The following is a 72,089-nucleotide window of genomic DNA, read 5'->3' as shown; positions in this document are numbered from 1 at the left end:
CTCCTAAACTGGCTCTCCTGTCCCTGCTTGAGCACCCACACCCAACACTTCAAGGTCAGTCTTAGCTGCAGGTCTGAGGTTCACCCCTGTGGATTCAGCTCCATGTGCCCAGTCCCCTGAGCTAGCTTCTACCGAAACAGGGGACCCAGGGGCGCCTCGTAGCTGACCACATCTAAGTCACACCGGCAGAGGCTTTCCATCACCACAGAGACTTCACTCCAGCCCCTATTTCCCATGACCTTGCTCCCCAAGTCTACTCTCATTACCCTCCGTTTCTCTAGTCTTGTCCTTGCAGTCTGGAGTATCTTCCATCTTAAAACCCTGAAATGTCACCAGAGAAGGTGTTGGACTCACAGAGACTAGGGTTTGAAGCTCATTTCTAAGGAGTAACTTCTGCAAAATCACTTAACCTCACTATTATCAGTTCTTCTGGGTATAAAAGGAAGCTGCTGATCCCCATCTCAGACCAGGGGGGCCAAAGTACCCAGTGACCAACAGAAACTACTCCACAAGTACCCATCTCTCTCTCTCTTTCTTTCTTTCTTTCTTTCTTTCTTTCTTTCTTTCTTTCTTTCTTTCTTTCTTTCTTTCTTTCTTTCTTTCCACTGCCATGTTATATTTTGTCCACCATAGATGGAATAGGGTTCTCATTGTCCCTACATTTTGTCATTTCTCTGCTTCACGACCCCCCATTTGTCATGTTCTTTTTTTGTCCCCATTAACTATATATATTGAACTAATCTACTCTGTAATGAAAATGGGAACAAATAGAATCCAGAACACATACTCATATATATGTGGATGCCAAGTAGCATAGCACCAAAATGTACAATGGGGCAACTGTAAAAATAATAAGGAGACATCACAAAACACACCCATAAAATAGAAAGACTTAATCTTGCTTTCCTTGGTCCAATATGCCTTAGTAGGAAGTATACACAGGCATAAAATAGGAAATAATAGTTTTATAAAATGTTCATATAACATCTACAAATATCATCCATATATTAGCTAACACAGAAAATCTCACTAAGTTCCTGGGGTGCCCGGGTGGCTCAGTCGGTTAGGCATCTGCCTTCGGCTCAGGTCATGATCCCAGGGTCCTGGGATGGAGTCTCGCATCAGGCTCCCTGCTCGGCGGGGAATCTGCCTGCTGCTCCCTCTGCTTATGTGCTCTCTCTCTCTCTCTCTCTCTAATACAAATAAATAAATAAAATCTTAAAAAAAAAGAAAATCTCACTAAGTTTCAAACCCAAAAATCAATTAAACAGCAAAAAATTGTTTGCACTATTCAGTCCAGTTCAGATTCTTCCACTTTCAGAGGCTCTTCTCTGAGAGTGCTATGCAATATGGACACGATTATGTCTCTGAAATCCAACTGGCTTTGTCTCTCATTTAGAGAGTTTCCATGATCCCTAAATGCACCCCTCCCTTCTACCCTATCCTAAAAAATCATAGAAAGCTTGTTTTATTCATTCATTAATCCATTTGTTCATTTGGCCATTCATTCATGCATCCACTTAAGGCATTCACCCATTTAAGGAAAAGAACCACCCTAAGGCATCCTTAATGTAAATGGTTACTCCAAGGAATTGTTCTGGACCCACCTCATGAATGATTTGATATTTGGCAACTCTGTGTAAACAACCTATATTGGACAGGGTGTTCTATAGGTTTTAGAGTATTAAGAAAAGCAAATTAGGATATGTGCTTCACGAAGGAGGTGAGAACAGGGTTAGCATCCTATCTCCAACCTGATTTGAAGAGCACCTTGACTCCTGGCCTCTTCTTTGGAGCTATAGGGACCCAGATCCCCCATGTTGCCTCTCACTGCTCACTGCATGAACATGAGCAGCCCAGTGGCCATGGGTTCTTGCCTGGTCTTCCCATCATCCCATCCCAAAATCTCCACTTCACCTGCCTGACTCCTCTCCTTTGGCTGCCTTTGCCACCCCAGCTTTGTCTGGAAGGGGCCCCACCCTCTGGGACTCTGAGAGGTCTCCCGGAGTCTCCTGTGTGTGGTCTCGCTAGTCCTTTCCAGGTATCATCTCTGACACTCAAATCCGCAAAACCAGCCTTGCCCCTCTGTGTCAGGCTCAGCCTCAGGGTGGGAGTGGACTCTCCAGTGAGTGTTGTACTTTTAGGCTTTCTGGTATGCCTTATCCATTTGGCAGATAATTAATTGGCCATCACCTACTAAGCTCCAGTTGGGATTAAGGAACTTGAGTTCAGAGATAAGTAAGACACAACATGTGACCTTTAAAGAATGTTTAGATTACTGGGGAAAACAAACTCCTTTGCAAATAATTATAATAAACACAATCCAACCGGAGGAAGTCTCAGTTGATGAGATATACAAGCTCTTAGACTTCTTCTGCCTGTGAGGAGCCATATCTGCTCCAAATTTTCACTCATTCTTTCACTCAACAAGTATTTACTGAGCACCTAATGTATTCTAGGCACTGGGGATGCAGGCAAAAGCAGACATAGTTTTATTTCTCACAGAATTTACAGGCTAGTCAGAGAGATGGATAAATAAGTACATAATTACAGATTGTGATAAATTAATTCATTAATTCAACTAATATTTACTGAGTGTCTACAGAGTCTCAGGCACTGTTCTAAACTCTGTGGACATAGTAACAAAACTACATACACTTCTTGACTTCCTGGACCTTCTAGAGAACAGTCAAGAAACAAGGTAAAGAGGTAACACACTGTAGGTTGGTGGTGAATGCTAAGGAGAAAAAATGTAACACAGAAAAAGGGGTTAATAAAATATCAGGTGAGGAAGAGGCTTTGAAATATTGAATGACAGGTCAGGGAAGGCCTCCCCTGAGGAAGTGACTGTTGTAAAAAGAACTTGAGGCAGAGGGAGGAAGGAGCAAGGCATGAGCAAATCTGAGAGGAGAGCATTCCAGGAGAGGGCATGGGAGGCGTGAAGACCTTGAAGTAGGAGTGTGTCTGAGTAAAGAAAAATACAGCACAGAGATGGAACAGAGGAGGGGAGTCTACCTGGAGTGTTCTGCAATGATCTCGATGAGGAGGCAATCTATGAGCTGAAGAAGGAGGTGGAGGCAGTGTTTCTACCTGGGTTATATGACTGTGTTCTAGTTAGGATTTTTGTTTCTCACTCTGACTGCTTCCTGTACCTAGAACTCATTCCTGAGAACCAGCCCACCACAATGGTGGCCAACCCCTCCATCTCCCTCCTCCCCAGAGCCTCCAGTAGAATTCTGCTTGACACCAGGAAGACACACCATATCGTTGTGGCCCACATAGAGATCTCTGATCCCTCTGCCCATGCCCGCACCTACAGACCCCACTGTGGAGATGAGACTAGCCTGGAACCTGTCAGAATTTCCCACAACCATCTGGACAACTGAGACCCCTCTCCTCACCAATGGCCGGCTTTGCAGCTGGATAAGTTCCCTCCAGTTGAGCCCCAGCAGCTCATCCTCTTCCAGACGCCTCTTGCTTCTGATGTCCCAGCATGCCTTGCAGCCGGTCCTGGCCAAGTTATGACACATTCACACTTCCCTGAAAAAGAAAAAGGCAGCCATATAGCTTCTGGAGACTTGATTATTTATGGGGCTTCAGTCTACTTGGAAAGCCTACAGAGAAAAATGACAAAGGAACATGAGTTATGACAAGTTATGGTCAGTTCTCTTTTGCCACTTACTAGCTGTATGTCTCTAGGAAAGTTGACTTCATTGAGCCTTGGTTTTCTCATTTGTAAACTGGGAATGCCTTTCCTACTTCACAGCTTTTGAAAGATTCAATAAAATAAAGTAATTGTGGTACCTGACACATAATGAGGGTTCCAAGGAATGTTTTTTGAATATGAAACTTCAGTCCCCTCTTTGGTTTATGCCAGGGGTCAGCAATTTACAGTCTGTGGGGCAAATCCAGGCCCACGGCTTGTTTTTATAAATAAAGCTTTATTGGAACATAGCCACACCATTAATTTATATATTGTCTATAAATCCTCTTGTGCCACAGAATCAGAGTGGTAGTTACTATGAAGACCACATGGTCCACAAATACTAAAATATTTACTATCTGGTCTTTGATACAATGACTGTGTAAGCCCCTGGTTTGTACTGTCATGGGACACTGGCTCTGGAGTCCAGCTGCCTGGGTTTAAACCCTGGTTTTATCACTTAACTAGCTTTGGAACTCTGAGCAAGTTCTCTCACTTACCTGTAACTTTGTTTCCATATCTGTAAAATGGGAATCCTAGTTTATCATATTGGGTTGATGAAAGGATTAAATGAGCCATCTGGTAAAGTATGCAGCACACTGCCAGCAAATGGTTAGTGTTGATTAACATAATGCTTATTGCTGTGAATGTCATATGATATTATTCCATATGCCGTTCACAAAGTTCCTCCATCAACTGGGGCTGGGGATAGTTTTCAGAATCAACCTGGAGCCCAAGGATCCTACCTAGAATGCTATTTGGTGTATAAACATTCCTCGAGGTGGCTTATGAATGGCCCAGGGTCCCAGGATCTGGCCCCATGCTATCTATATGTTCCCATGGCTGCTTTCTGCTCCTCCAGACAACCTGGTTGGCAATCTGACCTGAAGATTCAGTCCTCCAGATGAGGCTTTTCTTACCATGCCCTTGGCAGGTGTGGGCATGAGTCACCACTAAGCCTAGGGATTGTTGCTGGTGATGATGCGCCTTCCTTCAGTCTGGCTTGGTAAGAGCACCTGGGACAATCATTGGCATGCACTGCACACCCTCATTTGGCCTTGGAGTCGATCACACCGGGGCAGGAGGAGCAACCTCTAGTGGCCCCGGTGTGCATTTGAAGGTTTGTTGGGCAGAATTTACAGCTGAAGGCTGAGGGCTAAAGTGACAGCTCAGGTGGGGACCAGAACAGGTGCCTAATGACCTGGGTGAGACCACCTCCTGGAAACTGGAGATCCTGGTGTCAGGTATATAAGAGTTCCTATGAAACAAACAGGGCCAGGCAGATGACTATTGATAGCTCTAAAAGGATCAAGAGCCAGACGGCTGGTTATAGACCCGGAATTACTTTTCAAGAGAAAATAGAGGGCTGTCCAAAGAGACCAAGACAAAGAGGAAATGTGCGCATGCGAGTGTGTATGTATCTGTGTGTGTGAGTGCATGTGTGTGTTTGCACATTCATGCACGAACATCCATACTCTGTAGCCATTCAGGGATAAGATGGTGCAAGAGAGCACGGGGACATCTGATTCATCCACAGTGCCAGACTTCTTAATACTTCTAAAATGATTGGCTCCAATTATCCCCCTTATAAGATTAATGATACTATTCCAGAATCAACAGAATCTAACAAAATATTCTTTTTTCTATTTTGAAATAGCATCTGTATAACAAATCTTACTAAGTTATAAATTCAATCACACAGATTTACATACCAGTTTTATTGACAACCTCCTGTTCGAATTTGAGCCCCAGACTTTCTGAGACTCACGCTGCCCACAGCGACGAGACGTATACTTTTCAGCAGCTAGAAGGAATTCCTGAAGAAGACTTCCCATGTGAATCAAAAGGAGTTTGATTAAGAGCCAAGCCACCTGTGGGGAGTATAGCAGAAGCAGCCACCACCTCACCCTAAATGGATAAAGATATTCATGCTGCACACTGAGGGCCCCAGCACACACCCCAGGTGTGGCAATATTAGGAAGCAATAGTCTGTCAAGGAATGCAGGTGACTGTTGAGTTGGTTCATTTGAGCCAAGACATTGTCTTTTAGCAAATGAAGACACCTCCTTGAAAAATAAAGACCTCAGACATAAGTGCCAAGAAGTATCTTGCCCCGAAGTAAGATAACTTGCTATCTTAGATAGCCAGCCTGGTCCTGGAGAACTTTTCAAACAGGTAATGAAGACATCGCTAAGGGAAAAAAAAAAAAATCAATTTCTTCTTCTGATGCGTTCTTTTTCTGGATTTATTATTATTTATTTATTATCACTCCAGATACAGTATTAAGGGTTGGGACAACAGAGTTCCACTGAAAGACCTCCCAATTCCAGAATAGGACCTGGCATATTGCAGATTCTCAATAAATTTGTGTTGACTTTCTGATTCACCAGATTCCATTTTGAGCAAAGAAACCCAAGTCATTTATCATTACCTGATGCTCCTCCTACGGAGTGTTGTTTCAGACCTGTTCCTACAATATTCTCTTTGCTAACAGGACTTAAATACATACATATAATATTCTGGCAGATGTTTCTTTTGCTGTTATCCAAATTATCCATCCCAACTGAAAGATCAATGAGACCTATGCATTATTACAACCCATCTCTCTGATAGGCTGGGAGCATGTCTGCATCACACCGGCCAAACCCTTGGTGAACCTAGCCGTGCCCACAGGTAGGGTTCACTGTGCTCAGGAACATAAGCCAGGGGGCTCAGGGAAAGCATGAGGGAAGAGGAAAACAGTACGTCCAAATTTAGCAAATTTTCGAAAAAGACATTCGACTTCTCACCAGCATGGGATTGATTCATCAGTTAGAAATGGATTGTTCAGTGTCTCCTTGAACAGAAACACACATGCATCGTTCTTCCCCTGCTGGCTACAGGAGCAAGGGAAGGATGGGGAGAGTGTCCATTTGAGGACCACAGTTTAAGGCTGGTTCTTGACTCCTATCATCCCTTCAGGCTCCACAAACCCAGAGAAGAGAGGAGAGAACCTGTGGCCTGGAAGCCAGGTCTTTTCTCCCTGCCTTCTTGGGGTCATTTCAGAGATGCTCTTTGTCAAGCCTGAAGCTGAAGCTGAAGATAGGATTTTAGTCGCTGAGCAGAGGGATGGAAACGCTCCTCCCCAAGGCAGGAAGATGATCCAGAGTCTGCATCCAAGGTTCAAAAGTAAGTACTTTGGGGCACCTGGGTGGCTCAGTCAGTTAGGCATCTGCCTTCAGCTCAGGTCATGATCCCAGGGTCCTGGGATTGGGCCCCATGTTGGGTTCCCCACTCAGCAGGGAGTCTGCTTCTCCCTCTCCCTCTGCGCTTCCCCCTCCCCCAAGGTTGCTTGCTCTCTCTCTCTCTCTCTCTTTCTCTCTCTCAAATAAATAAATAAATAAATAAATAACAAGTAGGTTCTTTGGGGAGCTTCACATTCAAGTGTGCACAGTGAGTCTGGCCCAGGCATAAGTATTTCCCAAGTGCCTGTGGTGAGCTCAGAGCAGGGCGGGTGATTTCAGAGGAAGCCACCTGTTACTTCAAGTTCTTTATCTCATTTGAGCCTCTTGGCAACCTCTCACACAGGTGCTACACTGAAGTTTCTGGTTAGGGGCCGAGCCAGGTGCCGGGTACGTGGTGGTGAGCAAACACCGAAGCAGGTAGCTCAGAATCCAACACCGGAGTGGGCACTCGGCAGACAACCACATCGATACAAGTACTATTCTAAAACGACCTAAGTACTCAGAGGGAGAGGACCGGGTCCTGGTCAGGCTCCGGGAAGCACGGCATTGTGGTCAAGAGGGGTTGGAGCCAGTCGGCTCAGGGTCGAGTCCCAGCCCTGCCCGCTCCACTGTGTCCTTGTTCTTGGCCAAATCATCTGGTCTTTCTGGGCCTCATCTGTAAAGCACGGATACTAATACCACCTACATCATGTGAACATTATAGGATTAAGTGAGATCATATTTGCAAAATACCCGGAATGGCACAGGGTAAGTATGTCATTAAGGAACATTTGCTAAGGAGCCCCAGAGGGGCGGCCCCTTCTTCCCATCTAGCCAACGAGGAGAATGGAGCTCAGGGAGATGACCTGACTACCGCAAGGTCAGGCACTGTGTCGGTGGGGGGGGGGGGCAGCTACATCTGCCACCCCCATATCTGGCCATGCTGGCTTAGCAAAAGGGTGGGTCAGGGAGTCCCAGCCTCGGGCAGGGCTTGCTATCATTTCCACAGAAGCAGCCCTGCTATCGTAACACATCGCTGTTTAAGAAACACAAACCACCCTCTGGCAGCTTCTCAAGCAAATGTCAGAGCCAATAAAGAGCTCCTGCCCCTCACCGCACTTTGCAGCCTAGACTGCAGGGCCCAGTCTTATAGGGAAACACATGGGAGCTTACCCAACAGGTTTTCCCAACAGCCACGCCAGAGCGGGCAGGCCCCAAGGAGCCCAGGCCGGGAGGGCTCACTCTCCTGGCCGCCAGTGCCCCCTCTGACCCAGGTGCGGGCGGCCTCCCTCTCGGCCTGTCTGAACCCGCTCCCTGGGAGGGGCCGATGTCACTAATCCTGCCGTGTAGCTGCGGGCCACCTCGGGCTCCCAGCAGCAATGACCCACCCCTGCTCTGCCCGGGCCCTGCCTCCTCCCTGCTGGCATTTCTCCAGCCATGGCAGAGAGCCCAGCTTGGCGAAGGCATGGCCTGGCCCGGTGGCGAGTGTCCCAGCCGAGCAACCTGGCCCAAGCATGACAAGTGGCATCTGCACTTGTCTATCCTGGCGGTGAGAGCCGAGCCAAAGGGCCAAGTTCCAAAGTTGGGTCTTCAAAGGACAGAAGAGACTCTGGAAACGAGATGACAACATCAGAACAGGCCACAAATCTCTAAGGAATTATTCTAAGAAGAAATCACACCCAGTTCCCAAACTGTGAGTGTAAATGGCTACTTAGAAAACCATTACCCATGCCTGCCCTTCCATTTCTGATAAGCAGCCTCCTTGCACTCCTGGACTATATCGGGGACAGATCATGTTCATGTTCTCCTAAGATGGAAGTGAAGGCCATCCTGAGAATTGCCTGAGGGCTCCTGAGGACAGCAAAGGTGGTAAGAAAGCAGGTACTTGGCTCAGAATTGGCAAAATAAGCCAGGAACTCCAGAGGGTGATCAGATTTAGCACAAGAAAAAAAAATAAAATAAAATACAAGCAATCACAATTGCTGACTTTTATGAAGCTCCCCTTCTGTCTTAGGAAGTATGCTTAACATTTTATACACACATTTTATCCTCACAGCCCCTCAGAAACCCTGATAATTGATATTTTCTGCCCAACAGATAATGAAGCCTGAGTCTGAGAGAAAAGTGACTTGCCCAAGGCTATTCAGATGCAAAGTGGCAGACCTCATTCAAATCTGATAACTCCAAGGCAGACCCTCAGATGAATAGTGGGGGCCAGGGATCTCTCCCTGCTCCTTCTTTTGGGCTGTGGGTCACAGTTCTATAAACGAGAATTAGCCTCTTTGCTTCTGTTCATTGCACCTGGATATCTAAAGCTTTAGATCCAGTGCCGAACACATCACTTGGACGCATCTTCCTTGGGTGGAAGGAAGGAAATACTAGTCATCGGCAAGGTAATGGATCACATGGGAGTTCTAGAGTCAGACGTGGACATGTTTCCCAGCCGTGCAACAAATGGTCTGGGTGGCCTCGGACTCTTTCTAGACTTTCTCGAGCCAGAGGCTGCTATGATCTATAATCCAGGAGTAATCATGATTACATGAGTGGGCAGAGCAGGGAGAGGGGCAAGACAGAGTGTATATCCGAAACGCAGCGCTGAGCCCGATGGCAACCTCTATGAAGGCAGGCGGCAATTAGATCTTGTCCCTGCTGTATTCACAGCATCTAGTCCTCCACCTGACAGATACTTTGGTCAAGAAATTTCTGTCAAAGAATCTATTTTACAAAATTACTTGCAAGTGTACACAGATAGACACACAGAGGGTTACCTGTGCAAGCTTCGGGAAACACCGCCTATGCGCATGGGTGGAGTGTGGCTAACCCAGGGGAAGTTCTTGCATGGAACAGAATGCTAGGTAGTCACTAAAAAAACTGAGGCAGCTGTACGTGCCATCCTGTAACAGGTAACCAGCCTGTATAAATAGGGTGAGGGGATTGCAGAACAATTTACATTTATGGTAACATGATTAGAAAAAAACCAAAAAGGTCAAGAGATGAATCCATACTGGTCTACTGAGAATGGTTACTTCCACTTGACATTAGGACCTCAACAAGGAAGGGTGAGGGGAGAAAGGAGATGGGGTGGGCAGGGGCGGGGTTATTTTCGCTTTTTACCCCGAGCCCTTTGCCTTGCTTAATTTGTTTTGACAAAGAGTCTGAGATACCTTTGCTGAATAAAAATGCAATCAAAATTATTCTTACATCTTAAATAAGGGAAGAGAAGAATAAATGAACATCTCAAGTGCCGTGCGGAAACAAAGCCCCCTACATGTTCATCCCGCCCCCCTTGCCCCTGAAACATACCTAGCACATCTCTACCTCTCTTCACAGGAATGAGATGTGCAAAGATAGGCAAGGTAGTCTTATTCCCATCAGTTTGCCCCTCAGTGTGTGTGTGGCCCTGCAAAATCCGACAAAACCCAGCCTTTATGGGTTTGCTGGCTTTTCTCTGAAAAGGACACATGGGCAGAAAACATAGGCACTGGTTTGTCCCCAAGCAGAAACAGAAATTTGGGTGCTTTGGCCAAAGGTGAAGTAGAAGGTTTGGGTGGGCTCCTGGGCTCGTTTGCCTTAGAAGTAGCTCTCATCTGAGGTTTTGGTGTGGCCTCGATGAAAAGGAATAGTAACTATCTAAAAAAATCTTACCAAAAAGCTGCAACTCCAATTTGGGAAGTTTAAAGTCAAAGAGAGAAGTAAAGATGGGTAAAGTGGCCGCCCAGGGGGGAGTCGTGTTCAGGGTCACTGCCTAGAGGGATGAGTTCACAATCACTTGGAAGAGCTGGGTCTCCTTGTAACTCACACGTCCTTAGTTGACTGTGCTCGCATGTAATTGCATATAATTAACCCTGTAATTGTACAACTTCTGTAGTCTCCACTGTCTAGGCCCAGCCGTCTCCAGACAGACCCCGAACTTGGTAAAGGGGGACAGAAAGAACAGGAACGTAAGAAGCAAACATTTAGGAAGTACCTAATCTGTTTCTGAAACTACTTTAAGTATTTAATATAGAAGATCTCTTTTAAACTTCTAAACATCTCATGAGGTACTCCACCACCCGCATTGTACAGATGATTCAGAAAAGTGAAATGAAGCTCCCACAGGATTTAATGGCAAGACCAGGAGGGAAATTTCGATTTGTCTTTCTCCCAAAGCCCATCCTTAGCCAACACAACACACCCAATGTAAGTGGGGCTGCACACACACACACACACACACACACACATACATATCCCTCTTTTCCTCACTGAGACCACCTACCCAACCAGGCCAGGTTGTAATGGGCAATGTTTCACTCCCACTGTTTCATACTCTTGGAGAAGAATACAAAACACAATGGAAAGGAGAGGAATGCCACACTGCCCTACATCCCACAGCATATGATATTCTTAGAAAATAACTTTGATATTATATTTGGAGGCACTTAAATGTTGCTCTTCCTAGTTTCCTTACACCAATAGCCAGGCATCATCCAGCACTCCATGTAGGGCATGAGCCAGGTGTTGATAAGGAGCAAGCCTGTGCCCCATACTGTTGCCAGCCTGGTAGGCTTATCTGGCAAAATAACAGCCGTAACTATTCCTGCTTTTGTGTCTTCTTGGGTACCGTAGAGCCTAAAAGTTCCTAAGATGGCATTAGCCCAAACACCTCCAATGATAGATAAAGAAACTGCACACAGAAAAAAGCAAACCCTTTCTTAATATCGCACAACCAGTCAGTGGAAGTTCTGGAATAATGTCCTCCATGGCTTCCTGACTCCAGATAGTTAATGTCTTGACAAATAGGCAAGCCTATTGTATGTTTTTCAAAAATAGCTTTATAAAGATATAGTTTATATAACACTGAATTCACTTTTTTTAGGTACAGAGTACAATGATTTTTTTATAAATTTATAAAACTGTACAATTATTATTACCATCTAATTTTTGGAACATTTCCATCACCTCAAAACTGAAACCTCAAGCCCATTTGCAGTCAGTCCTCATTCCTACCCCAACCCCAGACAGCAACTAATCTACTTTCATCTATGGATTTGCCTTTTCTGGATGTTTCATGTACGTAGACCCATATGACATCTAATATGTGCTTTCACGTGACTGGTTTCTTTCCCTTTGCATGTTTTGAGGCTTAGCCACGTGGTCTCACACATTCCCTTTTATTGGCAAATAATGCCCCATTGTATGAATTACCACATTTTATTATCTATTCACCAGCTAATGGATATTTGAGTTGTTTTCACTTTTTTACCTATCGTATTTTTAACACACATCCCAACCCCAAGTGACTGGTGACAGCTGCCATGCATATTGAGGATTCCATGGCTACATCTAGACTTGGTGGAAAGAGTGCCCTGAACAATTAGTGATACCTGCCACTGGCAGGCCAGCAGAGAAGCATGGCGTAAAGGAATTGCACTCTTTCCAAAGAGGTGTGTTCTTGACCTGAACGGAATAGTCCCATTTCTCCCGAGAAAAGAGTCAAAGGAAGGCAAGACGTTGCAACTTGGAAGAACTGCTCCCATTTTAGCGTAGAACATCCCTTTTATGGTACAGTTTATCATTAAGCAATCAGTGGTTGGGCTTCTTTAGCATATTTTTCTGGAAAGGCAATGGAGCCACTGTCATGACTCCATCAGGCCAGCTCCTTCCCAGGGTCAGGATTGGCACTATTTATGTGGCCAAGGATTGGCAAACTCTGCCCCAGTTATGGCCCCAAGTGGCTGATGAGTTAGCATTCCTGGTGATCATATCAACAGCCAAGGTTTTTTCTTTTTTTTTTTTTTTTTAAGTAGAAGTAGGGAGGTTTGTTCTCCACTTTCCCCTTGGGAAGGGATGAGTAGACTGAACTGCTTCAAAACTCAGTGGGCTTGGTGGTGTCTTTGTGTTGTCAGCTCTGAGAAAACAGATGGCGGTCAGAACGAGCCTGATGGAAGAAGGAAATTGTGGTTTGAGTGGATATGTCCCAAGCAGAGAATCTGGTGTTACTTTAGGAGAACGCAAAGAAAACATTGTTGATGTCAGGGGGAAATGGGTAGAAAAAGCAAAGTATTATAGAAGGACAGAAGGCAGAAATTGATAAATGAAGAGTCAAGTAAACCATAAATGTTAAGCTTAACCCACAACCATTTTCTCTTGTTCCACACTGTTTATTAAAAAAAAAAAAATTGAATTAGTTCCAATAGTTAACAATCAGGAGACTTTCTATAAATTTGTGAGTTTCCTGTGAGTTTGGAAAAAAGAAAAAGGAAAAAAGTCTGGCCAACTTTTGCTATGGCGGAATACTGGAGCTCCCTGTGGGTGGGGCATGTGTGCACCAGTTTGCTAAAGTCCTCACCACATCCTACTGCTTATATTCAGCCATTTCACAGGTTTGTGTGACCCTCTGGGTTTGCAACACTTGAAGTGACTATGTCCCATCCCAGGTGTCCTGTTTGGGCTGCCATGTTATCTTTCAGAGAGTGGAGTGAAGCGCATAGAGGTTAAGTGACCTGCCCAAGACCACCATCAGTAAGGGTCAAAGCCATGTCTCATCTTAACATATCTACTGTTTTTTCCAGTTTATCATGCCTTGACAAGCAGAGAAAAGAACTGATTAAACAAAGCACAGAATGGAGCAAAAATGAAGGGAAAAGCTGAGGCAGAGAAAGAGCAGGGAGTTTTCAAAGAACAGTTTATTAGTTCATTGAAAATGAAGCTATAGTATGGTCTCTTCCAATGAGGGACCAAACACAAACTTGGTTGGGCATACATATTCGTTGCCCGTGTCTCTAGAAACAAATCCAGGCCTCCCAGACAGAAAACATTTTTTTTCTTGGTTCATAGAGTTCTGAAAACAAATTTGGGAGTTGGCTTAGGAGAAAAATAACTTGTTCAAATTAACAAACATTTCCCAAATATTTCTTTTCTCTAAGAAAATGGAATGGTAAGTCTTCTACTTACCATTCCTAAACCCCACTGAATTAGCGTGGGGGCCACGTGGCTCCAGAAATACAGCGTAGGCCAAAGTTACTTGCTGGTGGTAGAACCCATCTCTAAGTCAGTGTCTGGAACAGGCCCGGTGCTATCAGCTGTCAGAGTTTATTGGGATGGCATAAAATCCTGCTGCCCACTTCTTTGGCCCCTGCCAGAGAACCTGAGATCTCCCCTGAGGGTCACCACGTGTACAGAAGTGGAGGAGAACAGAGAAAACAAGCATTTCTTTTAGCAACTTCAAGATCTATTTCTGGGGTTGAACAGAAGCCATTAAAACATTCCCATGACTCTGTGCCAAGCCCCCAAATTACTAATGACAGACATGCTGGCTCAAAGGGAGTCATTGCTGGCAAATATCCCTTTGGTATCTTGTTAACAGTAATAACCCCGAGCCTTTCATTGAAAGATCTCAAAGCACAGTGCAAGACTTAATTGACTCCCCCCACAACTCTGTCCCCGAAAAAGGTAATTATCATTATATCCCTCAGACAGTTTACACAGGGGTTAAATGGGTGATGGGGGTTAAATGATTTATCCCTGTTTCATATTCTAAGTTGAAAGGAAAAGTCTAAATAATGGCATAACTTGGGGTGACCTCAGCTATACGACTTGCTGGAACCGGCGGAGTCATCAGAGCAGAGGGAACAAGGGCCTGGTGAGGCTGACGTGATTAGAAATGCCTCTGCCCAGTGGCCATGGGACCAGCACCATGTACAAAGGTGCTGACCTGAACTTCGCTTCGCCTAAGAACATTATCCATGACCTCCAGTCCAGGTTAGAGGAAGAAGAGAATCAGACCCAGAGTCCTGGAAGTGTGAGACTCTCAATATTGTGCATGTAAAGTCCGAAGTGAGACTTTGGACTTGCAGAAATTTTGCAGAAAAATAAGGATCTATTTCATTGGCAGAGCGGTATGGCAAGAAGTGACCTGGTTCTCGAAGAGGTGAGGGGTTCATCCCAGAGGAGAACTTGAATGCCAGACATAACATCTAGGGCACTCACCCAGCTCTAGAACCTAAGGCACTGTGAAGTTGAGCACCACTGATCTCGTAAACCTCTTCTTCCTCCTGTAAATCTCCATCTCAATACATGGGACTTCTACTCACTTACTCACATGCCATCACCAAGCTCACGGCCGGGTTATCTTCTCTACCACCTTTTGTATCTGATCCCCTAGGGCTGATGACACAGCATATCTTCCAAACCAGTCTTCTCATCACCATTCCCACCTCCTTTGACTCATTTGAGATGCCATCATATCTCCTCTCGATGATTTTTAACAGCCTCTTAACCATTCCTGTTGCTTTTAGACTTTCCCCGACCCAAACGATTCTCCAGCATACTGCTCACAGGATACTCCTGAAATGAAGATATAATCACGGCACTCATAAACTCCCCCGATTCAACCCTTCAACATCCCTTCCACAGGGCGGAGTGCAAAGTAAAACCACCACCCTAGAATTCCATATCCCAATAAGACTATATCTCAAAAATAAAGATGAAATAAGGTTTCAGATGAGTAAATGTTAACATGATTTAACACCAGCAGATCTGCAGTACCAGAAATATTAAAGGAACTTCTTTCAATAGAAGGAAAATGGTACCCAGCAAGTCATATAGCTGGATCTACACAGTGGGAATGAAAAGCATCAGAAACGATGCAAGCGGCAAGAACGGAGAACCACCTGGGATGGTTCAGTGCGAGCGTGCATGCAGATTTAGTCTTTATTTTCTGTATGTTTGAAATCTTTATTATGTAGGCAGTAATCAATAAAGAGAAGAAGAGGGGGGAAGAAGGAAAGGAACAGGGACAAATGGAAATAAAAGAGGACGAGGAGGAAGAAGAGAATGAAAAAGAAGGAGGAAGAAGGGAGGGAGGAACGAAACTCCCAAATCTTAGTGACAGACAAAACTTTCAAAATTCCATTGGATCTCTGTTGAAAACTTGGCAGCCTATTTCTGATTCAGCTAAAGATAATAAATGCATGAGAATGGCTCAAAAAGGAAAAAAATTAAATTCAAATAAAAAGGTGAATCCTGTCCCTACTAATGTCAAAACATACGATAAAGCTACAGTAATTCAACTGTGGGACGAAAATAAGAGTATGAGCGGTGCCTGGGCGGCTCAGTCAGTGAAGCGTCTGCCTTCGGCTCAGGTCGTGATCGCAGGGTCCTGGGATCGAGCCCCGCATCGGGCTCCCTGCTCCGCAGAGAGCCTGCTTCTCCCTCTCCCTCTGTTGCTCCCCCTGCTTGTGCTCTCTCTCGCTGTCAAATAAATAAATAAAATCTTTAAAAAAAATAAGAATATGAAATAATTTAAAGCATGGGGTAGAATTATTAAATGAATATGCATGGGTGATTGTTTAAACATTTGGGAGTTATGCTGGGACAAACCTCTCCTCCCCCCTCCCCGACCATCTCATATAATTGACCTCATTCAATTTATACTGATTAAAAGTTCAAACAGTAACGATGACATATTAAAAGAATTGGCCAAAAAATAATTGTGATGTTTCTTCTCAAGGTGGAGGTATTCTAATCGTAAAAGCAGAGAATCCATAAGGAAAATATTTTGAGAGGTTTTCAATTTTTTTGTTGTATTCTTTTTTTACATATTTAAATGTTCTAGAGCTAGCATGGATTATTTTCCTTCTTTTAATTGGATTGTCAATTATTAAATTGGGACCTATCCATTGTAAGAAGGATAAACAAAATATCCTTATAGTAGATGTTGCCATGGTAGTATGGGTTTTGGTGACATGGCATTATTGTAGCTGGAGACACCATATTTTTCACCATTGTAGCTAAGACTTTCAGGGAGGAAGGTTGCTGCTGATCTAATTACTGACACCTGCAATGGCTTCTGGGTAAGTCGGGAGGTTATCCAAAGGCCTTGCTGATCTTTGGCTGCACAGGCTCCCATGTCTGGGGGTTGACTGGCTTCTCTGTGCTGGTCTCCGCTGCTGCAAACGGAGCGTTTTTTTCCTCTTCTCCATGCACCTCTTACCCGCCAGCACCCGGCCCAGCTATGTTCTTATGATTACAAAGAGCCCCAAGAGAGCACCTGAAAACAATGCCTGCCAGGCCTGAACTCAGAACTAGCACACCTTCATTCCCCCGCATTCTGTGAGTCAAAGTAAATGTCCTGGCAAAACACAGAGTCAGAGTTGGATGGGTGGGCGCTCCAAAATGATAAGCCAAAGGGTGTACATACAGGTAGAGTTGAAGAATTGGGGCCAGCACTACAATCTACCACGCTCCAATGAGCATGTGGTGTGCCAGAATAGTTTTGGTTTTGGAAAATACAGTGATTCACACTTGATGATCCCAGCGAGAGGTCACTGTAGATGTAAACGCAGATAATTCTGCGAGGAGCTAAAATAGAGGGAAGAAGGTGTGAGTAGAGAGCTGAGCTGGCTGTGATCCTTTCTAATGATGAAGTATGTGGTTGGAGGTATGAGGTTGAGATTGGAGGTTGGAGACTTGGAGGGCAGAGGTCGGAGGTTGAAAGGTAGAGATTGGAGGGTAGAGGTTGGATGGTGGAGGTTGTAGGTTGGAGATTAGAGGTTGGAGGGTAGAGGTTGGAGGTTGGTTGGTGGATGGTGGAGGTTAGAGGTACAAGAATGCTTCCTGGAGGAGACAGCCTTTGACTTGGATACTGAAAAGGAAGATGGGCTTTGCAGTGAGAATTTGTCACAGGTGGGGATAGGAAAGGATATTTTTGGCCTAGGCTAGGTTGGGAGGTCAAGAACATGATCAGGTGGGTTGGGCCTGGAGATTATGGAACTCATGAGTGAAAGCTAAGACAGGAGAGGTGCTTTCAGGGTAGGTCTTAGGGGATTTGGCTGGGATGTGGATGCTGGATATTAATCTGCAGGGGACTGGAGCCCACTGGTGATTTTGAGCAGGAAGATGCTGCTGTTGGCAGGGAGGGGCAGGCGGAGGAGAACAGACCAGGGAAGCGGGAGGCAAGTCGGGCAGCGGTTAAGGCAACAGCAAAGGCCAGAACTCGGCATTTTTACCAGGCTCAAGGGATGTGAGCACAGCGTCAGAGAGCTTGTGGTGTGTCTGGTCTGTCTGACACCCACGGAGCATGGCCAGAAAGGACGGAAATCCTAAGAAAGTGTCTTCACCCCAGTTACATTTTCAGATCTGTGGTAAATGTGATTTTTTTTTTAAAGATTTGATTTATTTTTTTGAGAGAGAGCATGAGCTGGGGGAGAGGCAGAGGGAGAGAGAGAAGCAGGCTCCCCGCTGAGGAGGGAGCCCGATGTGGGACTCGATCCAAGGACCCTGGGATCATGACCTGAGCCAAAGGCAGACGCTTCACCACCTGAGCCACCCAGGCGTCCTGTGATAAGTGTGATTAAAACATTTTAAGAACAGTTTTCTTGTAACTTTTTCATTTCCCCTGTCCGTTTCTCCACCCCATGTCAGAGCCCAGAGGAACCTAAGAAACATTTGTAGGGGAGGTTGGGGAATGGGGCCCGGAAGCCTCACTGGAAAGACGCAGGGGCACCTGGGAAAGCCCGGAAGTGTGTTCAATCCCTTGACTGTGCTGGAAAACGAAGGTCTGAGAATGAAACCCACAGAATCCACAGAGCTGGGGGTCACTTCAAGGGCGCCTGTTTCTTGAGAGGTTTCCCTGTGCCCCTTTCCACTCTCTGCATTCTTGCCTGGACCCCTCGATGGTGGCATAGGTCACAGGTGAAGGGATGGATATCGTCATTTTGATCTTTGAAGAAAAAAAAAAGCTCTAAAACTAGCTTGCTGACGAGTTCATGCACACGAGGACTTTGAACAGTATGCACAGAGAAAACACTCCCTATCTGTTAGCTATTATTATTTTTATTTAGATTTAAATGGAAATACCATCTTCCAGCTCTAAAGGTGTCTGTCCAGCTTCCCCAACCCTCCAGCCAAGACAGCCCTAGATTTGCCCTGAGAAGGCAGAGAAGCCTAGAGTTACCCTGGCTGACTTAAACTCGGGATCCCTTGCACCCAGAGTCTGGGTCTGTCTGTCATGCTGTGTTGCCTGGGTGAGTGGGCTTTGACTCAGGCCTGCTCTGTGCTCAGGCCCCTTATTTAGCAGTGACGCCCTGTCCTGACCTCCAGACCACTTGGCTTGGGCCCTGACACCTGTTTGGCCTGAACAGCCTCTCCCCACACATTGATGCCATTCCCCAAACTGGGCAGCCTGCCCAGAGGCTGACCTAGCTTGACTGCCACTCCTAGGAGACTCCCCTGTCCTCCTCGGCCCCCAGATCCGACCTCTTTAGACATTCTTTCCGGACTGGCTCAGGCACGGTCACCATGCCTGTCTCTCTCGTTACCCTACACGAGCGCTGTCCCTTCCTGGCTGCGCCCTTTCCCACCAGACCTGAGCTTCTGACCTCCCAGCCTGACCCCGTTCAAGGCATGATGCTATGGAATCTCAAAATTCCAAACTCCCTGCTTTAGAGATGGGGACCTGTGTTCTGGGAGGGGACGTCCATTCCCCCACGTCACACCCTGAGTGTGTGACAGATGCGGGATCAAATCCTAGCCCCTGAGAAACATTTGTCTTGGAATATTGTTACGAGTCCAAAGAACCAAGGCTTGTGTTTCCTTGGCTTGTCCTCGTGCGACCTATAAGAGAACCTCTTTCCGAGACTATACTTAGCAGCAGGTAATTCCTTCTCACAAAAGTAGTCAAGGTCCTCAGATTGAATGCCCTGGCATTCAGGACTTGTCAGAGTATCGTGGTCTGCCAGTAGCCTGAGGTGGCTGAAACGGGGAAAGAGAACAATCACTGGAATCCTTGAAGCAGAAAGAAACATCAGACGCTTCCCTTGGATTTCTGTGAGCTGGCGAAAGCAGGTATAGGACCAAGGCATCCCTGTAATTGTTTCAATTCTCCGCATCGTGTTGGCTCTGTGACAGAGCCTTGTAACTGACACACTGAGGTATTTGACACATCCATAGGCATCCTCGCGGTCGCTTCCAGAGCAGGGTGGGGATTCGCCGGGCAAACATACAGAAAGCCCCTGGATTTAGCAGGTCTGTGGCCCGCTGGGGCTTGGGGGTCCTTCTGCATTCCAGTGTGTGCTGTTAGACTATGCTCTCAATCCTTGGCATTTCTATCCTTGGCTGGTTCTGCATTAGGACAAAATAAAGCACCAGAGGAATGAGTTCTTCACCTGAAATAATTTTGAGTCCCACCCCTTCCATTGGTTGGTGTGTGGTTTCCAAAGCACATAACCCCATGAACTGCAGTGTCCTGCTCGTAAAATTTTAAAAAATAGTAGAAAATAAACTTGACACATAGAATTCAACCATCTAGCTAGACCCGTTATGCGAAGATGCTTTGCACATTGCAAACATGTAACAAAAATGTTGAACTTCCTTTCCTAATATACAGGCCAGGTCCTCTGGGGACAACAGAGAACGGAAGATGTCAGATGAGGATGGGGAGTCGGAAGACACAGGCTCAAACTTCCGATTCCTTCATCGGTAAAATGGAAGCAAGAGGAATGTCACTTGATAAGGATGTTTTAAGATTCCAAAGATAATGGTGGGTATATTAGGACTATTTTAAAGTACAAGTCAGGTTTAATAACAGGAACCCTAGAACATTCCTGGCTGCCCCAGCTGCGCTTGCGAGGCATCTTTGCTGCCACCCCCGGCAATGAGAAGGTGGGCTCATTCCTGGATTCAGTGGTGCTTTTGAGACAATTTTCTAAAGTTCCAACAAGGTTTTCTTAAGGTCTGAAGGAAAGACCTCAACCGAAGTGAATAAACAGGTAAAAAAATAAGCAGAAATGCCCACTTACAAGATGAGGGGACTTCTCTCCTTCAACTTATAGTACAGAGCAAATGAGCCTCTTCCCAGGCCCCCCCACACCCCCCCATGAAAGAGGCTGTCTGAACCCCTGAAACGCTAAGACATCACTTGTCCTCAAAGGTTGAAACCAAAGTGGAAAGACTGAGCGTTCCCTCGCCACGCTTCCTGAGATGGAATTTTCTAGCGAAGCACAGCCTGGTCCCCAGATGATTGACACTGGGTGCGCCTCCTTCCTTTGGGGGACACGAGGCCCACCCACAGGGACAAAGGTTTACCAAATAGACCTGAAGGGGTGACAATCAACTCTCTGAGGTACAGAATATAGACACACAGTGGCGGAGAGAAAGGCAGGTTCTCCAGATACAGAGGGCCAGGATCACTGTTGGGTGTTTGTTATTTCCTCTGCAAGAAATAAAAGTGGCAGAAAATAACTCTATAGAGAGAAGTCCTATGTCCCAACGCCCCCCCCCAAAAAAATACAAATGGGGAGGAACAATAATAGAATCAAAAGGCTGGAGGAAAAGGAGATCAGCCCTTCTACTTAGGTTAAGCTATGCCCCTGAGGCAGGACAGCCCATCAGTGAGGAGGAGGAGACTTTGAGAAGACAAGCTCTGTGGAAGGATTTTTCCAGAATGAGCTGGAAATCCTTGACGTAAGTTCACTTACCCACCCTCCCTAGCCAGGCCGGTCCCCATCTATGCGTGTGTGTATACATGTGTATGTAGGTCTGTCTTTTCTGCTAACACAAGATAAAGGGAGAAAAGCATTCCTGCCCCAGAGCTTCACCTGCATAACATTCATAATAAAGACCCTGTCACTCATCAAAGAGGGCCTCCCTAGGCTCTCTGATCCAGCAGCGAGCTCAGGCTATAATTGCAAACACCCTGCCCGTGGGACGTGTCAGGTGATGTGAAGACACTCGGGTCTGCTGGTGTCTGTAAATGCAAGTTCAAGGGGACTTTTTAACATCAGAAGCAAAAATATGAGAGTCAAGAGACAGGTCCCCTGTGCCCTGTAGAGGATCACAGTCGAGATAAGAAGTAGGAGGCAATTGCTCTGAAGGTGGGGAAAATAATTTGAAGACAGCAGAACAGACACGAGGTAATTACCACTCAAACACAGCGCAGGCAAGAGGCCCTTGGTTTTAGGAAAACAGGAAGGGAATCGAGCGAGGTGGGAGGAAAGGCCTGACTCTCTGGCGGAGGGTGTCTTCCTGATAGGAAGACAGGGAACAGTGAACAATGACCCCCAGATGCCCTGTCATATTTAATGATTGTGTGAGCCAAGTTGGAGAAGACTTTTTCCCATTGTTCTCAACTTCTCTATTCTGTTTCAGAGGGATGGCACGTGTGTTTTGAGATGAGGGAGGGGACATGAAGATTTGGGGGAAAGGGAACAAGAAAAAGACATCTAACGGGCTACATTTGGTCTGAACCCAACTACAGGAGATTCTAGAAAAGGCAAAGCTATGGAAATAGGGAAAAGATGAGCGGTCGCGGGGGCTTTGGGAGAGGGAGGGGAGGATGAACAGGTGGAGCCCCAGGGATCTTAGGGCAGTGGACCTCTCCGTATGAGACTGTAATGATGAACGCTCACCACCATACGATCATCAAATCCATGTAGATACAACACCAAGAGTGAACCCTCATGCAAACCATGAGCTGTAGTTATTGTAGTGATATATGAATAGAGGTTCATCAGCCGTAACAGGCGTGCCACACCAGTGCAAGGTGTTTGTGAGAGGGGGAAACCCTGCATGGCAGGGGAGAGGGAGGGTTTGAGAACTCTCAGCTTTCTGCTCCATTTTTCTGTCAACCTAAAACTACCCTAAAAAACAAAGTTTATAAATTTAAAAAAAGAGAGAGAGAAGGCTATGTAGGTAAGAATGTGGGCTGAAACATTTAAACAGTCCCTTCCCATTCCCACAAAAACTTGGTGGTTTTCTAACCAGAGGAAAATCAGATATTAGGGTCCAGGAAACGCCCTTGAAGTGAAAAACTGAGAGTATCCGAAACTCAGCTTCATTGTAATCTGATTTCATGAAACTCCAGAAGAGAGTTAAAATCGTCTTACCCAGCAGAGAAAAAGAGGGGAACTTCACAGAGTATATTCCTGAAATCTCTTGGGTGAAGGGCTGGTTTCATGTGGTTGTTTTTTTTTTTTTTATACCAATCCATTACTATCCAATATTTTAGTAAAATAAAAAAAATTAGTTACTAGAGGAGATGGAGAATACACTTGGATATCAAATTCTTACTAAGGTTTATGAATACTTAGTCTCTGTACTTGCCTCACAAAGGGCTGGTAATGAAAGTCTATGCACAAGCCTCCATCACAAATAAGTTACACATTAAAATGCACTGTATCAGAGGAGAATAAATATACCCAGGGCCCAGGCACCCCACAAACCCAAGCCATTGGCAAACAGAAAGAAACCCAGCCAGGAAACATGGTTAGTATTTATCAGCAAGTTCTCTTGAAAGCCGAGGGCACCATCTCTTGTCTGGACCATCATGTCATCCTCTAGCCATGTTCTCTTCCAATTCCATCTCTCACTGCCATAAAATAAATCATTCCAAAATGCAAACGTGATGTGGACTTTCTTACCTGACATCAGGTTAGTGTTTCTGATTTCCCAGGATGCCCTGGGCACTCATTAGCACCTCATTCATAGCAAACTGGCTCCTACTTGCCTCAGTACTGCATGCCCCAATGAAGGGCCCAACTGAGCTGCTCATAGTGAGCAGAAGACCTGACTCTGACTCAAGGAGTCACACCCAAAAGTCAGCTCCCCAGTCCACTACTATATATGACCAGATGTGTGTAGGTAAGTCTGATTTAAAAGCATAGAGTCACGGACAGTTTCTTAAGGGGGTGGGAGGAGGGCAGTAGGGGTAGTAAGAAGAATCGGGGATTGTTCACCAAAGGAATTTCCTTTGAGATAAATGAAGGCATTCCAGGTAGAGGGACCAACAAAGGCGGAGAGCCTTTGGGATATTCAGGAAATCTCAAGAAACTCTATATATTTCACATCAGGGAAGAGCCCCAAATCTTCTTTCAGGAAAGGGAATGGCAATAATTACTGTAGAAAGCCTCAATGTTTACTTTCTCTAAGCATCTGGAATGAAGATAAGCTCTTTGGCCTCAGATTGGAACAGTCAGAAGATATTGAATTCTAAGAACTTGCCAGAGACTAGGGGAAATCAACCAAGAAAAGAGAAGCCAAATATTGTGAGCTCCCTGGGCAAGGAAATTTAATCTTCACATCGATCCAGTGCTGTGGGCTTTCTCCTCCCTTTACAGATGAGCAGACTGAGGCTCAGAAAGGACAAGTCATCTCAGCCAGTCACATACCATACAAATGGTATGCAACATCACTGAGCTTCCAACCAAGGTCTACCTGCCACTAGATACTCTGCACTTTGCACAAGGTCAGCCTTGTTTATGCTCCTGAGTGTGTGGAGCAGGTGGTTATGAAGAGGAAAGCAAAAGGGAGAAGGCAAAGAAGCGGAACATTTTAATCCAACATTTGCAAATATATATTAAAATGGAGCTACTTCATAAGAATTGGCTTCACCAAGTGTTTGGCATATCAGACACTGTCAGGTGATTTGGATGTATCATATGCTTAATTCCTACAATAATTCTGCCAGGTGGCTGTGGCAGATTGCACTCGTTCTCAACTATACACTCTCCCACTGTCATGTAACTCATGGTGCTTCTTTGTAGACAGAATATACTTTCCTGTCCCAATAAGAAGGTGGTCCACATGACTTGCTTGGGTCAATGAGAACAGGTCTCCAGTTTAGTAAGTCTATGAAGCTCTAAGAGACTTGCAGATTTCTGCCTTCTCTCTTGCTTCTGTCCCAAGAACAGCTGCTATGCTCACAGCCTGTGTCCTGGGATCATGGAGCAGAACCATAGCAGTCTACCTACAGTGGAGGGGCAAATAAAAGTTTGTGGTAAGTCAGTGAGATCTTGGAGATGTTTGTTACTGCATCCCAGCTGACTGATACAGTGGTGTTTTACAAATGAGGAACTGAAGCTGGGAGACACATCTCTCCCCAGCTCATACAACTCCTAATGGTGAGTCTTAGATTTAGACCCATTTCTATTGGATTTAAAAGTCTGTTCCCCCTTGCAAAGCTCAAAGAGTTTAATATAGCTCATATGGGGCTACCACCCATACAGGAACAGAGCACAGTCTCTAGAGTCCCGATTCTTTCCATGGTTCCCATGGTTTCCCAATCCTTCAAAGCCCTGCCAGGGGGTCTACACTCTTGGTGAAGTTCATCTGGGCTTCTACCAGATCAGTGTCCCTTCCCTCTTCTCACCTCCTTAGTGCTTATATTTCGTGGCCTTCATTTCCAAGCCTGATAACTAATGCCTGTGTTTAGAAAACAGACCCAAACCAATGTGGTATTATATACAAGAGAACCACCCAATAAACGAACAATGAATTGAGCAGGAGAGAAATGAGTCTTTGAACTTAGGAACAGATTTCAGCTTGCAACATCGACTTTGTTACTTTCCTACTCTATTGAGTGTGAACACACTCTCTGAGCCTACCACCTCTTCTAAGCCACCATTATCTCTTCCCTAGCATTCTAGAACAACTTAATGGATGGTCTACCTGCTCCTGCTGTTCCCCCACAGACCCTTCCTTCTCCACCCTGCACTTAAGGAGGGCTTCTAAAAATGATCATCACATTCCCTGGTGGAAAACCTTCTGGCAGCTGCTCACAGCTCTCAGAATCAAATCCTAAATGACCTGTCGTAATTCATCTCATGGAGCTCTCCTCCTTGCTTGTTAGGTGCCAGACATAATGGCATCCTTTTCGTCAACAAATAGGCCAAACAGCTTTCCCCAGCTTACAGCCTTTCCATGTGGGTTTCTTTCTATCTTGAAAGTTCTTCCATTTCATATTTATCTTCTCAGTTCAAATGTCAAAAGTGATGCTATGAATTACGTTTACAAAATCCTTTCTCCTAGGCCTCTTCTGGATCATCCAGAGAATGGCTTTCCAGGCTGTTTGTCATTATGTGTCCTTACATGTCATTACGTGGCCATGTGACTAGCACTGGGCCAATGAAATGGAAAATGGAAGTGTTGTGTATTAAGCAATCTGGGCTGTACCACCTCTAGCCTTCTGCAGATCCTGACCACACCATCTATTTACATCTCTACCATGGAACTGTCTCTGCATCATTTGTAACATTTGTACCATCTGAAATTATCTTCAAAATTTATGGTTACCAGCTCATTTCCTATCTTCCATGCAAGACTTCAAGATCTAAGAGGGCAGGACCCTTGTGCATTTTGTCCATAGTTGTACCCAGGACTCAGTGTAGTGTCAACCTATAAGAGATGCTCAATTAGTATTTCTGAAACATATACACATACGAGCAAATAAATGGACAGAGCTCTTATATAAATAAAATGAGCTAATTGATGAAGGCAGTTAGCACAGTGCTTGATAGAGTATAAGCACTCAACAAATATACCTAATTAGAGCATAAAAATTTGAGTCCAAGGGCCTTTTGTTTTGTTTTGTTTTGTTTTGTTTTTACTGTGGAGACGAAAGGAATAGAGAGGAGGTTAGGGTTTGAGACCAATGGTCCATAAAAGGCAGTCTCAGCCTTGAACATCAAAATCCCCCAGGCAGGCAGAATAGAAATTTGGAGAGCAGTCACAGGGGAGAGGTGGCCTGAGGGGGAGAATGGGCTCCACTCCACGAGTCCAAACTTTTCTTCCTAATAACAGCATGACCCTAGAATTGTTAGTAAGATCTGATGTGCCTGGGCCAGGACATTGCCCACCCACCTGCATTAGCACCACAAAGCCCTTCGAAGGAAGTACACCATACATCCCGAATGCCCTTCTTGGGCTTAGAATCTGTGCCAGATTTTGGCTGGGTCCTGCAATTAAGAAATAAATAAATCACCATCCTTGCTTTCAAGGATCCAGAGGGAGAGACAGACATGCATTCAAATAATTTAAAATAAAATATAATCAGTAGAATGAGAGAAGCATGGACAAGAGGAGGCTGGTGTAGAGAACACAAAAGGAGCACTTGCATCTAAGCACTCATGAAGGCTGAGGAGACAACCTCTCCACTGGACCTAAAAAATGTCCAAGGTTCCCAGGAAGACATAGTCAGAAGGGCATTCTAGTCAGAGGGAACAGCATATGCAAGGCATGAAATCAAGAAAAGCCTTCAATGATCTTGGGAAGAGCAAGAAGCCCTGGTGACTGAGGTATAAGGTGAGTACATCTTGTATGTATTAGAATGTCTTGCCTTTTGCATTTAAATGACATGTGGGAAAGAGACACAATAAAAAAAAATTGTAGACACAGAAAAAAATTAATCTGCTGGAAAAAAAAGACTTACTAATTGTTTTTGGACAATTTGTTTTGTTTGTTCAAGCTGAAAATAGAGCTAATTTCTGAACTCCCATCTTCTTCTGGGTTCTTTTTAAAATGTATTGCTCAAGCAATGTAATGCCAGCAAAACAGAAAACTCAAAATTAGAAAAGAATGGCCCAGAATACCACTTCCCTAATAACCACGTGTTCATACTCCCATGTTCCTTCAAAGCTTTCCTTTGACTGGCCCATCCCCCTCTCAGGGGACAGAACAAATGGAAACAGGATCGGACTGCATTCTAGTCATGGCAGATCACCCCAGCGCCCCCTGAAGGAGATGCATGGAATTCCTATCCCTGGAGACCTTAGACCAGAGATTGATTATATATAAGCCTGCCTGAAAGAGGGCTGGCCATTGTCCACTCTTCAAGACATAGATTTCCAGAATACGGAGAGTCAGTGTAAGTCTCTAATTCATAGATTTTCAGATCTTGGATCCCCCAAGACATATGATGCTCCCAGTCCATTGCAGTTGGGAGCAGGGGTCCCTTGAGGGTCTTCAGGAATCCAGGAGTCAACTGAAATTGTACACCAAAATTTTTGTAAGTACATAGGTGCATTTTCCAGGCAGAAGATACCCTGCTTCTCGGAGAGTTGGTGTGTGATTTAAGTCTGACTTTTTGCGTGGTTGGTTTTTGTTTATTCCCCACACCACAGTGGATCAACACATTTCTAACTTACTGTTCTGGGATCTGAATAAAGTTGGCTCCTGGTTCTTGGCACAGGATTGAGCTCTTTTCTACACAGTCCTTCAGAAAATCCAGGTGTCTCCACCTCCAAAACACACCTCAAACTTGACATGTGTCTCCATCCCCATCACCTAACTCTGGCCAGGCCACCATCACTGTCTCCCACCAGAACAAAGGTGACAGACATTAAGCAGGTTTCTTTGGCTGCCACCTAATTTCCATAAAGTCTCTCTCGAGTGCCTTTTTTTTTTAAGAATAAAATTACCATACTGAAAATTCTCCAATGGTTTCTTATTGCCTTCAGTATAATCCAAGTTCCTCAGCATGGCTCATAAAAAGCCCTACATGAACCATCCCCTTTCCACTTCTACAACCCCATACGATACCACCTTCCCCCTCTCTCACTAGGACCTAACTGAGAAAAATTAAATTCTGATCCTGAACTTACCCAACTATTTCTCACTTCAGGGCCCACACCCACGTTGTTCGATTTTCTGGAATGCTCTTTTCCTCTCTTCACATGGTTAGCTCCTTGCCATCACACAGGCAGGCCTCAGCTTAAAAATATCTCCTCAGCTAGATCTTTACTGACCATCCTTTCTTGGTGGATTACTATCTTCATCACATTAATTTTTCTATTATCAAATTTTATTCAATTGTCGTTAATAGTTACTTTTATTTTATTAAATTTTTTTATGTTATGTTTATCACCATACATGACATCATTAGTTTTTGATGTAGTGTTCCACGATTCATTGTTTGCGTATAACACCCAGTGCTCCATTCAATATGTGTCCTCTTTAATACCTATCACCAAGCTAACCCATCCCTCCACCCCCCTCCCCTCTAGAACCTTCAGTTTGTTTCTCAGAGTCCATCGTCTCTCATGGTTCATCTCCCCCCCGACTCCCCCTCCCTTAGTAGTTATTTTTAATTTAAATTTTTTTCTTGTTTTTTTTTTTTTTTTTTTTGTCTGCTTTCCCAACTAGACTCTAAGCTTCATGGGGGCACAGGCATTGACTTTCTTCTTCACAGACACATGCCCGGTCCCTGACACATATCCCCCAAATGGTAGGACTAAATGGTTGAATGGATAGAGCACTAGATGAATGAATGAATGAATGAATGAATGAATGAATGATTGCCTTCTAAGCATCTTCATGCTCCATCCTTATGCGTCAACTAGTCAACGCCTTAGTACACTATGTCCTCAGCTATGCAGGGATGGCCACGGCAGCCTCTAGGGATGTGAGGCAGTGCTCACAGAGCCAAGGAGGAGTGCTGAGAACAGTTAGAGGCTATCCATTAGAGGTTGTGCCTACAGTCCCAACCACCTGATCCTCAGGAGCTTGCTGTGCCTGGGTTTAATTCAAAGTACCTTCTATAGCTCAGGGGACTCAGGGAAGGGGGGCTGAAGCAGGAAGGAGAGCTTACAGACTGAGTGTAGCACACTAAAGTTTGAGAAGGGAAATTCGGAAGGTCTTCAGGGGACTTTCTTTGATAAGCCCCAGAGTAGTTTTAGAAGAGCAAGGAGGAGGAGTAAGGTGGGGTGGGCGTGGTGATGATCTGATACTCACCTAGGGCTCACCTCAAATGGCACAGGAATGAGTGGGTCACATTTTCCTTTTCTTCTCCCCAGCCTGACAAGCCCACAGGCCTCACAGTGGGACCCATGAGGCTCTCCCTCCCCCTCCTTTCTCCTTACTTCCTCCCTTCCCATTCCCATCAGTGTCAGCCTCAAATTTCCAACTCTGTCTGCCTCGCCCCTACGTTGTGAAAACTGAAAGGCATGTTTGTCTGAGGTCCTGGGCTCCCTTAGCCGCAACTTGACCCATGCTCCCATCTTTAGTTCTCCCTCAAGGTGGGAAGTTTCTGTACTCCAGACTCTGACACTTGGAGTCAAACCATCTTCATCCTGTGACCCAAAACCTAGTCAGTTCTGAGCAGTTCTGAAGGGAGGAATTGGGAGTCCTGTTCTTATTAATTTTTATAACTTTACACTTAGGGAGACAGTATAGCTCAGTGCTTAAAACCATGGGCTCTTGACCCATGGGTTATGCTCTTAACTCAAACCCCAGCAACTCCCCTGAAGTGCAACTTCAACCAAAGTGTCTTCTCTCCAAACCCCAGTCTCCTATCTATAAAGTGGGTATGAAGAGTCTCTTTCTCCTTGGGTTGCTATAAGGATTAAGTGTGGTGATGCCATTTGTGCTCCACCCAGCCCCTTGGAGCTTTCAAGAGCTCAAGTGGATTTCTAGCTCCCACAACCTGCATCTACACACCTGAGGGTCAGGTTGCTTGTTTTTAAAATTTGGCCAAAACAGCAGAAAGTTTCAGTGTGTGTGTGTGTGTGTGCGCGCGCGCACATACAGGCACACAGAAGCCTGGAAATGCTACGGAATTGCACCTCCAGGAGCAGGCTTCAGCCAGCGACCTTGGCACCCGGTGTGTAAATACCCCAGCTCCTTGACTCCTCAGGGGGGATGATTGTGGAGAACGTGTTCCCAGAGCATCGCCGTGGGAGGAAACTCCAGCCACCCACTCCGACAGCTGACACCATCCCATACTTATTGTTGCCTTGTTTTCATACATCATTCCCCCATCTCCTTGTCTGTGTTCAACTTCCCAAATAACCTCCCTGTACTGAAATCTTGGTCTTGGGGCCTGCTTCTGGGAGAACCCATGCCGAGACCAAATTCTCAGCACAGGGCCAGGCTCTTGGTAAACCTTCAGTATTAAATGGCTCAGTCATTCTTGCTACAGAACTTTCACCTCCCCTCAGTGGGAGAGACCTCACTCCATGCCACCCAAACACCCACCAAGGGGCCATGCCGCTCATCAGAGTGAATAATCAGCCAGGGCCTGCCAGCACATCACTCCTGTCTGCATGGATCACTGGCCAGGCTACCTCCTCATGCTGTGAGCTCAGCGCCTGCTCAGGGAGACCACCAAGGTGCTCCTCCCTGGCGCAACACTCCGGCCTCCAGGGAAGCTGACTGCAGGCCTGTGAATAAACCTGTCTCTTCAGGTGAGGCAAGAAGCTTCCCTGCCCCACCCTGGCTGGCCAGAACAGGTCTGGCCAGGTGCCGCTCCTTTGGTCCAGAAGCCAATGAAAGGCAATGCCAGGGCACTTTGTCCACCACTTGTATTAAGAGCCTCAGCTGGGCACAAACGACTCCTGTGAATGTGTCTGTACATCTCTCTTTGCCTCTTGTCCATTTTGTATCCTCAGAAGTCACTCCCTATAACCCTGTTGCCCATAAAGAGAATTGTAGGAGGGATCACCACCAAAGACCCTGTAATTTCGCAGACAGGTTGCAAACTCTGCTAACTCTGAGCCCAGCCCAGCCATCCTGGATGCACACTCTTTATTCCTCTGACAAGCCCTAAGGCTGGTTCTGGGCTGAGAACAAGCATACAGAGGCTCTGCAGAAACCCATAGGTTCTTGGCAAACTCCAGCCTCAGGTCTTATGTACTCTCCCAGTGATCGCGAGACAGCCACAAACCCTTTGGGCCGACTGGCTGGTTCCCGGCCACCATGAGTACTTTCAACTCTAAGGGCAAGGACTTTTCCATAGATTCATGCAAAGTTTAGGTCAAGAGAAACTTCAGTTCATCTATGGTCTGCAGGCGTCTCAGCTTTCATCTGAATGTGAAAACATTCCCGACGGCACATGCTCCCCCTTCCCAGCCTGACTCCAGATTCTTCCCAGGCTTTTCATCCATCCTGGAGAATGCTTCTTGTCCATTTTTCTGCCTGCCCTCCAAACTGATAACATGAATTAAACTGGATCATAGCTTATTTGCATAAATGTAGCATCTAGTGCATGTCTAGCAATGCTTGAAGCGTCATAGGGTCACTAAGAGAGAAGCCTCTGCAGTCAGATTACCTGGCTTCAAATACCTGTGCTACTTCTTCTTCACTCTGAAATCCTGGCCAGGTTAGTGAACCTCTCTGATGAAGTTTTTGAAACATGGTGCCCAGTTCTATAACCCTTCTCCCCGCTGAGAGTTGGAGACTTTGTCTCCTTCCCTCAAATCTGGGTGGACTTAAAAGTCATACCATCTCCGCCTGCTTCTCTAGGGACACTCACTCGTGGTGTCCTGGGCTGCCAGGTACAAAGGCTGACTATCCTGAGATCACCATGTGGAGTGACCATGGTAGATACTCTCATCTACACTTGCAGCTGAGTCCCGTCTCTGGCTCACCCAGCCCAAGCAGCAGGCATGGGAGTGAAGGAGACATCCTAGAAGTGGGTCCTCCACTCCACTGTTCCAAACCCCAGCTATTCAGGTTACCCCAGCCCCCACACCCCCCACCCCATGAAACCCCAGCCCAAGCCCCAGACATCAGAGAACAAGGGAAAACTGCCTTGCCGGGCCCTTTTCAAATTCCTGATCCACAACATCTGTGAGCTTCCTAAAATGGATGTTGTGTTACGCTGTTAAGTTGTGTGATAGTTTGCTGTGTAGCAACAGCGAATCAGAGCATTCCCTAAACCTCACTTTCCGCATCTGTAAAATGGTGCCATGAATCGTGGCTACCTTGTCGAGTTTAATGAGAAGTGAATGGTTGCCACAACCTGGCACCTTGTGAATGCTCAAACACTGTGATGATGATGATGGTGGTCATTGTCACCTACACTGCTCCCCTTAATTGAAGCACATATCGGTTACATATGAAGATCCCCCAATTATTTTTTGTACAAACTGTCTCTTCTAACTAGAGGAATGCAAGAGATTCATAGAAAAGATGAGCCCAACTTTCAGCTAAAAATAATTTGCAAGGTTGCGGAATGTTATTCGTCCCTTCCAAGGTGCTAATACGGATTTGGTAAACGTATCTGTGGTGTGGAGGGGGCGGTTAGTATCTGTGTGAATCTGGGACTTCACATTTGTTCCACATTCTCCTCAGGCAGAAGCTTACAACCTGGTGGGCACAGAGCTAAACAGAGGCAGAGAGGTCGTAAGGACTGACGCACGCGCACGCACAAGAGCTGCGGGCAGTGGGTGAATGCCCAAAGCGGTAACTGACACCCATTAGTGGACTTCGGGTTCCCTTCCAAGCCTAAAAGCTTCTATTTTCTTGCGCACAGATCAATACGGCTGGTAGGGAAGTGTCTGTCTGCAGCATCAGAACAGTGAGACCCTCACAGGTCAGGGGGCCTCAGCCCCTCCTGGGGTCCCCGGGGCCCGGGCCTGCTTGAGCCGGTGTCTGAGACGCGGGCCAGACCCCACTTGAGCATCCAGCCGTCAGCGCACAAAATCAGATCTGATCGAGCCCGCGGAAGATAAATGAGCTGGAGTCCCCCAGCCCCAGATTTGGTCATCTCTTTATGAGCTCTGAAGGGCCTATTAGCAGCTCTGATGAGTTCTGGGGGAGATGAAGTGGGCCTCGAACAACGTTAGCTGGCAGAATCAAATCACTCCCGATGCCCCTAGGGAGAAGGACCAGCTGCCTTGCAGACACCGCGGCCTCCCATCTTGAGCGCCCAGAAGGTTTATATGAACACTCAGTGGGGAAAAAAAAAAATGGTAAGCACTTTTTTTTTCCCCAACAGAATCGCCTAAGAATTTGCTCGTATATATAATAGCTTCTCCTCGGGCAATTTGATGTCCCTGCTTAGACAGGTGTGCTCGCATTTCCCCCTCTTGGACTCCCTTGCTTGGGAGGGGCTGTCCCCATCCTGAGCGGACAGCGGACGCCAGTCCCCTGGGCACCCCGTCTGAGCCCTTGTCCCACCTCAGTCGGCCTTCTGGGTGCCAACGCCTGCAGGTGTGGGGGCCCAGGACAGTTCTTCGTGCTGGACACCACGGGCCATCAACCCTCTCTGGCCTCAGTTAACTCCCCTGTGAAACAGGATAGGCCATGCCACCCCAATGTGGCTGTCATGAGGATGAAAGTGGATCACATGTGTACAGGCTGAGGAGACGCTCAGGGGAGGAGCCTCCCTGTCCTCTGCTCTCATCCAGCCTGCAGGCTGCACCTGAGAAAGGGGCTTCTGGAGGAGGCATCCGCCACCTCGAGGGTTCCGCAGCTAATCAAAGAGATGAAGAAGTGGTTCCACCTAGATCCCTGTGGGGAGAAGGAAACACCTCCCTGAAAAAAAGAAAACTGCAGGTGGATTAATACCTACTTTGCTGCTACTCCACATCTGCGGCGGGTCACGTGACAGAAACCAAGGAAGACGGACTTACCAGCTGTGGGACCATGGCCTGGTCACTCCCCCTCTCTGATCCTCAGTGTCTATCTCTGTTGTAATTAATAGTAATATCCGTGTTGAAAGGCTGTTGTGCAGAAAGTCTGTAACATACCTGATGGGTAGCTGGCACCTAGTGCGTGTTCCATCAATGTCAGTCACTTTCTCCCTTCTTCCCCTACTTCTGTCCGTGCAGTGCGGAAATGTTTGCCACCTGCCTTGCTCCGTGCTCTTGCTTCTCACTGTGTGTCTGTCCCTTTGAAACTTGTTTGATTTTTCACCCATTCTGGGGCCACCCTGAATCTGGCAGCAGCCTTCTTGCTCAGTAATCCCACCAGTCCCCCATTATTCAGACACACATCTGTCACGTCTGATGTTGTGCTTGTGTGTCAGTCTGTCCCCTACTCGACTATGAGCTCCTTGAGGTCAGAAGCTCTTACTGATTAAATAACGATATATTGAGAGGTCCTAAATGTTTGCCTTTAAAATCGAGAGACAGCTATGTACCAAGCAGCATGGCAAGGAATGGAGAGAGCAAAGGATGAGACAGACAGGGGACCTGGACTCTTAGGGCGTAAATTCAACGCAGGGAGGGAAACAGAAACCAAAACAAAATACAAAATAAACAGTAAGATAATGAATATCTGTAATATGTCCTTCCAAGGATGGAAACCAAAAGATTGAGGCAAAAGAAACTGAAAGTAGATGTATCGGGTGGGAAAAACTCTCAAAAGAGGCTCCATTCAATAAGGATGGCATCTGAAGTGCTCCATTCAATAAGGATGGCATCTGAAGTGCTCCATTCAATAAGGATGGCATCTGAAGTGCTCTCATATGACCTTAAATAATGAAGAACCGTCTCTGTCAAATGGCAGGAGAAGAGAATTTCTTCATGCAGGGGCAATGGGATACGCAAAGATCCTGAGGCAGGAAAAAGCTTGGTGGTTCTTGGAATAAAGGGAAGTTATTGTACTGGAATGGAATGAATGGTAGGGAGAGCCATGTCTGGGAAACACAATGAAGGAGGCAGGAAACGGGTCACAAGGGCTCGGTAGGATAAAGTAAGGTATTTTGATTCGAGGTCAGCAAACTGTGGCCCATGTGCCAAGACTGGCCTGCTATCTGTTTTTATAAATAAAGTTTTATTAGTACATACATAACATACATTAGAATACATGTATTGTCTATGGCTGCTTCAAGCTACAACATCAGAGTTGAGCAGCTGGGACAGACCCCTCATAGCCCACAAAGCAGAAAATATACACTGTCTGGCCCTTTATAGAGAAAGCTGGAAGGCCCCTAGTTTGGATTATACAAAAAGATGCCAGTTTGAGGGGTTTTTAACTGAGGGGGGATGTGGTCTGATCAGACGCTCAGAAGAGTGCCTCATGCAGACTAGATTCTCAAATGTGCTTGTTGAATGAATGAGTGGATACTTAGATAAATAATGTTTCATTATCCACAACCATATAGTATTATCCCCTCTGCTAGCACAAATAATCGGGGGTTTACGGGACTGAGCAGGAGCCCCCCATCCATCTGGGCAGACTACGTTTTTCACGGTGCTAACAGCTGACGGATACTTAGAAAATTGAATGTTTTATGCAGCTTCAGATTGAAAATAGCAGTGTGGTTTTCACCACAGGGAACCCTCTTAATGTAAATCCAACCCAATTACACACACGCAGGCAGGCGCCGGAATTTGCAGCAAGACTGAGTTTTGCCCAGCAGCAAATGAGGCAGAGCTCGGGAGAGGGAAGGAAAGCCTGATGGGGAGGGCGCACCTCCACCCTGGGGGCCGCTGTGTGTGACTCATGTGTGGGGGTGCCTGGTGGCTTGCAGAGCCCAAAAGGAAAAGAATAAAGTGGCTTATGCAAATGCGCAGCAGACTGCACTCTACAATTGCAAAATCGTGAATAGGGGAAATTGCTCGAAAACCATAGCTAACTTCTGGCTCCTGAAGGCCATTCCTCTGGCCAGTTACAGATGACCAAAGCCTTGGAGGAAGTTAGAGACTGGGACTTTTTTTCCCCTCAATCATTGGCAACAAGCTTTGTGAGGTTCATGCAAGATCAGACATGTAGAGTGCCGGGTGTTCTCATGCCGAGGTAGACTGCACACAGGGATTGGGCACATTAGACATCTGTGCTGTGGCTGGGGTCCTTAGAAAGGTAGTGCCTCTCCAAGCACTGGAGGGCCCGCCACTCAACATCCCCTCCTGAAATAGAGACATGGGACCCTTGCTTCTATCTGCTAAGTATGTAGGGGGTCCCCTTGTGTTTTTAGGAGGTAGTATTCGTTTGTTAAGTCTGCCATAACAAATCGCCATAAACTAGATGGCTTAAAACAGTAGAAGTTCATTTTCTCCCAATTCTGGAAATGAAGTCTAACATCACAGTGTAGGCAGGGCCATGATTTTTGTCAAGACTCTAAGGGAGGATTGTCCTTATCTCTTCCCAGCTTCTGGTGGTGGCTGGCTTGATAGTCCTTGGCTTATAGCTGCATCCAATCTCTGTTTCCTTTGTTAGCTGGCACTCTCATGTGGGTCTCTGTGCCTCTTTGTTCAAGGGTACCAGTGATTGGATCAGGATCCACCCTAATCCAATAGGATCCCCAAATGAACTTGATTATATCTGCAAAGACCCTATTTCCTAATAAAGTCATGTTCACAGGTGCCAGTGACTAGGACTTGGACGTATCTTTTGGGGAGACACAATTCTACCCATAATAGATCTGTAAATTGAGATCCTATGGAAAGACCCTATGGTAGGAGTAACCCATGGCATGGGTTAGGAATTATCCCCACTGACTAGAGACAACACTGGGGAAGGAAGTCATGTTCCCACTTCTGTGAAGGCTCTGGGTGTGGGTCATCTCACGTGGGCACTCATAATAAAGACCAGAGCATAGAAGACTGGAACTCCAACCCAACATATGTGCTAGGCACCCAAATCCTCCTTTTCTCAGAGGCTTCTCTTTTTCTCAGCCCTTTCTCTCAAGAGCATCTCCCAAACAGACACCTCACTCTCTACCTCTTGCCAACTCTGGATCTCTGGCATTCAGACTCTGCCCTCTACTCTCCTGTCCTCCCCACCCTCTCCGCCTCTTACCCCCATCAAGGGTCAATTCTCTTCTTTTCCTTCTGTGGTCTTTGGTGGCCCATGGAAAAGCCAGATGATGCTCCAAACATGAGCCCAAACTGGTTTGCCTTCATCAAAAGTTAAGAAGGCCTCCAGCATTTTCTTAAGTCAGAGCAATAAAAATAGCCATAAACTCGGACTGATCCATCTTCCTGGAGTGAAGACCTTTTTTTTCCATCTTAGGGAAGGCATCTTTCTACCCAAGACATGTATGATCAACAATTTCTGAGGCAGCAAAGGAAAACAGACTGAGAATCACAGCAGTGAAGGTTGGAGGTTCCTTGCCCCTGTAAACCTTTGGCAAACAGTGTTCTAGGCACCTAACCTCAGAAATGTTACATAGGCAGGTAACTCCCTGAAAGGCCTGTAACCTAATTTTAAATGGAAACGTCCACTCAACGCTAAGGGATTGGAAAAAGAAAAAGCCGTCTGCATCAGCATGTCTCAGTCTGTAATGTGCATACAGATCACCTGGGGATCTTGTTAAAATGCAGATTCTGATTTAGTAGGTCTGGGCTGGGGCCCGAGAGTCTGAGTTCCTAACAAGATCCTGGATGAATATGAAATCGCTTCCTGACCACACCTTAGTGTTAAGGATCTATATAAGCCCCTGGGAAAGGGATGATCCTTTTTATAATTGCTCACCCTAAAGCATGCGTGTTCAAGTCAGGAGGAGTCCAATTGTCATGCTGATCCCCCTTAGTCAGTGCAGGAAATTATCCAAGAAAATGAAAATGCTCTCCCCAGCCCCCACGGCATTCTCTAAAACTACCTTCATCTTAAATATCAGGGAGGGTTGTTTGTCAATATGTTTATGTTCTCCTAAACCGGCAGCTATGCCAACCAAGTTTCTGCCACGATATCTATATATCTATCTATAGGTATCTTTATAAAATCCTGCCATTCTAGGAGAAATAAAGATTTTGTAATTGCACACTGAACCTGATTTTGGCAGGAAGTAGAAGAAAGTTTTCATATTGAGGTTTGTGGACATGCGTTTGCATTTATCCCTCACTAAAACCAGCCAGGAAAGGTGAAGAAACAGAGGCCCAGGGAAGCTAAATCCAAAATTGGCTCTAAATGCCAAAAATTATTTCACTGGAATGTGTTGGCCCTCACAGTCTCTGAGGATTGGTTCCTTGTTGGTTTCCCCTCACTGATGCTCAGGCCTGGTTTCTCCCTGTGTGGACCCAATGTAGAGTCAGACAGAACCAAGTTCGCCTCTCTGCTCTCCAAACCTCAGCTTGCTCACGTTAAAAAATGGGGATATCTGATTAACATAACAATAAAAAATTTTTTAAAAAATGGGGATATCTGGGGGCACCTGAGTGGCTCAGTCAGTTAAGCATCAAATTCTTGATTTCAGCTCAGGTCATGATCTCAGGGTCGTGAGACCAAGCCCCAAGTCAGGCCCCACACTCAGCTTGGAGTCTGCTTGGGATTCTTTCTCTCCCTCTTCCTCTGCCCCTCCCCCGGCTGGCGAGCACACCTGCTCTCTTTCTCTCTCTCTAAAATAAAAATCAACCAATCAATCAATCAACTGCCCTGCATGAACCCCGAACAGAGAGATGTTGAATGCCTATTCTCCTCCGCCCCCCCCCCCCCGCCACCATGGAGGCAGAAGGAAGAGAAGGGCAGGAGCTCACATCACTGTTCCTGGGGTCCCAGAAATCCACTGCGCAGTCATTTCCTGCATGTGCTAACTTCCTCTCCACAGTGCCCAGTTACAAGGCTCCTCGCCCATGACAACAGAACCCGGAGTGGCCAGGGCTGAAGCAAATCATGACTAACTTCTGAATAAACCATGAGGATGCCAGGATGAGGAGCTCCACCCCCATCCCATAATTCCCTGACCTTTCCCGAGTGGGGGTGGAGGGCAAACCACCCTGTGTGTAGGGTAACTGAACGTGCCTATCCCTTCTAAATTTGCACATGCTTTGTTTTACTGGTGAAGACCTCAGCTCTGCAGCCTGGCGGGGAATCCAGGCTCTAACTGTGCAGGTGCATGACTTGGGGCAAAGTAATCAGCTTTTCTCTGTTCCATTTTCTCTTCTGTAAACTTCATAAAGTTGTAGTAAAGGGCACATGAATTAACCCACGTACTGCACTTACTTAAATCCTGGCTCAGGTGAGCGCTCAGTAGTAACAACAACTGATCTCATTTTTGCTCCATTATTATCATTGGCAGCCCTCCATGCTGATATAGTCAGCAATCTTTCCCTGTAACTCCTGTCTTTTTCACAGTTTGGGTTTAGAAAAGCAAACTCTTCTTGAAACTATCATTTTCTTTTTCCCTTCTTTCCTCCAATAAATGCAGTCAGGGCCCAGAGTTTTCTTTTTTTCTTTCTTTTTTTATGTATTTTATATTTGTTTTAATTTAGCAGAAGACAAATACTATTTTCCCAGCTTTATTGAGACACAATTGACATATATTATCATGTAATTTAAGATATGAGACAATGATTTTGTATAGATATAGACAGACATAGACATAGATCTCCAGAGTTTTCAAATGGAACGGCCACTGGAAATAAATTCCTCTGAGTTCTGGAATAGGTTAATCTTGAACAAAATAACAAGCAAATCTGGGGTGCCTGGGTGGCTCAGTCGTTAAGCATCTGCCTTCGGCTGGGGTCATGATCCCAGGGTCCTGGCATCGAGCCCCACATCGGGCTCCCTGCTCCACGGGAAGCCTGCTTCTCCCTCTCCCACTCCCCCTACTTGTGTTCCCTCTCTCGCTGTGTCTCTCTCTCTGTCAAATAAATAAATAAAATCTAAAAAAAACCCAAACAAGCAAATCTGATCTTAAATGCTAAATCTTATAGGAAGGTGATATGTTCCAGAAACACGGTGTTGAGAAAGATTCTGGGGTTTTACTTGAGATGAATGGCAAAAAAAAAAAAGACAAAGAATTCCAAAATTGGAATCACTCAACGGCGGAATCCCATATGGCTACAGAAATGGGAAATTAGCAACAGAGCAAACGTGCTACTCATTTTGCTTTCCATGTGTTGCAGAAGACAGAGAACCAGACTTGGAGTCAAAATTATTGATTCAAATCCTGACTTTGTCCCTTCACAGATGGCGTGGCTTTGGACAACTTAGCTGACATTCCAGGGTTCGAATCTTAATTTTTATAAACAGGGGCTTCTCTGAATGTTCTATGATGATAATGCACATTATTTTGTTTTAGACACAGAATGACAGTGGTATCAAGTCTCTCCCTCTCCCCCTTCCCCTCCCTCCCCCCTTCTTTCTTTTTCTCTTTGTACTTTAACACTGACTAGTTCTCCCCATCCTTTCCCCACTGACCCATCTCCACACAATTTCCACTTGAGCAGGAATATTTCAGCCTTTCCCCCAGATCACGTGTTGACCAGCAGTTCTAAACCTACAAGATGGGGGGATCTTACCCCATTGCCGATAGCATGCCCTCAGCAGCCTTGCACCAAATGAGTAGTGCTGGTAAAGCTTAACCCCTCAATGTCCCTGCTAGTTGTTCTGAAAACAGACAAGCCATTCAATCATTGATTGATTAAGCCCCTACATGCCAGCCCTGCTTTGGTCATTGGGGATACAGAAATGAAAGAGATCATCTTGTGATAGACATGCCAAGTGACTAAATTATCTTAGGGGCTGAAGGCAGGATTCCTAGAGGAGGTCACTGCTGAACCAGATCTTAAATTTATTTTAGCAGAGCAGGGAGAGTACATCAAAGGTGTGAGGACTCCCAAGCAAAAAAGGATCGACTCGCCGGAAGTAGGTGCATTCCCCTTGGAGCGTCTTCTCCTCACTCCCAAGACCATCCTGCCCCCACCCCCACCCCATTTCCTGGAATTCCCTCTATGCCTCCATCCAGGCTCATACCTCTGGTCCCTGGTCACCTCTGCCAGCATGAGTTACTACACCTGTGTTCCAGGCTCTCTGGCCTAACTGCCAAAAGGGTGACCAAAGGGAACACCCACATCAAAATCTCCTCAAGAGCTTATGAAAAGTGCAGTGTCTGGGACTCCAGCCATGACTGACTGAATCAGAGGAGCAGGAAGGAGACCTGAATGACAGACAGAAGTCTGCATTTTCACAAGATCTCCCAATGACTCCACCACACATCCAAGATTAGGAACCACAGACTCCATCCTTGCTAAGGTGACACTAGTCTGTAACAGCTTATCTCTCCAAAAAGAATCTATTGAAGCACCTTCTATAAGCCAGGCCTTCCGTGGGGAGCATCCACTTACACCATCTCTTTAAAAGTGATCGTGCCATTAATTTGTGCCCTACTTTGAGCCAGGTTCAAACATCATTCGCATTTAATTTTCTCAACAACTTCCTTGACAACGGCATGGAATAAGAGTGAACTCTCTTAAGTCATCTCTTCCTCCTGGGAAGTTTGAAGCTGGAAAGCAACATGAATACTTCTGTGTCCCAGAGACTGACCATGTGAATCCACCCAGTCCGGGCAAAGAGCAGAGAAGAAGGGAAGGCACAGCGATGTGGGTTGGGCAGGCACAAAAGGACTCAGACATTGTCCCCTACATGTTCTTTTCAGCCTGTGCTCCTGCATCTTGGACAAATGAAATAGATAATGGCAGGGAATATTCTTGGGAACCATCTGTCCATGCATGTAGCGTGTGGAGTATCTGGTATAGGGTTCTTAGGAAAAGAGACTTGGATTTAAAAACAGGCTCTGTCACTGCCTGTGAGACCATGAGTGAGTCTGGTAAGATCTGTACGACATTGGATTTAATTTACCCCAAAGGGTTGGAGGAGGATTCAAGTTAATAATATTTGCAATGTATCCAGTGCACTCCAGGGTTTCAACACACGCCATCACGAGGATGATGGTGGGCCTCATGGCCCCTCACGCTAACATTCCCATCTGGCTACATTTCTGCCTGTGCTCAGAGAATCGCCACACTGAGACACCATTTGCCCATTTGCAGATCCCAGTGGTCTGCTTTCTCTTCTCGTTGTTTTCCCCGGAAGCTCAGACTTGCTGGGCAGGAAGGTGAACGGCCAGACAAGAGGCCCTCATTGCTTGGGGATCAGCATTAACTGAGAGAAATCCCAGAGGAGTACCGGCATGGCATTCAGTGGACCTCAAGAGCTGGAGACAGAATGAGGTATGATAGGAACCAGCTCTCACTACCTGGTTCCCTTCAGCCTGGCTTTATAGAAATTGCAGTGCTGAGCCTCACAGGTGTTGACAAAGAGTGCTGGTTACGAGTGCATGGGTTGGGGAGGGTTTCAGCTGCTTCCAAGGGGCATGGCCAGCCTGATGAGATGGAAGTAGAGCTGAGAGACATGCTAGGAAGGCAGAAAGAGCTCCTGTCATTTGCCAGGAAAGCACACCGCTCCACCCCCGAGCCTCCAGTGTACACATGCACCACTGTAGGTTATGAGGGTGGCTCTTCTCCACGATGGCAGGGACCCTGTCCACCTGGTTTACCATTCTAACCAGCTCAAAGAATGGTGAATGAATCCAAAGAACCAGAGGGATGCTCAGCCCTCATTTCCAAAAGATCCTCCCAGTTCTGAAATTTCCTTGTTGAAAGGAAGAGAAGAATGCTGATGCCTCTGAGTGCCAAGCACTCCACTGGGAGATTTCCATACATTCCCTCACTTAATCTCCTCCTAACAGCATTCCTAGGTGTACATCCCCACATTCATTGCACTCAGAGGAGGCTCACCTGCTGGTACTTTCCCCACCCACCACCTCAAGGCATTGGAGACCCCTATGAACAGGTCACCAGTCAGGGGGATTCATTTGCCCTTCTCATCTATTTATGCCCTAGAGAGAGCTCAAAGGATCTTTTTTTGTCTTTGTCTTATTGGACCATTTTCACCTAGTTAAACCCTAGATCAGTTCTATCCAACAGACATACAATGCCAGGAAGATAGGCTAGTTTAAAATTTTAGGGGCTCCGTTTAAAAAGACATCAAACAGCAAACAGGTAAAGTCCATTTTAATAATAGATTTTATTTAATATAACGTAGCCAAAGTATTATCAGCTCAACATGTAACCAATACGGGACATTATTAACATTACTTATTTTGTACTAAGTTTTTGAAATTCAGTGTGTAACTTTATATTCGTAGCACATCTCCAGTGGAATGAGCCACTTTCAAGTGCTCAGAAAGCCCATGTGCTTCATGGCTGCTGTGTGGAACAGAGAATTTGGAAGTAGGTTAGACAGAGGATCGGTCAGCGTTTAGGATCAAATGGAGAACAGCGAGGAGTCCGCAGCACTGTTGCTGGGAGTTCTGGTCTCAGGGAAGCTGCTACTGGTGGTCCTGGGCAAAGCCTGGTAGGTGTTGCAGGACGACCCATTTCCCCACTGGAGTTTCTAAATCAGCCCAAGAGGTCTGTAATCCCAGCTGAGCTCCCTCCCTGGAGGGCAGCGTTTGTCCCTGTGGGCCTTTCCTTCTTCCCATCTGGGAAGCCAGAGCCCCCTCTGCACCCCGCCCCCCAATACACACACAGTGAATCCAGCTGTATGGGCAGTCAAATGGCCGAGACCAGCAGGAGGGCTGTGAACTGGGCCCAAGCTAGCAAGGCAAGAATCCCTTCCTCCCCCGACTCCCCCCCCCCCCCCCCCCCCCCCCCAGCGCACGCTGTCACTGCCGGAGCTTCCTGGCAGTGTTCAGCCCCGCCCTCCACACTGGAAGCTTTTGCTCACTCCTATCTCAGGCCTGGCTGGGCCTCTTTCTTGACCCTCCATAGCTACAGATGGGAAGATGCCAGGCTAACCCAGCCTGGCCAAGGAGCCTGGAAGCAGCCTGTCCCTTTGTTGGAGAGAGGAAGCACTTCAGGCTCATTTGCTGAGCTGCCATCCACGTTCCTCCAGGCACCTGGCAGCTAAAAGATTAATAACAGCAACTGGATAATGTTTCCTGAGCACTTACTATAGTCTGACTCCGGAGCAAAGTCTGTGACATGAATTACCCCACTTTAATCCATTCCCTCCGTGGCAGCCTGAAGCTTTCTGAAACACAAAACTGATCATACAGCCCCTTAGCTGAAAGCACGTCAGTGAATTCCCAGTGTGCTTAGGATAAGGACCCAAACCCTTATCCCGGCCTGCACTCCTGCCCAGCCCACTCTCCTCTCCTCCCTGCACTCCACGGACCACCCTTGCGGCTGCCAGGGGCCTTGGCAGGGCTGGGGGTGGGGTTGTGCTCACTCGGAGCCCACAGCAGAAGTTTGTGGGCTGTTTCGCATATTGACTGGCTGTCCCCACCTCCTTGCTTGTCACCCAGGGTGGAAAACACGAAGCGACCAATTATTATTCACTGTGACTTCACACACGGAACACCAGCACAGACACACGCCCAAACACTCAGCTTTTAAGCATCTTCAACGTGGCTCATCCTGTAACTCGCCAGAAATTCCCAGTGGGTTCTCCCAATTAGTATAGATCCCCTCTACAGGCATCACCGCCTTGCTGGCTCACAGAAGCGCCCCACCCCCCCCCAATGAAAGGGATGCTTGCTGCCAGGGCCCCAGAGGCAACTTGCTCTTCACCTCCTCTCACCTGTGTGGAAAATGCTTTCACCTTCCCCTCCACCAGACCCACAAGGCAGCCACGCCAATCCACAGTCTGTTATTATGCCCACTTCACAGATAAGGAACCCAAAGTTCAGAGAAGTAAAGCAACCCACTCATAGGGTCAAGAAGCAAGGGAACCTGCACTTTGAACGTGTGTCTGCCTTGCAAGGTAAGGCGGGTTGTGCTTTGAAGGGTCTGGCTGGAGACGCTGTGCTGGGGGAGTAAGCCTGCTCGCCAGAGCCCTACCTACCCGAGAGCTTCAGGGGCTGCGCTGTGCACTTGAGGGGTTGCCTCCCAGCCCTTGTTAAGTAAGAGAGAGCAGCCTCAACCCTTTCTCCTGGCAACTCTGTGTTGCCCCGTACGGTTCTCAACTCCTTCTTCTGTGCCCCAAGTTTTGAGCATAAGGTCCTTGCTTTCTCACCAAAGATCTCCCAGGTGACCCTGGGGTTCTGAGTGATGCACTGAAAAGACCCATTTCCAGGGTCAGTCCCTCAGAGGCCCCCACAAAGCCCACAACCACCAGGTGCTATCCACTCCATCTTCAAGGTGTTTCCAGTTCAGTTAGGCTCTGCCCAAGACCTTGCCTGGTGCCGTATCCAGTCTGTGGGGTCTTTGAGCTGGGCTAGGGTCCCAGCCCTCCCTGGCCTCCCGGTCTCCAGCCTGGCCCCAGCCAGGCCAGCCAGGCCCCCTCTGTGCAGAGCTGGGACCGTGTGCACAGTCTAAGGCCCAGCTGATGCACAAGGTGGAAGATGCGGCCCCACGAGCTAGACTCCCTGGGTCTGGATGATTTGGGTCTCTCCTCCACGACTTACTCATTGAGCAAATTACTTTCTGGGACTCAGTTTCTTTGTCTATTAATTGAGAATAACTCTCTCTATTTTTTTCTAATTAGAGCAGTTATGGGAATTAAATGGGTTAATAAGTCCTTAGAATAATGTCAGGTACTTAGTATGTGCTATTTTTTTTTCTCCCCTCCTAAAGCCTCCAGGCTGCTGCTACAGTCCCATCATGCAGAAATTGCTCCTGATGATTGCTCTTCACGCCCCCCCCTTCCAACATTCCTCTCCGCTCCAGCTCGTGTCTCACCATTGAAACCCCCGGAACGGAATCTCTCTGCCCAGCACCTGGTGATTCCTAACAGAGTTGTGATCACCTATCTGGGGTTCTTATTCCGGGGCTCCCCCAACTTGCTGTTTCTCAGATGACCCCCTCAAGAGCTCTCATGCTAGCATACCCCACGCCCAGGATCCTGAGACCCCAGACCCTGCTCCTGCACCTGAGGGGAAGGAACCGCCTGAGCCCAAGCCCTGCATTCACTCTCATTCACCTGTAGCTCTGTTCTCCAGGGCTGCCTCTGACCACCTGCATGATGTCATCCAGGAGGTGGCAGAAAAGGTAGATTCCTGAGCCCCACCCCAGGGTGCTACATTTTTAACAAACTCACCAAGCAATCTGCAAGCCCATGGAGCCTGAGACCCCTAACCCACCGTTAGCCGCTGTCATGGGATGCCATCCAATGCACGTGGCGGCTGTGTCCAACCTTGTTCCCCACCCTCATCTGCCCCACATACCCACAAAATACCACTTGACCCCTCTGCCCAGGAACCTGTTCCTCTGTCTTCTGGGGAATGCCTGTCCTTCGTCCCAGGCACAGCTCTCTTACCACCCCCTCGAGGACGATTCTCTGGCTCCACAAAGCCAAGCCCGTGCCTTCCTCTGTATACTTCACAGTTTGCCTATCATTGCATGATGTGCCCACATTCCTCACTGGGCCTGGACATCTGGAGCCACCCAGGCGGGGTCCCCTTCAGATCAGACAGGAGCGTAGGAAGATGTCAAGACAGTGACCTGAACAGAGGTGGCCTTTTCTGAGCAGCCATTATGCATATTTGCATCTTCTGATGGCTTCGATCCTTCCTTCTAAAGCTGAGGTGGGCGCTGTCCCTCAGAGTTTGCAGACGAGGACACTGGAGCTTGCAAAAGCAGAATGCAGAGCCTGCACTGCTGCTTAGTGGCCGAAGGACCTGCAGGGACAGTGAGAACGTCACTCGGAGCTGGTGTCATAAAACGGCTGACATAAAATCGGCCAAAGACCTTGAGTCTTCTGCTGTGCATATTCAGTGCCCGAGGACCCACCTTTGCCTGCAGCACATCCGTGGCTCTGCACCAGCCCTTAACCCAGGGTGACCCTGGTTGAACCCCAGTGTCATCATCACAAGTGTGGGACCCGCCCACCACTCAGAGTGAGAGGCTGACTTCATACTCCTATAGAAATGCAGTGAGAAATGACCCTCGCAGCCGGCATCCGTCAGAAACCTGGGTGACTTCCCTCTATCTTACAGGGACAGAGGGCTTGGCCAGAGAGGTGGAGGGCAGAGATGGAGGAGGAATTGACTTGATGTCAGGTTTCCATGGCAGCACTGCTAATCTCATTGACGATGTACCCTTTGGACGTACGGCTTTCCAAAAATTAGAAATATCCTCTTTTTCCAAAAGGCTGTTGGAGAGGAGATAATTACCCCAATACAATCTGTGCTTATTCTCATAGTTGTTTTTTGTTTTGTTTTTTTTTTTTTTAAACACGACGACATTTCCTACATGTGTTCAGTGAAGCTGAAAATGCTATTTTGATAATGGGCCCACAGAACGTTTAACAGGCCTGGATGACAATGTGAGACTTTCTTAAGGAAAGAGAAGGCAATGAAAAGCTATTATAAGGGTCATTAATGGGAGCTGGGAGGTCTGCCGGAGACATCACTGCAATTCTCGGTTTTGCTGCTCTCTTAATAAGGCTTTTTGGAGATCAGATCTGAAGTGTGATCTATACAAAATCCGGAACCACTGGCCCTGTCCTTGCTCAGCCTGACCCTCCCCATTACCAGGATTGAACTTCCCTCCCTCACAACCCCTCCCCAACCACCATTTAATGGAAACTGATGGAGTAGCTATTCTGGGCCCATTTACCTATCATGCGTTAAGTTAAAAATTATCTTTGTCCCTGCACTTCACAGCCTTGAGGAAGGCAGACAAGAAAGGAGAACAGTGTGATGGGTTCTAGGATGGGGCAGCACAGCACTCTGTGGGAGTAGAGAGTGGGAAGCAACTCCTGGTTCCTGGTCTCAAAAGATGAGTAAGACTTACCCAGTGTGAGAAACTGAGCCTTCTTGTCTGGCTTTAGTCCTGATCCAACCTTGAACCTGAGGCTGGAAATATGGGAGACATTCTGATTGGCCACATGGTCCCATGTCTGTCCTTGGAAATGACAAGGAAGTCAACCCCTGGGAAGCTCATTGACTGAGTATTGGGGAAGAGTGGTTCCCCAAAGAATGTTGTAGTCCTATTAGCAGAAGCAGGGGGAATGGATGCCGGACGGGCTGAAGGAACAGCCGTCCACCTAGCAGGTAGCCACTTCTTAGCCCCAACAGAAGTCACACCATCTTCCATGTTCAGTGGATATAGGAACCCACACCTCCAGGAACTTGCCCCCAGAGGGAGTTACTATCAGGCAAGCCAGCCTCAATAAAGCTCAGTCCTGAGCCAGAAGTCCTGATTCCCCCTGGGATCAAGGAGATCTTGCATCTGTGAGATTCATGGGCTTGGTTGTTCTTCCAGAGGGAAAAGAGGTGAAATTTACTTTGCCATTCTTTCTGATTCCCTACAGTAATTAAACAGAGTTTGAGTTTCTCAAGAAACTTTCCAGCCACACTAATAATAATAACCCAGCCGGGAAATAATACTCTGAAGTGTATACTCTTACTCTTGAAGCCTCAAGAAAGGAGTGATAAACCTTGCCATGAAATGAGTGAGGAGTCAAGTAAACTTACAGAGAAGAAGTCTTGCTAGGAGCCAGAATGTGATCCTTATAGAAATGAATCGTGATAAATGGGCCCAGGTTGGAAGAACTGATAAATGGCTGTTTATGCTTGGGGGTATCCAGAAACTCTCACAGCCATGACTTCACTTAATGCTCCAAAGAAGCCTGAGAAGTGGGCAAGATTTCTACTTGAGCAAACTTGTAGCCCCAAGAAATAAAGTAAATTCCGAATTAGTTATGGGGGAGGGTAATGGAAACCATAACCAAGGGGATCCATTAGTGTCTACTGTATTGAAAGGATCGTAATGAGGTAGAAACCATTGCTATCCAAGCAGTGGGAGTGAGAATTCCTTAGAGGGAGGTAACTATCTCTGTGTGGGAAAATCCTTGCTAAGTTCCTCGTAGGCTTGGATAACCCCAAGGTGGGGAGTTTGTTTTACTTGAGGCAAGGGGGGAGATGTATTAACTTTTCTTACAGCATGGAGGAGGGAGGGAGGGTAACGGGAGAAGGCAGAGTGTGGGGGGAGGAGGAGGGAAGGGGCAGCCTGAAGGATCCCAAAGAATTTGGGGAATGGGGCTTCTCTTATCCCTTTAAATTTGTTCCTGTTCCTGGGATGGAAACACTTCCTCTTCAGTTTGACCTAAGCACATGCCTGAGTGTTTGTTGTGGTTGTTTGGGTTTGTGTGTCCATGGATTTGTTTGGTAAGAAGAAGTGAAGGAGCCTTGTCTGACGTCGAAATCAATATGGTTGGGAACGAAGACTGCAGATTTCGGAGCAGGAGGCCGTGAGTCAGAGCGATTATGAGAACTGGGGGAGGCCCCAGAGAGAGCCATGGAAGTGGGATTCGAGGCCACCTTATCCCAGCCCCAAGGGGTTGGCTGACACCCAGGTTACAGAAATCAAAACGGAAGAAATGAAAGAACGACTATTTGTTCAAGGTCCTTTCCATTGTAATATATGGTATCTTCTGATAAGTCCAGGGAGCTTTTCTCTTCCCCCACCCCCCATATCAGGCTTCCCAGTATATAAACTCCCCACAGGTAACCAGGCCCTCCAGGCTTCCTCTTTACCTGGACAGACAGTTCTTTCCGTCTCATTCTGTTCTGTTTTCCATCCCGCTGGGCTTTCTATGGCAGCATCTGGCCCCAGACTTCCCAGAACACCTCTGCCCCCCTCACACATTCCCTTCGCCTTGCAGAACTGCAGAAAATCAGGAAGATGGAGGAGCCACAAGAGACTCAGGAGGATCCCAGGAAGGCTTCCATCGCCCAGGGTCGGGATGTGACCGCCCAGCCCCAAGCTCCACAAAGGCAGGAAGGAGTCCTAGGTGTCTTGTCTTAAAATCTGAGACTCCGATGCCCCCCGCACCTAGCAGAGGGGCTGCTGAAATGCAGAGCACTCGATACATGTTTCTCCGATGAATAAAGGAATGGACCAACTCCTCAGAGCCCCATGAATTAAGCTTTATGACTCATAGAGGTAAAGAAATTGAGGGCAGGTGGGTTTCCTCCAAGTCACAGAGCCCTGGGCCAGGAGAGGAATTCAAGTGGGTTTGCCTGCAAAGCCTGTCTTGTGTCCCGTCTCCCATGCTACACTTTCTTCCATTTTAAAGAGTCGTGCTTCCTATTGCCCTGGCCCCCAATTTGCTGTTGGCAGTGAGCTCACCCTCAGCCCATTGCAACACTTACAGGGGTGGCTGGCCACCGTTAGAAGGCCTTAGAGTCGCACGGAGAGTGGACAGACATGCAGGTGTCTGGGCTCCACCCCCAGAAATACCAGTGCCATCGTCCATCTGAGAGCAGGGAATCTGCAGGTTTACCCTGGGTCCGGTGACACGACTATTCCCTTCATAGAAGAACCATTTGGGTGGTGCAGCCAGGTCCTGGTCTGATCCCCTCTTACTGTTTATGGGTACTCCCCTTGGCTTCTGTGGTTCTTTTATTCAAGGCACCACCCTTGGGCTGCATGAGCCCCCTCTTTCCACATACAGAGAAAGCTGGAAGTTCCTAGGAAACGTCCCCCTGGGAAACTTGACACTGTGGTGGGAAGTTGTGTGAAACCCTAACCCCCTTACTTCCAGTCAGGATGCCTCTGAGGCTTAACTATTGCTCCAGTGTGGTTGTGGGCTCAAGCTGAAGTCAATCTCTGCAAGACTTTGTCTGAGAACACACCCTCGCTTGGTTCTGTACCCTTTCCTCTCTGACTTCCCCTCCCTTACCAATTTCGCTTCGTCAGTCACCTACACGGGAATCCTCATCTCTGGGTCTCCTCTTGGCATAGACCTAAGACATACTTCCTGCCCTTATCAGTTCTTTGTTGCTTATGCCCTGCCCATGGCCCTTCTCAGAGCTTGGTCTTCTCAGAGCTTGGTCTTACAGGAAGTTGAATATACAAAAACTCAACCCCAAATCAACACAACTTGAAGCTTAAAAATGGGTTCTTCCCATACTTCCTGGGTTCCACACAGATTTTTTTTTAAGTTGACAATCCTTGTCACAGAGGGAGATAAGCTGGAGGGTGGAAGGAGATGGGCCTCTTCCAGGAAGGCAGAAATCCTAGTTTCCACCTTTGGGGTCAGAAGAGTTGGGTCTGAACCGCCACCAGGGGCTGATGCAGCACCACCCATCTCCTTCTGGGAGAGCTCCCCTCTGTCAGGCAAACCCAAAGTGAAGCTCCTCTGCAAAGACCCCTCTAGGCTTAGCTCCTGTTTCGCTCCCTGTCCCCTGTGGGAGACATGAGCGTGACCTCCTCATAAAGACCCAGAAGTTTATCTGTCGTATTTTCTGTGCTTTCAAAAAAAATAGAGAGAAGAAAATGTATTTCTTCATAGGGAACCGCGTGACTGAGTGACACATCTCTCTGTTGTGAAATCTGAGCTATTGTCATAAAGATCTAGAAGAAACGGGAAGAAAGGGGCAAGGTGGCCTGAAGAGGAAGCGCTCTCTCTATGTATTTGCATTTCTATGGAAACGGCCTGGGGCAGACATGGCCTTGGTCCTCTGTGGTCAGAGGAACATGAGGTCAGGGGCCTGGCAGCTGGTCAGAGGCTGCTGTAGCGGCGGTTTGCAAGGGATGGGTTGGCACAGGGGGACAGGCTCTGAAGGCTTCCAAACCTTCAACGGACAGGAACCAGGAACTCATGGGTTTCTCCCTCCATGTGTCCAGCTGGTCTTGTGACAGTCTCCTCCTGGGTGCACTCGCAAATAGGCCCCCCTCTTCATGCCCTCCCTCCTTCTGAAGGGATTGTGTCAGGGCACAGGGGAAGCAGGCATCAGAGAGAGAAGATAATGGATGACCACAGGACCAGAGGATGGGAGAGGAAGAGGCAAGTGTCTCACTGGTACCCAGTGGACCAGGTAGGGTTGATTCCAGGAATGCAAGGATGGTTGCCTATTACCAGCGTCAATCATGCAGATTAGTGGGTTAAAGCCAAAGAAAAAGAGAAGACCATGGGATTACTTTGAGAACTGCTAAAAAAAGAAAAACAAAGTTAATAAGAGTCAATTCCTCATAGGAAAAAACAAACAAACAGATCTTATAAAAGTAAAAATAGGGGGAAATTTTGAATATGATGATGCTACTAGAGTTTTACAAAGAAATCATACCTAATGACAAAATACCAGAATCTTCCCACTGAGGCAATGACAAGAGAGGCTGCCACCATATCATTAAGCATCCTTCTGAAAGCCCTAGGTCCCACTATAACATAAGAGAAGAAAACAAAAATAAAAACAGAGACTTAACTATTGGTAAGGAATGGGCAAAATTATCACTATTTGCAGATGAAGCTATTTATATAGAAAATCCAAGAGACTTGGCTAAAAAATTGACATTTAAAAAGAGTAGAAAGAGGTGTGGCTTAATATAAATATATTTGAATGCCGATTCTGTACCTTTGTAACCTGATGTCTCATTTTAAACCCACCACAAACCAGCAAGGTGGGCACAACCTTCTATTCTTATAGATGCCAAAACTCAGCCCCAGAGAGGCTTAGTATCTTAGTCAAGGTCACATAGCTTCTAACTGCAGGGATGTGAACCCAGGGATGACTCCCTCCTAACTCACATTATTTATGTGCTAGCCCAACCTGACTTTTCTTTTTAATATAAATGTTACTATGTTAACAATATCAAAATTTTTAAAAGCTACCTTTTTGTGCTCCATTTAGTGGCCCATACCCCACACTGTAAATGAATGAACTCTGTCTCCCCAAAGACCAGCCATGATTCCTCAGAGTTTCCATGGTCAGTGTACATTTTTTTCAATAAATAAAATTGTAATGCTATCAAATTGCTCACCTTCCCTAAATATTATTATTAGTCATGTGTAATCCACGAGCAAAGAAGTGTATCACTTGGAACCAGAATGGGTCAGAAATAATGAAGAAACTGAAGTTTATAGATGTTTCACTTGATATCCTTAAGCAGTTTTCAAGACATACACTATTTGTAAAGTTCAGACCAAGGAGACTAAGAAAAATAGAACATTTTGCCCAGTATTCCATTGTTGGAGGCAAGATTCAAACCCAGATCTGCCCACCACCTTCTGGTCACATCTCAGTCAGCATGCTTCACTAGACTTCAGGCTCCCACCCCTTCCTAGAGCAACACTGGGCATTCGGCCCGGAGCAGATGGGAGATCCTTTCCACACCCAAACATAATTACCCCTAACCACACCATCAGGGCCAGCTGCCATTTGCGGAGCATGCACTGCGTGTCGGGCACTGTGCCTACACAGCCTCATTTCATGCTCCCAGCAGCCTTGGTGGGGCACAGTGTTACTGTTCCCATTCTACAGCTGAGGAAGCTGAGACTGATGGAGGAGAGGTGCCCTTCCCAAGGTCACACACTTGGCAGCACAGCCAAGGTTCATTATCTAGAGCTATCGGAAGCCAAAACCGATTCATCTGCACACTCTGCTGGGATCCTAAAGTGTGCTGGCAAATTTGCTGAAAACTAACCTCCACCGCTGCTCCCAAGCCCTGCCTCATATAGATTCCTCGGACCTCCATCCAGAGGTCTGTGAAAAACCCAGAAAACTGGAGCTTCACTCACGCCCCAGGTGACGGCCATGTTCATTAGCCATGAGACCCTCCGGCCTTGGGGCCTGGATCTGCTTGGGAACACCCACCACCAGACAAGGAGTGAGTGAAGTCTACTTTGCTTTTTTCCCTGGAAAGAATAGCCTTTCAAACTCCCCGTCCAAGTGTGGCCGGGACATGTGCTTCGGAGACAAGGGCAAGAATGGAATAGTTACTGTGGAAAGACCATGCCTTGAAAGATGCTCTCTCTTAGGACCTGGAGACATGGCTTGTGCTCTCCCTGAGGAAATGGCAGGTTACTTTTCCTACTCGACTGTGATGGCCAGGGAGAGAGGGGAACAAAGGAGCCAGCCGACCCAGAGAAGGGAGGTGGGGGCGAGGGAGGAAAGAGTCCCACCTAGGGCTTGGGAAGGCTGCCGTCTGTCTCAAATGTGCCCTGTTTCTTTGGCAAGTTCTGCTGCTCAACAAACCTCGTCGGCTCCCCCCGCCCCTCCGCTGAAGAATCCCTGCTATGCACTGTGGACCATCTACATCCTTCCTGTAATCCACCTCCTGCGAGAAGCAGAGCTTTCTCCTGGAAGTGAAGCCTGCCTCACCATCTTGGCTGCCAGGTTGGCATGGGAAGAGTGGAATCTTGTAAGCTGCCGCCCTCCCGAGAGATGCTGCCACGTCGTGCCTTTCGCTGGGGCCGCTGTTTCCAGCAAAACAAGCTGCCAGGGTGGCTCACTGCCTTGCCTGGCATGTCCGGGAGCAGGAAGGAAGTGCTCCCCCCCCACCCCTGCCAGAGTCCCTTGCCCTCCTCCCCTTCCTTCTCTGGGGAATTCCAACTCGCGGGGCCTGGGACCTGGCTTTCAGGAAGGCCAGGAGTATTCTGTGGAAGGGGAAGGTTAAGGAAAATAGGGTGCATGTTGGTGCAGAGAACCCTTTCTAGGTGCTTTCCTTTAAAAACCTAGTGAGTGCACAGTATGTCCACAGACACGTCTACACCAGCAAGTGCTTCTTGTTGAGCTATTTCTAGCTGCTGATGGTTTCCTGCTCTGCAAAATCGGTCTCTCTAAAGCTAGAGAGAAAGGCAAGGCCCCAGCTCTAAAAGCTCAGCTAAAAGTCCGTCAGATGCACTACCACCGCCGAAAAAAGAAAATGGACGCAGGTGCATATGTATGGCTACTTTTCTGATGACACGCTGCTACCTGCAGCCCTCCATACCGGGTCCTACCTTCCCAAATGGGCTTTGTACTCCAAGAATCGAGGTTGATGATCAATATCAGGGTGGGGGTGGAGACCAGATAGTCTGTTTCTACAGCGAGACTCTAGTTCACTCACTCATGTATTCATGCATTCACTAAGGCAATACATATTAATGAAACGTGCCAGGTGAGCAAGATGGACGTCCATTCAGCGTGGTGAGGGTGTGTTAGATGATACAGCACTGCCTTTGGACCACAGAGGCTAATCTAGCCTAGTTGTGGAGAATCAGGTAGGCTTCCTGGAGGGGGCAAACACCTACACTGAGAGCTAAAAAATGAAAAGAGCAATGCAAAGACCGGGGGTTGGCGGGGCACTCGAGGAGCTGGAAGACATTCAAGGTGGGCACAGGGTGGCATTTTGAGAAGTCTTGTTAACTCCACAGAGGAAGCTTGACATCATATTGAGCCCAATGGGGACTCACTGAGATGTTTTACAAGAATGGTAAGAACCAGTTGTATGCTTAGAAAGGCCACCTGGCTGCAGAGTGGAGAATTGACAGGAAGAGCGATCCAGGTACCAGGAACCTACTGAGCCGGCTTTGCAATGACCTGAGGCAAAGACAACAGGGAGCCCAACCATGTGGGGTCTATGGATGGAGAGAACTGGATGAATTATAACTTAATGCAGAGATGTAGGTTTTTTTTTCACTTGGGCATACATATTTCCATTTGTGATGGCATGAAGGGCTGAATGATGGTCCCCAATCATGTCCACATCTTAATCCCCAGAACCTGTGAATTTGTTAATTTATAAGGCAAAAGGGACAAAAAGACCCTTAAGGATCTTGAGATTAGGAGATTGTTAGATTATCTAGTTTTGCCCAATCTAATTATAAACATCCTTAAAAGGGAAACAGAGAGGCAGGAGAATCAATGTGTAAGAGACAGAGATTTGAAGATGCTTTTCTATTGGCTTTGAAAATGGACCAGGAGTGCAGGTGGTTTCTGGAAATTAGAAAAGTCAAGGACACTGATTCTCCCCTAGAGCTTCCAGAAGGAATGCAGCCCTACCAACTCATTTTGGGCTTCTGACGTCCAGAACTATAAAATAATAAATTGTGTCATTTTAAGTCACTGAGTTTGGGAGCATTTGTTACAGCCCAATAGAAAACATGCCAAAAAAGAAACAAAGGCTTTGCCCCAAATACATAATTACTTAGTAATTATGTATTTAATTAAGGAATAAGTGGGGCTTAGGAAGGTACAGGAGATCCTTCATTTTTTTTAAGATTTTATTATTTGTTTGACGGAGAGCGCGAGAGACCACAAGCAGGGGAGACAGTAGAGGGAGAGGGAGAAGCAGGCTCCCCGCCAAGCAGGGAGCCCGACACGGGGCTCGATCCCAGGACCCTGAGATCATGACCTGAGCCGAAGGCAGTTGCTTAACCATCTGAGCCACCCAGGATCCTTTAAAGGAACAAGGATTGGAAGCCCTCAAACTCACACTTAAAGTTTAAAATAGTCTGATTCTGGTGGTTTCTCAAGGAGGAGAAGGGAGACATACTTTTCACTATGTAACTCATCATACTGTCTGAACTTGTTACCTCTCTTTAAAAAACTAATAACCCTTGCCTTCCATCCGGGGGATGACAGGTCTATAGATCCAAATGGAAGAGACAGTGATCGGTACCCCAACTGGCACGTTCTGAATGGATGTGGATATTACGACTCGGTATTTACTCACAGACTCAATTGTCTAGTAACTATATTTATTGTTAATATATTCAATGAACTAAATCTGAGTTCTGGAACCTACCCACGCAAGCTACTCTCTGCCCACCCCACTGTCCCTTCCCCACCAAATGTTCAGCCCCAGGAAAAGTTCACATCCATACCACCCTCCCCCTTCTTATCCTTGGGAAATTTTTCCTTTATTCCACTCCAGCCAAGATACTCAGCTGCTCATCCTCGGAGGGAATGGTCCTTCATCGGGGACAGGGCACACCCTTTAGAGACATGAAATCTAGCTTTGAAGATTTGAACCCCATCTGCCACAGCAGGATGACCGAGAAAAATGTATTTAAACTCCCTGAGCCTTGGTTTCCCCATCTATGAGATAGGCATCATGGTATATTACAGGGATTTATTCATTTCTTCTTAAGAAGAACTCAATAAAGCAATATACGTCAAGCATTTGGCGCAGTATCGGCCGATAAAGAGTAGCTCCATTTTCTTCTTGTTGACCATAATATCCTTTTTCCACAGTAGCCCAAGCTCCTGTCTTAGGCCCCATTCTCTTCAAACTTTCATGGTTCACATAAGATTTGGTTTCTCTTTCTCATCCTCCCGCTTTTCTCTCCCATTTTATTTTTTTAATCCTATAATTTGATATACGTGCATCAGGATATAGCCACAGGCCTGGTTCTGAACCCAGGTGTTTTCAATGGCCTGAACCAACAGGAGCCCCAATCCCCCTCCCCAAGGGGCCTCAATCAGGGCACCTCACCCTGCTCATCCCAGGACAGTCTTCCCCGATCACCTGCATTTCTGCAGCTCTGCCCACGCCCAGTTACTTCCCAACCCCACGCCCTTCTTACTCCCTAGGACTTATTCCTCTGCTTTCTGTCCCCTCCCACCAGATGCAAGTTCCATGCCCTTGACCGTCTCATTCCCACTCTTAACACTGTGTCTGACATGTAGTACAAGCTCAGTAAATATGGTTGATTTATGAAATGAGTGAATGAACGTAAGCCTCACCAGGGAATGCCAGGTGGAGCTGACAGCCTATTCTGGAGTTCATGACCTCTGAGAGTGCTCTCCCCAGAACGCTTGTGGGACTCATGTAAAAGTGTGGGTTAAAATGCACAGACACCGTGGGGCGCCGGGGGGGCTCTGTCGTTAAGCGCCTGCCTTCGGCTCGGGTCATGATCCCGGAGTCCTGGGATCGAGCCCCGCATCGGGCTCCCTGCTCCGCGGGAAGCCTGCTTCTCCCTCTCCCGCTCCCCCTGCTTGTGTTCCCTCTCTCGCTGTGTCTCTCTCGGTCAAATAAATAAAATCTTAAAAAAAAAAAAATGCACAGACACCGTGGACGGGACAGGAGAGAATTAAGATGGTTTAGCCATCTGCGTTTTATTTCTGGCTTGCCTGGTGAGTGATGGGCTTCCAACAAAAAAGGTGTTTTTTTCACTTGGTGATGAACACAGCCACAGGTAGCTTGCGATCGTGGTGAGAGGTAATTTCCATAGTCCTCACCTGCTATGGGCTCATGACAGTGTGGGGACCCTGTGCGGGGTGGGCACCCAGCCAAAGCCTTGTGTGTTGTGACCTGTCAACACTGCAAAAAAAGACCTGCTGGGGGATGGGGTTTAGGCGTCTGGGTGACTCAGTCGGTTAAGCACCTGCTTTCGGCTCAGGTCATGATCTTGGAGTCCTGGGATTGAGCCTCACTTTGGGCTCCCAGCTCAGCGGGGAGTCTGCTTCTCCCTCTCCCCTCTGCCCCGCTCCCCACTAATCTGCTAGTGTGCTCTCTCTCTCTCTCTCTCAAATAAATAAATAAATAAAATAATTTTTTAAAAAGACCTATTGGAGAAGCACTGGGCCAGGAGCTGGAGCCAGGCTGCAGCCACCACACTGTGGGGAAGGAGATGGGGCCCTGGAAGGCCAAGACACAGTTCCTCACAGGTCTCTGCTCTCCATTTTGGATGGGGGAGCCTTCTAGGAAACACTTAGGGCTGGGCTCATAGGCCTATCCTTCCATCTTGAGTGGGTTGTTTAATCTCACTCAGCCTTGGTTTTAACATGGGGACAATAATACCTTCATCATTATGAGGATTATAAAGGATAACATACGTAAAACACCACCAATATAGTGTTTAAAACTGAATAAGTCTTCACTAAATGTTAGTTTCTGCTGTTGTCAACATTACACTTTTTCCATACTCTTCTCTGTTTAAGAATTGTTTATATACATCTTTACCTCATACCCTTCTCCATCCACCAATCCATCCATCTATCCATCCATCCTTCCATCTGTTCAACCATCCATTCGTCCATCCATCTATTCATCTAGTCAGAAAGAATTTGGCCTCAGTTCTCTGGGTTGAAGTTGAATTTCTGAATTTCCATAACTATTCAGGTGAGTTAGTCTACTTACTAGGCATTAAAAGAAGCATCTTTTCATACATTATATACCATTGTTCTTATTCAATAGATCTGTAAGAGTCATTCTATGGTTTTTAAGCCACACTAAAGTGTTCTGACTTCTTCCATTCATTCAATAAATATTGCCTTTAGTCAACAACTATGGGCCAAATGTTCTGCCATGTCCTAAGATATAGAAAAAAGAAGTGGCTTCTATCCCCAAGAAGCTAATAGTCCAGGGTGAAATGGCCTAAGAAATAGATAATGATAGTACAGTGTGAAGAAATGTTACAAAGTGAATATATGCTGTATGTTTAATATTAACTGACAGCATGCCCCTAAAGTTTAGTTTTTGAACAGCAAATTATTTGGGTTGCCTCTAAAAAGAAAAAGCTCAGATTTTGCCTTATTATGATATTGGCACATTGAATATTTAGCCACCCCCTCTTAATTCCGCTCTATACACACATATTCGCATGCACACATGCACACACACACACACAGAGACACACACACAGAGTTTCCTTCATGTGAGTTCAGACTTGTGTGGGTCCCTACCAGAGGCAATTTTATCCCCAACCCAGGAGCTATTTGGCAACATTTGGAGGCATTTGGTGTTATTGCTACTTTGCCCGGGGAAGCTACTGGCATCTGGTGGGTAGAGGCCAGAGATGCTCCTAAATACCCTGCAATGCACCCCACCCGACTACTCACAACAGAGTTTTCCAAATGTCAATAAGTGTCAAGGTTGAGAACCCCATCCTAGACCCAGAGACTTATGTATGTTTATTAAGTACACACATGTCCAAGCCACGGTTGGACCCGAGGTTTATCCTATTTAGCCAACTCTCTAAACTCAGCACATGGGTGTCCAGGTACCAGTCTTATTCTAGAAATCCCTATTTTTCAACTGTTTTGACACTTACTGGACAACCCCTCATGAAGCGAAAACTTTCATCTCCATTCTCTTATTCAAGGAGTGTTGTGAAATCCCATTTTACTAATGAGGAAGCTGAAACTCAGAGAACGTAAGTCATTTGCCAGAGTTACACAGCTGGTTATTGCAAAGTCAGGGTTCAAGCATGGGTTTCACTAAATCATGCTCGGACGTCTTTCTTCTGGTCACTAGCACTTCACCTTCTTTTGAGTAGTTTTGTTTTAACGCAGTTTTTCTCTGGAGCACCCCAAGCCAACTTTGCTGCAAGTCAGTGCTCAAATGAGCCCTCTTGTCCATTTGGCTTCCCTAAACTCGGAGACAGAGGGAGCCACACTAAAAGGCAGACATGCTCACTGCCACAACGGAGAAGCTTCTATCTCTCCATGTGTTTTTGTCCCATTTTATTATTTGCATTTTTTTTTTGCAATTTCTGTACTTTGTGCTTGCACAATTTGGAACAATTCCAAAGCTCTTGTTTTAGCCCCAGTGCCTGTGACCATGGAAGAAATCATCAACAGACTCCTAGATTCGGGAGGAGAGAAGACTTTCCTAGGAGGGTGTACCTAGAAGGATCCCTCACCCCAGGCCCCCAACACCCCAACACTTTGTTTTCCAGAGGTGTTCTCTTAGTCTTAAACAAGACAACACCAGGGTAGCTAAAGTGACATCAAAAGTCTGCATGCCGGGGCACCTGGGTGGCTCAGTTGGTCAAGCAGCTGCCTTCGGCTCAGGTCATGATCCCAAGGTCCTGGAATCGAGCCCCACGTCGGGCTCCTTGCTCAGCGGGAAGCCTGCTTCTCCCTCTCCCTCTGCCTGCCGCTCCCCCTGCTTGTGCTTGCTCTCTCTCTCTCTCTCTCTCTCTCTCTCTCTCTCGGTCAAATAAATAAATAAAATCTTTTAAAAAAAAAATGTCTGCCTGCCACCAGGAGCCATGATCACTCCCAGTCCCACTGAGTAAAATTTTTAACTCTTTCCTGCCCCTCCATGTGCAAGTTACATCGCCAAACACACAGGCACAGAAGTGCACAGTTAATCTTGCAAATAAGGTAACAAACAGTAAGTGAGGCATATGTACATACAAATAACCCGGAAGTTTTGCTATTCCTGGAGGACTCGCTTTTTAAAGGCTTTCCCTTTGTTTAGCTCACCCATTCATTCAACAAATAATCCCCAAGCTTCTATGAAGCTCCAAGCCCCGGGCTAGACCTATGTAGAGAAAAGAAGATGAGCATAAGCAGGCAAGGCCCTGTCCTCACAGAGCTTACAGTAAGGTGGTACCTCTGAATTTCGGTCTGGTCTTTTCTAATGTATAATTATGAATCATAAGAAATAATCTGGGAAAGCAGCCTGGGGTCACTGAGAGTGTTTATTGGGAGAACCTCACCAGGTCTGGCCGGCGCGGGTGGGGGGTGGGCAGGGAAATGTTCCATAAGGAGGAACCTCGGACTCAAGCCTAAAGGAAGATACTCCACAGTGTGCAAATGATCAGTGGAGATCATGTCAACGGGCAGAGCCGGGCTGCCCTTACAGCGGCCAGGAACAGCGCCTTAGAGCAGTGATCTTCAAGCTTGCTGCTTGCTCACTCACCAAAAGACTTTGCGAAGTCTGGTCCTTCCTTGCAAAGGGAACCTTTTCTGGTATATTGTGAATATTGACCTTTTTAAGACAAAACTGTAAAAAGTAGCCCATAGACTCTAAAAAAAAATCATAGCAATTTCATAACTACCTTCATCTATTTAAAAAGATGAACAAGCTCTTGTGTAACAGTTTACATTTTTCTTTTTCTCCAAGAACTAATAGTTTCATTTCACTTCCCCCACAGAACTTTAAGCTCCTGTAATATACTCTGATGCTTGAAAATCCCTTATTGATCATATTTATCCGCTACAAAAATATGTACATAAATTGACTTTTAAATTTTGTTTGTAATTCCTAGGGCTATACAGTTCTAAGTACTGAAAAGTATGTCTTCTATATGGAGATACCATTTTTATTATTACCAAGCCATGCATTATAACAAGATGGATACATTACAAATTTTGATAAATATTTATTAAGCAGAAATAATACAATCGTATTGGAAATGCATCTTTTAATGAGATGGATCCATGAAGCTGTTTATGTTTCTGGGGATGATTATGACTAATTACATGAAAGAAAGAGGATTCAGTATTGATTCTATTCCTTTTGTTTGTTTGTTTATCTGTCTTTATAGACATTAAATGCTTAGAAAATTTGTCCACAGAAACAAGTATATAGAAACGGAAGCTTTTTTTTTTTTAACCATTGCTACTCAAGTTATTATTAGAACTGAGTTATCACACAATCATCTAGCATAATAAAATATTTTTAACGTTTTGATTTATCCCTTTATTTAGTGCCCTGGAAGTTTTTCATGTGAGTGCAATGCACCATAATAAGAATCTCAATGGATAAAAGGTACTTTTTTCATTTTTCATGAGAAACAGGAGATTATGACATAAAAAGGAGAAATTCAAGGAGCCTTCTCAGTTAGACAAATATTAGAAGAATTCATATGGCAGTTGATGATCCAAAAACAAATTTGTTTATGTATCTTTTGGGAAAATATTTATTTTATAAACCTTCAGAGGTATATATACTTCAGGTTAAAGACCACTGGTTTTGAGGATCAGATAACACTCCACTCAACTTCAGAGGCTGATAATATCCTCCTTGGTTTCATTCCAACCTGCTGCCCTCCCAAGATAGGGAGAAAGGCCATCTGGGTGGATGTTGCTGAAATCCCCCTGCCTTTCTTTAGGCTGAAGGACTTCCCACCAGGATTCTTCAGACCACGCACCAGTGCAGAGAGGGGGGGTCCTCTGCTGGGAATTAAATACCAGGAAGGGAACAGGCAGGTGGAATGAGAATGGATTGCATCACTTGATCTTGGAGGTCAAGGAAAGCTTACCTGAAAAAGTGGCATCCGATCTAAGATATAACAGATGAACAGAAGTCGACTGGGCCATGAGAGGAAGTGAGAGAGGGAGAACATTTTAGGCAAACCGTTACGTGGAAATGAACTGCAGAAGGAAAGATCATGAGGGGTCTTATAAGCTAGGGGGGAGAGGGCATATTTTCTTCTCAGTGCAATGGGAAGCCATCAAATGGGGTTTTTAAAATTTTTTTAAATGTAAGTATAGTTGACACACAGTGTTACATTAGTTTCAGGCGTAAATGTTGTGATTCAGCAACTCTGTGTAATATGCTCTGCTCACCACGAGGGTAGCCACCGTCTGTCCCCATACAGCGTTAGTACAATACCACCGGCTATATTCCCTACGCTGTGCCTTTTATTCCCATGACTCGTTCATTCCATAACTGGAAGCCTGTATTTCCCACTCCTCTGCCCTCATTTTGCCCATCCCTCTGCCTCTTTCCCCTCTGGCAATCCTAAGTTCATTCTCTGTATTTATAGGTCTGATACTGCTTTTTGTTTGTCTATTCATTTGCTTTGTTTTTTAGATTCCACATATGAGTGAAATCCTATGGTATTTGTCTTTCTCAGTCTGACTTACTTTACTTAGCGTAATACTCTCTCTGTCCACCCATGTTGTCACAAATGGCAAGATTCATCCTTTTTATGACTGTAATTTTCTTGTGTGTGTGTGTGTACCACATCTTCTTTATCCATTTTTCTATTGATGGACACTTAGGTCTCTTCCATATCTTGGCTATTGTAAATATTGCTGCAATAAACATAGGGGTACATATTAAATGGTTTTAAAGGAGGGACTGACATGATCAGATTTTCACTTCACTAAGGTCACTGGAAACTACTGGTGGCCAAGCCCCAAAAAGAAGCACAAATCCAGAAAGGAGGTAGACTGGCCAGCCCAGAGCAAAAAGGGACTGTCACCTCCTCCATTCTAGACAGCAGACCTTGTTTTATGCAACCTAAGATCATTGCTTAACTCTTTGCAATCCCTTCACACTAAACCCCAGCCCCTTGCCTCCTTCTATCTCTGTATTCTTTAGTCGCTTCCCCCTAAACCTGTCTGTGAACATTTATTTGCCTTTCTGTTCCCAGAATAGGACTTTGCTGTTATACCTGAGCCTTGAGGGAATTCCAAAACTAGAAAAGACAGCCTGGTTCTCCTTCCCCTTTCACTCTGGCCACAGACTTGCAGCCAGCTGCTGGGGCTTCTACAGATTGGTTCCCAAAGCCTACTGCCTTCTCATCTACTGCTGGCCTGTGCATGGGTATCTGACAAAACCACTTTTTATAAATTTTCCAAGCTATGAAACATTTATAATAGAAAATTAAGATTCTGAAGGTGACATACAGACCTCCATCTCCATATCTTTATCTCTATTCCCCTGTATCTCTCTCTCTCTCTCTACCCATCACTTTATACACACACACACACACCAGATGTGGATTTCCAGCTCCATAAGAGATAGATAAAAATGATCAAACCCCCATTGTACACCCAGAGCTCTGTGAAAACCCCACAGCTTCCCTAGAGACCTCTGGGTTCCCATTCTCACTGAATGCTTCAGTTTGGGGGACCCCCATCCCCTTAGGGCTGTACCCCGCTCGTTCTGCATCGACCCACACGACTATTTTAAATTTCCATCTAATTAAACAGTGCAAAGTGTGTGAGTGTATAGAAATCCTTGCTGGTAATTTGGGGAAGATGGAGAGATTTACATGATAGCAACACAAACAGCTTGAAGTTGATTTTGAATTGGTCAAGTTCCTAAAAATTACTAAAATTCTAAAACCTAAACATCAGGCTCTTACCTTATGCCTTATTGCTTGGCGTATTTCTTATCTTGACAGATTTCTTTCCTTCTTCTCTCTTCCCAAACCAAATTATTGATCTCTTCCTTTCTTTGATGACTGTTGTGCCTGATGATATATATATTTGGGTCTCATCTTCTCAACAAAAGTCTTTTCCAGATCCCCTCCCTTTCTAAGCACCGTGCTGGTGTGAGCTGTTAAAATAACAAATACTTTAAACCCATTACACATGTGATCATATGGCTCGATATGGTACATATGATATACTTTGTAATGTAACACAACCTAACATATTATCTTATGATAATCATAATATATCCACAGGAATGATTTATGGCCCTAAGCAACTATGTACATTAATAAAAATAATTGTGAAATGTGTATTTGACTACTAAAAACTCTCTTTGGGTAGAATGATGTTGTGGGTTAAACTGCTTTAGTGTTTTATAATATATGATGAGAAGATGAGAAAAATGCCATATTCGTGAAATGTGGATTGGTATTAAGTGACAAAATAACATATTGTAAAATAAGTCTGGGATGCCTGGGGTTGGGGGTGGGAAAAACATGATTTGTTCTCTTTCCTGTAAAACTTCCTAGAGTCCTTATTTTGTCACATGAGGATGTTTACAAACATCTTGACATGATACACAAAATTTTCCAAACATGTCTGACCACAGAACACTTTTACTCAAAGCATATTGCTAGCTCATGTTCTTCAGAACCCTCCTCAGAAAACACAGTAGCTGGGGGATTGCTCAAAATGTACTTACTTCCTAATGTCCTGGGATTCCCAGCCCTCACCTAAACCTGCTAGCAAACACCCTTTCTTGGCAAGAACACCCTTCCTTCCCTCTTCTACCTTCAAGCCATGCTTTCTGGCCACTTCCAGGGTAAAAATATTTGGTCCAAGTTCCAGCGACTTATATTGATAACCTCTGTGTATCAAAAGTCCATTTAAAACATGAAGTAGACTCAGCGAATAACTTTCTAGAGAAAACTGGATTGAATTGGATAATTTGAGCTCCTTATGAGTAGGACCCAAATCTTTGTGGCCAGCTTATGGTGAGCACTTAGTAAACAGCTGTGAAATGAATGAATAGCAACTAACACACAAACTGTCTACCCTTTTCCTAAAACAGAAAATAAGACATTGCATGAGTTTACATAGTGTCATCTGGAGACTGACCTTGCAGTATTTACTGCAAATTTTCATGGGCGACCCCGGTCTGCATACACCATCAAGCCAGTCTTGGCATCTGTGAACTTCACGGCCATGTAGGACAGCATTCTGGTATTCCCACATCTTTCTGATTAGAAGTTACATTGACCTTTGACCTGTTTACACCCAGTCCAAGTTCTAGGTAAATGATTCAGGATATTCCTTCTCCATTTTTTTTTTTCACAAGTTCTTGGTCAACTAGGATTAGGAGTTTGAGAGCTGAACTGAGGAAGTAAAAATGTAACTTGAACGTCTGAAGAAAACCACTCTAGTTTCTAAATGCATTGACTTTCTTGAGTTACAGTAAAAAGGGAGAAAAGCACATCTTGGAAACTGCTGTGGGTGCACATTTGTACTTTGGAGCCCTCCACCCCAAGAAAGTCATGCAATGCATTTCCCAGAAGAGTGAAGATAGAACAACATGAAAAGGGTCCTCCTGGGCCGCTGCCATGTGCCCTCTCTTAGCTCTTCGGCTGGGCAAGTTTCTTCTCCTCTAGTCTGCTTAAAAAGGCACTTCATTCTTGAACAGACAATATCTGGAAGGGGACTCTCTGCCCTGACTTCTTGGTATCTGTCTTGGGGCAGAAATGGGGATCACTATCACTTCACCAAATAGGTATCTGGGGACATCCTCATCTTTTTCAGAGGGTTCTTACCATCTTCTCTGGAAAGCTGAGACATGCCTTCTAATGGCGGTCCCTCTCCTTGGCCATCTTTGGGCAGCTGTCTGTAGCCATGTTCATGGGTGGTTGCAGGAGGAAGAAAATACAAGTATTTCCCTGAGGACCTCAGACCTGCTTACTACCCAGAAGAGGACTACTGAGACTTGGAACTGCACTTCAGCTCCCATAAACATTGGGTTCTTTCCCCTCTAGCTCTGTCTGAGAAGGACAATATACAAGAACACAAAATTTGGTCAAACAGACCTTAGTACAATGCAGGTTCCACCATCTCCCAGGAGATCCTAGAATATTCCAGATACAGTGGTCAGCGATAAGTTTACAAAGATGAATAAGACAAAGCTCTGATCTTGAAATGCTTCCAGTCTAGTGGGAAAGGAAGGGATGTGAGAAAATGTTTTATAATCACTATGATAAGAACATTTCAGAGGAAGACATCAATCTAGACTAACTCCATCTGTGATACTCAGGCGATCTAGACAGAGATGGGAATGTTTTAAGTGGGTTTGAAGCATAAGTAGGGGTTTTGGTTAGAGTTGGCTATATTTTTCTACAAGAACAAAAATCCTCTAAACATAAACAGAAAACACAATAAAAGTTTATTCCCTGCATAGTTTACTTCTTCACAGAGTGACCTAGGTTCCCAGGCTACATGATTTAATGGGTTCTGCGGTTCCCTAGGACCTCAGAACCCTTCTTCTGCATTTTCACTGGATCCTCTCCCTCTGCACAATGAAGACACAGAGCCTCTCAAGCTCTGTACAGTGAAGACATAGACCTCTCAAGAGGCTTTCAGGCCTAGTCAAAAATTGCCTTACATCACTGTTATCCACATTACGCTAGCCAGAAAGTCATGGCTCCACTTAACTGCAAAGGAAGCTGGGAAATGTAGTTCTCCTGTATGCCCAGAAGAGTAGAGAAGTGGGTCTGGTTAATTCATAGTACTGAGTGTGCCAGAGTAGGAGAAGGGAGAGACATTTCATGCGAAAGGAGTGGGGATCTAGCTCTGGCAATATCAGGTGGGTGGTCACTCAATGGGAGCACTAAGCGGAACTTTTTTTCAAGAAAAGTATATTTGGAAACCAGTCACGAAAATTAAAGGCAGAGCTTGAGATTTTATGCAACAGGGTTGAAAAGAGTAAAATGAAAAGTTGGTCTGGGGTCAGATGGGACACAAGCTGAGATATCCAACTGGGGTCAGCTCTTCCCTAAAGAGTATATGCATTTGGCCTCTATTCCCTGCACAAAGGGACAAATCCCCAGAAAAGCTCCCACAAGGATGATTTGAGCTATTTAAAAACATGACCTCTTTCTTCCTCTTTTCCTTTCATTGCATAGACAGACCCCAATGCCAGAGACCCAAAGACCTTCAAGTGAGCTCGGGGCATACCCTTCAGTGCAGTGGCTTTCACTCCTGCCCCGAATCCCAGGCAAACTGCCCACACTATTGTGGCCTAAAGTATCCAGCCCATGAGTTCAAGGTATAGAGAGTTTCCAAGTGGGTCTGGGATGTTGGGTTCAGAGAAGGGAACTTTGAAGAACAATGGAGGTGTGGTCTGAGATATAGGTCAGGGGCCTGCACGGGAGAATTCTAAAAGAAGAAGCAGACTTTGGCAACCAGAGCTGATGCCTACTGTCTTCTCTCCCATCTTTGGCAGGTTTTGAGACCAGATGTGCTAATGGACCCTAATTTCTTTTCCAAACAATCTGTCAAAGAGCATGTATTTTTTAAAGTCTAAATGATTTTTTACTTTATTTTGTCTTGATAAATTATTACAAAAACCACAGAATTTCATGTAATACAAAAAGAAATTTTAAGTTACCTAAAATCTCACCACTTAAAAATTGAACACTAAATGAACATTTTCCTAGACCTCTCTCTCTCTCTCTCTTTTTAAAGATTTTATTTATCTATTTGAGAGAAAGAGAGAGAGCATGAGCAGGGGGAGGAGCAGGTGGGGATGTGGGGGAAGAATCTCAAGCAAACTCCACACTAAGCATGGAGCCCAACGCAGGGCTCAATCTCATGATCCTGAGATCACGACCTGAGCTGAAACCAAGAGTTGGATGCTTAACTGACTGAGCCGCCCAGGCACCCTCTAGACTTCCCTTTATACATAAAGATAGATGGATGGAAGGAAGGAAGGGAAAGAGGGGAGAGGGAGGAAGGATAAGAATATATTATAAAGGGGGCACCTCATGGCTCAGCTTGTTAAGTGTCTGCCTTCAACTCAGGTTGTGATCTTGGGGTCCTGGGATCAAGCCCCACGTCAGGTTCCCTGCTCAGTGGGGAGTCTGCTTCTCCCTCTCCTGCTAACCCTCCTCCCCACTTGTGCTATCTCTCTCTCTCTCTCTCTGTCTCAAATAAATAGATAAAATACTTTTAAAAAAGAATATATTATAATGGAACTATACATCCCAGTGTAGTACTTTTCATACTTTAAAGAAAAGCAATGATTTTTATTGATAATTCAAAACACACACACACACAACTTCAAAGAAACTGTTTACAACTCATCCCTCACGGTAATAGGAATTCCTCCATCTAAGAAGTCTCCTTAGCCACTGAAGCCACTGTGCTACCCATCACTCCTCAACCTTTCTTAATTTCTTCATTGACCAGACATTTATTGAGGACCTATCATGAGCCAGGCATTAGGCCAGTGCAGGGAATAAGCGGTGAGCAAGACCAACACAGTTCCCATCCCCATGGAACTTAGGTGCAGAAGCGTGTTTCTTTGAGTATGGTTCAACATCTTAGGGCATCTGGCTTCATGGTATAGTGTGAGGTCCAGGAACCTGCATTTTCAACAGCTGTCCAGGTGATTTGGATGCACTCTGCAGTTTAAAACCACTCTGCTAGTAGAGCATTGCTCAAAAAAGGCATGGCAAGTACACATGACTGGCCCAAGACAGTGACCCAGGTCAAGAGAAGGCGATGGGTCAGGTGGATGAGGCACACATTTTGGACAAACCCATGGTGTGATTATGGGTCTCACCTAATATATGGGCAGATCAGAGTTACCACGGAAATGGGGGGGACATTTTTTTTTCACAGAAAGCATCCTCTTTGCAGGTGATGGACGTTGGCAGATGTTTAAGGCAGGTTACATCCTTTGGGTAATCTGGTGGACACATTTTCAAGAATTTTGATGCAGGAAAGCTAACCCCAACTTCTATGAATATCTGCTACCTATGACTTCTTTGTTCCTTGACAATTGTCATGAGAACTTAGAATCTTTACACAAGGATTCCCAGAGGAAGAAACAGTGAATGGCTAAGGATGAGAGTCAACATTCTGCTAAAAGCTGAGTGTCCCCCTTGAAATATGCAGTTAAAAGATTTCTTTTCCCTTCACAATTTGTCTGAAAGTTTCAGATCTACACTAAAGGTGCAAGAGAGGTTATTACATAATATGGATCCCGATACCACATGAAGAAAGGTCTAGGGAGGAGGAAGCTGTGCTTTCCACATTTAAATGACACTGTTTAGCACAGTGACATGAGACCAGGTGGGAATCTGCTCACAGAATTCATGCAATTATGTAAATTGAATGAATACACTATTTGGAAGATATATTATATTCAGATGGCAACATTCAATTTTTAATTACCCTCCAGCCCTTTAAAGATACGGTTTACTAAAAATTAATTATAAATATTATTTTATAAAATGCTGAAGCCATGGGCTCTGCATAAACCTCTATTACATAATTACATTTATTATTTCAATGAGTGAGTGAATGAATGTTTGAGAAAATAATTAAAAGACTGGAAATTGGCTTTTAAAAATCTCTGAAATGTTAAAATAATTATCACAAACTCAATGTCTTTTTCCATGATAGCCTATAATCTTTGTGTATACATATTACCAGCAAGATTTAGTGTCTCTTTTTTTTACTGACATCAGGTTAGGCAGAAGAAAAGTTTGGTGTTCTTAGACTCTGGGAAAATAAATATTAATTGCTACAGGGGGTTTAATTGATAGCCTGATACTTAGGAAAAAATCAAAAAAACCCACAGATTTAAAATTCTAAAATTACAGATTTCTGGTGCCATTCCGTATAGAGACAAGCAACCCTGAATATCCTTAGTAGTTTTGATAATAATTAATTATTAATATTCATACCAATGACTTCAAGTTATCAAGAAGGTTTTGGGATACATCCATATATTCCAACTCAAAAGATGGGGAGATATCTGATACAATTAACATTTCTTTCATGGTTACTTTTTAAAGTATTGGTATTTTATGGGTTTGGCTTCCATCATGGGTAAAATTCACTTGGCCAGAAAACCTCTTTCTCCAATGACTAGGGTTGCCAGATTTAGCAAATAAAAGTACAGGATGTGCAGTTACATTTGAATTTCAGATAAACAACGAATCACTTTTTGGTATAAATTCATATTGCATCCAATATTGGGGACATACTTATGTCCCATGCAATATTTGGGACACACTTATACTAAAAAAAATGTTGTTTACTTGGAATTTAACTTTAGTTGGGTGTTCTGTGTTTTATCTGGCAACCCTACCAATGACTCAAAATGAACCCGGTGTTGCATCTCAGGGTTAGTACATTCTGGAATTGTTGTACTTGAGAAAGCCGGGCTGATTCTATGAGTCAGTTCCATCTAGCTTTTCAGAAGAAATCTGTAAACTTTAGAACAAAATCACTTCTTAGGATAATTAGCTCCCTCTGAAAGTCTCAGGTCAAGTGGGATCAAGGCTTGAGACAGACCTGCAGGAGGTATGCAAATAAATAGAGGTAAGTTCTAGGGAAGTAGGTTTTAAGAAGTTCACTCCATAAGGCCCCTGGCAAAATCACCTCCATGGAACAGAGTTCTGTGGTGAAGCCGTCAGGTTGTATTGAAGGAAGCTGCAGGAAAGGGCATCATGACCCCATTACTTTTTTTTTTATTTTTTTTACTAACATATAATGTATTATTTGTTTCAGAGGTACAGGTCTGTGATTCATCAGTCTTACACAATTCACAGCACTCACCATAGTACTTACCCTCCCCAATGTCCATCACCCAGCCACCCCCTCCCTCCCACCCCCCACCACTCCAGCAACCCTCAGTTTGTTTCCTGAGATTAAGAGACTCTTATGGTTTGTCTCCCTCTCTGGTTTTGTCTTGTTTCATTTTCCCCTCCCTTCCCCTATGAGCCTCTGTCTTGTTTTTCAAATTCTTCATATCAGTGAGATCATATGATACTTGTCTTTCTCTGATTGACTTATTTCACTTAGCGTAATACCCTCTAGTTCTATCCATGCATCATGACCCCATTACTAAAGCTGCTACAGATGTTGAGAATCCTTAGTCCTCTGCTTCCCTCCTTTGGGCCTGACCTGTCTGGAAGTCTTGTCTACCTCTCCTACGCTTCTCCCTTCTCTGGAAGTTTCCATCTTAGATCTATCTTTGTGTTTCTGTAATGGTCTGTGTTGTTCTCTGCGATATTGTGATTTATAATAAAAGATATAAATTTGGTCTTCGCCCCCATTTCTGACACAGAGCTCCTAAGACCCTTGGAATTTCCTAAGTGATGAGAGCGATAAAGGTGTCTTATGTTAATGAGGTGACTTTTATGTT

The 72,089-nt window shown here is 45.7% G+C and overlaps 2 long non-coding RNA genes across 4 annotated transcripts in view; both read right to left on the bottom strand.

Moving 5' to 3' along the window:
- Positions 1–6,912, bottom strand: part of LOC112827029 (uncharacterized) — a 16,584-nt gene extending 9,672 nt beyond the window's left edge. For all 3 annotated transcript variants that reach the window (XR_003209140.2, XR_003209139.2, XR_003209138.2), the window contains exons 1-3: positions 6,493–6,912; positions 5,416–5,893; positions 3,402–3,540 (exon numbers count right to left, since the gene is read on the bottom strand). This is a non-coding gene — a long non-coding RNA (uncharacterized lncRNA). The remainder of the gene's footprint in view (positions 1–3,401; positions 3,541–5,415; positions 5,894–6,492) is intronic.
- A 19,047-nt stretch (positions 6,913–25,959) lies between these two features.
- On the bottom strand, positions 25,960–64,783 carry LOC112827130 (uncharacterized). Its single transcript, XR_003209155.1, has 4 exons — positions 64,594–64,783; positions 46,551–46,726; positions 26,521–26,615; positions 25,960–26,055 (listed from the first exon to the last, which is right to left on the bottom strand). It is a non-coding gene; the product is annotated as an uncharacterized lncRNA (long non-coding RNA).
- Between the last annotated feature and the right edge of the window lie 7,306 nt (positions 64,784–72,089).

The sequence above is a fragment of the Callorhinus ursinus genome, unplaced genomic scaffold (genome assembly GCF_003265705.2).
Source record: "Callorhinus ursinus isolate GAN/ISIS: 27379988/994484 unplaced genomic scaffold, GSC_fseal_2.0 scaffold38, whole genome shotgun sequence".
In the NCBI taxonomy this organism is placed as follows: Eukaryota; Metazoa; Chordata; class Mammalia; order Carnivora; family Otariidae; genus Callorhinus; species Callorhinus ursinus.
Note: the sequence above shows the minus strand (reverse complement) of the source record. Positions and strands in the feature narration are given on the sequence as shown.